Below are 60,948 nucleotides of genomic sequence, written 5' to 3' on the forward strand. Positions count from 1 at the left end.
CAGCATCCGTGAAATAATTCTACATTAAGTTTAGCTACAAAAGGCACGACCCTGGAGAAAGAACTTGGCACTTAGCCAAGTGTTTTTTATATTCAGTTTCACTTTCCTGATATAAAATATTTAAGAAAACATAATTCCATTTAAAATAATTCCATGAAAAAGTCATGAATGTGATTTCTTGTCTTTTTTACATGTATCAGTTAGACATTTCAAAATGATTTCATCCAGCACAAGGCTTCAGCCCCCCCTCATGCTGCAAGTGATCAGTACTTGTGAAAGCCTACAGGATTTATACTGAAAGGCAAGCTAAGGAAAAAAAGAAGAAAAAGAAAAAAGAAAAGAAGTTCTCTAATGTATTAGAAATCCTCCTCCTCTCATCTCAGTGTTTGTACTGTCACCAGCCATTGGAGAATGTGAATGTTTCTACATAAAACAGATTAGTGCTAATGAAGTCTCTGGTAAACCATGTGGAATTTCTGGTCCTTCTGTCTGTTGAGGCTGTGGAAATGCTCTGTTCTGGTTGAGATTTTAGAAAACTATGATTATTTAAGAAGTGTGAGTGGTTGGCGTTGTGAGAGCCATTCTAGTTTTGTCAGAAAAACTGTATCGGATGGAGAGGTTTAAAAGCTTTTCTTGAAGATGGCCAGAGTTTCAATTCACCTAATTTCTGAAAGTTCATTCCACAGCCAAGACCTTTTATCCCCAGCCTTTTCATGGCCTTCTGCATCTGCCATGTGCTGTACTAAAACAAAACAAAAGACAACCAAGGAAACAAATAAACAAATAACAAAAACAAACCAGTAAATAAAAAAAATAAAAACCTGTAATTTGGAATCTCTACAAAATCAAAAATCACTTTGCTAAGATTAAGACATTTTTAGTTTTGTAGTTCAGGCAATCATTTTTGCTAACCAGTATAATTTATTTCCATTACTGAACTGTATCGTTTGACTTTTTAAATAAACCTTTTATATAATCTTCCTGTAGGGAAGTTTTTGCCCCAGTATTTTTCACCATGAATACAGCCTGAATATTCAGGCACATTAGATCTTTCTTTTCAATCCAGTATTTTTGAAATGTACATGATATGATATGTCAAGCAGCTATATTGTGTTTGTGTTTTAAAAGGTCTTTAACGCTGCTGGCCTGACTGTGCAGCTGTGGACGATGCCCCCAAAGAAGTTTTTCCTTCAGTAGCAGCCTCAGTGCTTGGCCCTTTCCCAAACTTGGTGCTACAAATTCTGCCATATGGCTGCCCAGCTGGGCAAAGTCTGTGAAACTCAAAGTAACTCACAGGCTGTTTTCTGGCTTGGTTTTGTTTGGTTGGTTGGTTGTTTTTTTTTGTTGTTGTTGTTTTGTTTGGGTTGTTTTTTTGGCTTTTTGTTTTTGTTTGTTTGTTTTTTTGCTGCATTGCCAAGGAAGCTCATTGATTTTCCACAGGCTGACTGCAGCAGAGCCTGTTTTCTCCTGCACAATCTATTTTTCAGGAGCTCAGTGAAATCACCTGATATTTGATTTAAGCAGGGAACAAGAAAGAAATTGAAAGAGGCTGCTAGGCCCAATCCTTGCTGGTGCACAGGAACCAGGAAGATGCAGCAATCACTCATCTCCTGATGTCACAAAGCACCAGCAATGCCTCCTTTTTATGAAATTAAGAAACAGGAATACTTAGCAGCTGAACTTAGTCTAAAAAACATTTTGGTTTTAACATAGGAAGGTGAACAAAGTTGCTTACCCCTCTCCATCAAAAAGAGAATTCACAAAGGAATTGCTTCGATCCCACAGTTTTCCTGAAAACTTAATACCCTAACATGTGGGATAAAGATGAAGAAGCAAATTACTATAGGGAAGTGAATGATTTGCTGATACAGAGGGCTCTGCTGGCAGTCTTCCCTTCTTCTGCCCCTCAGAATTTGCCGTTCTGTTCTGACAGCAAAAAACTGTCCTGCACAGCCCCAGCTATAACCCACCAGTTCTTCAGAGCCAGAGAGTCCATTTTCAAATGGACTGGACTCACTGCAGTCTTCTTTATTAAGGTTCTTGCTTTTAGGAATGTTAGAAATTCAAAAGAAAAAAAAAAAGAACTTCATTCATTGAAAGTAATTAAACTTTCAGAGAATAAGCTTGCTGTATTTCATGTCAACAGCTGAAGGATAAGCACCTTGGCTTCAGCTCACCAAGGAGCATGTACTCCCAAGGAGATCTCAGTATTTTGAGTCAAGTCTTGGTAAGTTTTAATGGTTTTCAGATGCAGTTCACTTTGCTACAGCAAATGCTATCTTTTCTTTAGTTTACTGCAATACTTTATGCCCAAATCACATTATAAGGGTCAAGCACCAACACAATTTTGTGTAGGCCAAGATATATTGTAACATCACCATTTGCTGAGATCATCTATTACCATTTCTCATTTGGTCTCCTAAAGCAAATGGGCAAGCACACTACAAACCCCACAAACACACCTGGATGTTTAAACTATAGCTGGGAATGTATAGCTTGTAATGTCACATAGATAACAGTAACTTTGACTTTAAGATAAGAATTAAGGCCACATCCCTGCACTGCAATTTCATGAAAATTTATCATTTATACATATTTTTCTCTCCTGAGGGCTTTTATATCCAGTTCCTATAGGACAAATAAATACAAACAGCATTACTTAATACTGCAGATATGACAAATTTCCTGATAATTTTTGCCCTTCTAATTTGTTTTCTGTTTAGCCTCTGTTTGTCTTTTTTTTTCCTTTTTTAGGCAATCACAGAAACCATTCCCTGAATGTGTTCCTTGCTTTTTATAATCAACAGCTGAACTTCATATAAGTGCTGAGTTTTTGTATTAGGCACATTGGTGCACCCATTAATAAATGAAGTTTTATCCCTCCAGAACGATTATTTTGAGGCTTTTCTGTTTCCTTCTATTTTATTTATTCCACACCAGTAAAATATGAGACCATCATTTCCAGCCAGAGTTTATTCTACTCATTTCCCAGAAGGAGAGAGTCCCTTTTCTGGTGTTAATTATTATCATGTGAAGTCCTAGTTTTATGCATTTGAATCTTGGTTAAAACGAAGCTTCCCTCTTCTCAGTCTCAATCAGATTATTTACCCCTGTCTTACCTTGACTGAATCCCATTTATGTCAATGGCATTATCTTCACAGAACAGCACTTCCTACAGAGTACATAGGACCTGCAATTCAGTGATTTAGCAGTAAGATTTTTAGTATCCTTAGCACTGATAGTTCTCTTTTGTGCATTATTTTGGATTTTCTTGATTTTCATTCTTCCATTCCATTTTAGCCCTATAATCAGTCTTGAGCCATGGAACATTTTCTTCTTTTAAGATTTGCTCAATAGAGTGGCTTTGGAAGAAGAATTTTTATTAGCATTTCACAGCAATTTTATTTTATCTTTAGTTTATGGTTCAGTATAAATTAATTCTTGGTTAAGGCACTGTGTGGCTCCATGGGACATTTTGACATGCCTTACATATTAATCACTCAAAATTTCCAGCCAAGCTTCCTTCTCTCTCCCTTTTTTATTTAATACATAAAAATCTCTTTCAAGACAAAGTCCATGACTGTTTGAGTATTTGTGCCAAGAAGATACGGGTCCCAGGTATCAGAGGCATTTCCAGGTGTTACACTGCATTCCAGGCAGTTCTGAGCAACCATTTGAAAATAGCAGGTTATGTTTCATTACTGTTTGATTGATATTGACTTTTCAGAAAAAAAAGAAAAAAAAAAAATCATGTACAGCATTTGTTATTTAGAAGGACTACGCAGCAAAAATATGGTTTGTATCTTTTAAATCTCAAGCTGCATAATAAGCATTGAAGATGAAAATTACTCAGTAGTGACTAGTTTCTGAATTACTTAACTATATATGTAACCACCTCTGCCTCCATAGTACTACATACAGACTTCCCATCATCGTGAGGTGACAAAAATGAAAGCAGACTGAAGAAAGGAGAGGAGGAAAAAAAAATCATCAGATTTTCTACCCTAGTCCAAATCAGAGAATGTCTTGAAATTCCCGTACATTGTAGAGCCTTCTGCCTCTCCATCTGCAAGAAAATTTTAATGGAAACAGTACTTTTATTTATTTTCTGTCTACCAGGGGAAAGGGGACATATTAGGACTTCCAGAATAATAACTAGTTCTAGTACCAACTAGATGAATCTGTAGCCAACAGCACAAAAATAGCATTACTTCCCCAAGTACTTCAGTCCCAGTATTTATTACTGAGAGACAGGGTTACCCATACTGATGATGAAGTTGAATAGATTTTGCCATTAATTTGTTCAGTCTCTATTTAAACTCATTAAGCATACATTTATTTGTGTATGCATAATACACAAACAATGTTGTACATTATATACACAACACACAGCTAAGGAATTTCAAATCAAGCATCGCCTTTCAGTTTTAATATGCTCCATGAAAAGGAGGAATCAAAGATTATTGGTTTACCTAGGACACCTCAAAAGCCTATCATCATTTTATTTATAGCTCCCTTCAGCAAAATATTTCTGAGCTCATAAAAGTTTAATATTCTAATAATTATAATATTTCTAATATTCTAATAATTCAGAAATCAGTAGAAGTACTGAGAGGCTATACAGCCTGACTACTCAGTCTTTATTTTCTAATAATACTCTAAAACTTATTTTAGCTAATAGAAGTTACCACATTGAGTTGACAACTACCTTGACTCTATGCAACACCGTTCCAGTTACAAACAGTGCTTATGAATATTTAGCTCATATTACATATTTCTTGTGAAAGTTCTAGTTACAAACACCTAGCAATAATGTAGCAGTGAAACCTGACAAATGAATGCAGGGGGTCCTTCAGCAAAAAAGCAGGTTTCATTCTGAAGCATGCAAATGGTGTCTAAGGGCAAATTTACTACAAATGAGAGGGCAGGAGAAGGAAAAGCATTGAAGCTGATCTTGCCTTTGAGCAGTGTGGACTACTGGATCAATGGCTATCATTAGTAGAGGGCCTGCAAAAGAAGCTAGCTGCCACTGTGCTGAAATATGACCTGTGTCAGGTAGCACCACACGTACATGCAGAGAACTTTAAGTTCAAAATTGGAAAACAAGAAAAGCAAAAGAAGATGTCTAAGCTAAAAAGCAACACAACTAGAATTTTGTGTAGTTGATGAGTTTTTAGACAAGAGTGACTGCTTTCTACAGCAGAAGTGAAACGAGTTCATTTAAACACTAATTTTTGGAAAATTCAGCCAGTTACGGTACTTGGGAATCGCAGAACAGAGAAAATTTCTGCATAAACTTCTTTGTCAGCTAAGGGCATTAAGTGTCCCTTTGATTCAACTTAAATTCCCATTGAATCACAGTTCATTTTGAACAGGTTATTCTTTCAGCTCATCTAAATAAAATCTTTTCCCTTTCACAAAACAATGAATCTGCCAACCTCCGCAAATGCACCACTTGCGCTGGTTGAATTGCTTGTCACACCTGAAAACCCTCCCTAAAACTGTTCATATTTTTAACACCATAGCACAATCACAAAACACTGAATGTACAGATCACATGTGCACATCCATGGAACTAATAAGATCCAAAAAATATTTCAAGGCTATTACCTGCATGCAGTTGCAAAATGTTTTTGTCTCTTAAGGCACTGAAGAAGTAAAATCAACTGTTTCTGAATGCCAGATGACTTCACGCATAACAGCACTGTCTAGAAAACTCTCTAGAGAATTGGATTTCTGATAGTTTCATCACTGTGCAATCATCATTATATCTTATATCAAGATAATCCCCTTACACCAAAAAGCTGTGGTCAGAATAGACAAGAGAAAAGGGAAAAAAGAGAAAGAAGAACAAAAAGAAAATGAAATGCCCAGAGTTAGACAGGACAGGGTATTTCAAATTCTATTCTATCCAATATCCAGATAACACAACACACATAAATAGCGTGTGAACACACATTGTTACTGATTCTTGTTTAAGGACCATCTTCCCCCTTTCAAGCAACAACACTTAGGAATATCTGATTTAAAAGTCCAAAAATACAGAAGACAATTTTCTCTGTAAAATCAGACCTTTTGTTCTAAAAAAACAAAACTGACAAGTGGGAAAAATATTAGGTTCCAAATTCTCTCTCAGATTCATACCCCGTCCAGACAGCAGTCCTCTAGTATGTGAGGCACTGCAGAAGGTATCTGCTGTGACCAAAATAACTAAAAAGCAACTACTGAAATCTATAGAGGAAAAGAAGACAGAATAATCTGAAACAGATTACAGATCTGTGATCCAATACCAATAAAAATGAAGGATGAAATCCTTATATGTACTTTGCAATATATTTCTGATGAAAAACTAGACGTCTTTTTTTTTCACAAGAAAATAGGTGTAGATTTGCTTGCATACTAGAAAAGTCTATAATCTTGTAAAATTATCTTCCTTCCATGATGCATGGCACTAGGATAATGAAGAGCTCTTAATTTGCCTTTAGAGAGAAGGGAATTTCTGTTAAACCCCTCCCACATCGGTAGCAACATCATGTCACTTCCCACCTTCTTTTTTTCCATTCTCCACTTGCCCCAGCCCAGCAATCACTGACAACCTGTCTTCAGCTGTCAACTCCTTTCTCCTCAGTGCCCTAGAGCCTCATAGAAAATAGGCCTAGAAACACCTGGCAATGTGGTAAACAAGTTAGCAAGTCCAAACACATGGGTATGGTTGCTTTGATATTTTCTGAGGAAAGATTTTTCACCAAGATTTTTCTGAAAGCAACAGCAACGCAGCTGACAGCAGTGTCTTCTTGCTCATACAGCTCCTGAAATATTTCTTTAGAGCAGTAAATCATAAATGAAATGGATGATTCATTACTGCTTTTTTAATTATTATTATTTAATGCTCTCACTGCCACCAGAATTTGTGCATGGGATCACTATGTAGCTTTGGAGACTGCTATGCAGTTAAAAAGAAATGCAATATTTGACAATTAACTGCTGCATTCAGTGAGAGATCATTTTTACTACAATCCTCTGCCCCATCAAATCCACAGTTCTCTTACTTCAGGTGCTGTCCATCCTGCAGATATTCAACGCTTGGCAACAAATCTCATTCCCAGAGTTTGCTTTTATGCTCAGAATCACTAGAACATCCACTTTAAAATAAATGTTGTCCTTGTTTAAGATAGAATAGAGCTAATTTTCTTCCTAGTAGCTGGCATGGTGCTGTATTTTGGAATTTAGGATATAAATAGTGGTGGCAACATGCTGATGCTGTGTTTGGTGCAAAGCAGCGCTTACACAGAGCCAGAGATGTTTCACATCCTCATGCTGCCCTGCCAGCGAGGAGTTGTTGCAAAGAGCTGGGAGGGGACAGAGCCAGGACAGCCGACCTTAAGTGGCCAAAGGGATGTCCCATAGCATAACGTGTCATAAACCTGGGGGCTCAGGGTGCCACTTCTCAGGGACTGGATGGGTCAGCAGGTGGTGAGCAACTGCATCATGCATCACCTGTTTTGTGTATATTCTTTTATCATTTTTATTAATTTCCCTTCCTTTTCTGTTCCTATATCTATCCAGCCCTAAGGAAACAATGTCATTTTTGTGGAGAAAGAACGAAATACAGACAAAGATCAGAAGTATGTCTTATCCTCATCAGCTTTATACTTTTATTGTTTGAATTTTACCAGAAACGGATACTGAATAATTTTTTTTTTTTGGTTCTTGTTCCTGAAACCATAAGGTACATTTGAGGCAACGTTTCTGCTGCAGTAACGAGAAAGCAACAACAAGATCCATGATTCCAGGAATCTGAGATTCATGTGTGGAAGGTTCTATAACTGACAAAAATGGAAGACTAAACCTAACAATTTGGGGAGATGTCCACTCAAGAGCGAATATAATTTATGTGGGTTCAAAGTTCTAAGAAAACAAGCAACAATCAGTTTAGTTTTTTTAAAATAAATCAAAACAAGATGGTAAAGAAAAATTTTCTATTTCATCATGTTTATCCATAAATATTAGTAGCCTGATTGCAGGCTACAAATAAAGAATGTATTTCTTTAGCAAGCCACTTAAAGGTAAGATTTAGTACCACCTCTCTTTCATACACTTATTTCATTCCTTCTTTCACTTTTAAATCGTTATTTTTGGGTAGAAGAGGTTTTTGTTGTGTTCAAAAAAAGAAAGCCTCAAAACATAAAAATTACTTTTACTAGAAAGCTAATGACTGCACTATAACTCAGATTTCCTTTGGCTGTCACATTAGGGAGAAAGAGTTATGAAACTTCATGCTTTTATACATTTTGTTGAGTTTGCAATCCTGGTTAAAGGACAGAGCAAATTCTCAGGTGCTAAACATCAGATTGCTTATTGGAACAGCTGCTGCACCGAGCTGAGTAAGCAGGACATGCAAGGAGGGACATTGGCTAGGCTGGTTTTTGACCAGCTTCAGTGCTAACACTTAAAAATTAAAAAGAAATATCTTACCATTAGAATATTATTGCTGTTTCCCTTCTACTAAAAGCATAGACACAAGTGTTATTTTTGTATCTCTTACACTTGGTTACACTGTTTTTATCTCATGCTGGTTAGGCTCGGCTGTGTGTATTTTATGTCTTATTCTCCAAGCTGTAAACCCTACTTCAAGCTAGGGAGTGGAAATGCAAATCTTTTTTCTTTTGAGGACCAGGGAAATACACTGGGGTAAAGTTGTGTTCTTCTCTTCCAGAAGAAAAAAAAATATAACACCACTAGGTCAGGAAATCCTCCAAAGTACAGATTTTCATCTTTGAATACGAGATAGAAAAAAAGAAAAATCCCTCATTTTATGGGGAGTGGGCCGAGAACATTAAACACCATGAACTAATGCTGATTAAAATTTAGATTACTCAAGATTCAGACTTTTTAACTTCCAAAAATGGATCTAGGTTTCTCTGGTTGACTTTGATGTTGAATTGAATAACTTTCTTGGGAACAGGCTAGGCTGATCAACAATTAGGTGCCCTGTGATGGAAACAAGATTAATATTATGGCAAACAATGGATTTTGGCTGCCAACGGAGAAGAAGGGCAGTGCATCTTTCACTGCAGACCCTCTCTATGCTGGCAAGCTCTGCAAGCAGGCAGGAATTCCTGAAGTGAGAAAGCATGATTCTGCAGAGAAGGCTCCATTAGATCCTTCATAAATACCCTTTCCCACCCCCTTTCTCACCTTCTCATTTTCAGGCTTTATTTCCTTAACCTTTGATTTCACTCTCACTTTTTGTACATTTTTCTTAACTTGTTTCTTTTTCTTTCTTTTTTTCTTTATTTTTTCTTTTTCTTATCTTTTTTTTTTCCCCCTCTACTGAAGCAGGGGTTCAGTTCCTTAATAAAAGGTGCCACTCCCGAGATCCACTAATTTTGAACGATTTACTGAGAAAGTCAGCTTCTGTTTCCAGCAGGTTCCAATTCAAGTTAGAAGCCTGGAGGAAACAGGCACATTGCAGCATCTGATTAAAGTCTTTCATTACTTAGATGCATGCATGGTCAGCTGGCGAAAAATCTTTAATAGAAAGTAAGCTGAAACAAAACTAAGAAGTTTATTTACTAACAACTCAAGCACAAAAACAAACATTCTAAATTCTGTAACAGGAATTCTAACAATCCTATGGATAAGTTGAAAACTCTCCTAACATGTATTTTTCTCCCCAGCAGTAAATGGGTGTCCACGTTCTATACAAAAATCTTCGTGTTTCAATAATTAGTGCAAGATAATTATCTGGAGATCAGGAGATACCTTCCATACCTTTCCACCACAATTAACAATAAGCAAGTACAAAAACGTTCAAAGCTTGATTTATGAAAGTCCAACAGTGTTCTAAAAATCATCCAGGATGTGGTCAAACCATTCCCTATCCACCAGCTGAGGTAGAACTCCTGCATTTTGAGTTACCACTTCTTCTCACTTCTTCATTCAAGAAGGAAACTTGCTAATCAGTGTCTTGATTCATAAGTTTGATACTTCATATAATCTGAATATGTCAATATTCTCCTTCTGCCTCCTAAGCTCTCAGATTCTCAGATTTCTTGCCCTTTTAACAACCCACTCAAAGATTTAATCTCCCAGGTGCTTCCTGTTTGCAGATTGTGGAGCAATAAACAGCAACATCAGCAAGTATGTAAGTTAGCATACTAGCAAGTTATGTCGTGCTAGTCAGGAATCTAGACAACAGGTCTGAGAGAAAAAAAAGGATGTTATTTATGTACATTGTTCTGAAAACTTCGTAAAGAGTTATGATTATATTTGGCAGTGGTGGAAAATATCTGAACCTAGAGCTAATTCACAAAAAATATTCAGTAACTGTTCTGACTACTGTTAAGCCGCCCTTGGGCCATTTAGCTTCAGAATGAGTTATGCAGGAAACATAGGAGAGCCATATTAAGTGTTTTCTGAGCAGTTTTTAAATAGGTCCATACCCAATATCCCTCTGCTTACAAAGTAAGTCTCTTATCAAAGTAAGCGTATGCTTACTTTCCCATATAATTAGTTTAGTAAAACACAATTTCAAGATCATACTTGGGTGCCTGCTTTGCAGCTGAAAGATACTTAATATCTAATGCTATTGGAAAGCTGACTGAAATGGTCAGGAACACAGAAACTTTTTGACGTTGATGCCGGGCACCTGGTTTCTCGTAACCTGTGAAAAGCTTAATGCAAGCATCTCCAAATTAACATATTTTCCTCCATTTGATTTCTATGGTCCTCACTGTGTTTCCTAATGAGACAATCTTGCAAGTCTTGAAAACTCTGAGGATCTCCAAAGATTTTTTTTTTGCTATGTTTCATTTTAGAGGCCAGTCAAGTGTTGGTGTGCAGGAACAGGTGGCTCCCTCCAACTTCTTTTCCAGACTGCTTAAGAGCCCTTAGTTCTTATTTCTCTTGTTATTTACTTTCCAAGGTCAGACCACCCACCTTTGTCCTCAATGCTGACTTCTGTTTGAAGAGGTTCATGAACCTAAGTGAATAATGTTGAAATCTGTGTAGAGCAAAATGGAACCCCACTGTAATTTCCTACACAATCTATTTTCTTTTTCAAAGCATACCATCCTCCAAGACTGTTTAGATTTGTACAGATACAAGGGCCTAAAGCATACCCTTTCCTACAAATCTTTGTTTGGAAAGGTATATACTTTTTTCCTTTTCCTCCCAAGATACCGGAGAGAAATATATGCAAATATGTGAAAAGAAAATAGGGCTGTCTTCCTGAATCTGCCTGCAAGCTGTTGTGACAATGATATGCTGTTATTACTCAGCATATTCCTCCTGGAACGGATTGAATTTCTAAACTGATTAAAGTCTCTGCTATGAAAAGGGCACAGACCCCAGCTTAGAATCCAGCCAGGAATCTTCAGAAATTGTCCCTACAGCAGCTTCATGCAAAAAACAGCAGACTCATGTAGCATAGTTATTTCTAATGGAAAATGTCTCAAAAAGATAGAAATTGACATAACAGTCAAAGGGGTTGGGAGGAGCCTCTCCAGAAGTTCCTGGCAGAGCATAGAAAAGCAAATTTCTCTGCTCCTTCAAAGTGAACATGGGAGGTGGGGGTGAGAGTCTGAAGCAGACGGTCCACAGGAAGAACTTAGCACAATATAATATATATTCTTTCTTTCGGGAGTTTTTTTGAGTGTGACTTTGCACTGTAACAAGATGAACTACTATTGTGGTACAGTTCAAATTTACACAGATCAGTACAGGTGTCAGTAAAGAAATCATAATTCAATACTTGCCTAGGCTAAAAGGTTGCCAGAAGAGCTTGCCCAGATAGGAAATTAATGCTAGGTGAGCTAGGACACAAATTTATACCATATACTTTGTGAAGCTGAAAGGTGAAAGCAGCTTACCTTAAGTGGAAAAGACCTTATGCCCTACTAAAGGTAGAGAAGACTACACTGCACTTGCTCTTCTCAGTAAGTACCTAGATGATTTGGTAGTAAAGAATAGCTCGTATACTGGGAATCCCTAACTAACTTCAGTTATATTCTGTATAACAGATACCCTGTCAAAACAGAAAATGGAAAAATGAGTAATAACTTCAGAGTATTCAACCCGATCATACAAAAAAAGCATAAAGTTTGGATTTGTTCAGACTTTAGCAGTCCACTTAAACTACTTACTTGCTACATGTCATTTCATTTTTCACTAACAAATCCTGGAGCATAAATTTCAAAGGTCTCCAAGATCTCTCCCCCTCAATTTGTTTGCTGCCGTAGTTTGGCATTATTTAGCACCAATGTGTGCTGGCCCTGTAGCTCTTTTCTTCACCTTTAACATAAATTATCAAAGAAGGTAACAAAATACAAGTTGATCAGTCTCTCTAGTTTAATTTAACAAGGCAGGTCATAAAGGCTTTGTTCCTTGACCAGCCATGCCAAAGTGCTGCTTTCACATATTAATGTGACACAACTTGTACAGTCATAATTACTTTGACAAGATAAAGGGAATTAGTTAAAACTTAATTAAAACTACATGCCTTACAACTTTGACACTGTACATATTTAGTAACTTTACTTCTTTATTCCTGGTTTATCAAAAGGGGAAGGGGTCCACATGAATCTTCCTGGTATTACAAATGCATCAATTAAGAAAGAAAATTAAACACTGATCATAAATAACCAGATAAGAAACAAAACTGAAAGGAGACAAGTACTCCGATTCATGGCCAGTAATGAGTTTTCCCACTGATACCCACATACTAACGAAGCAATAAAGCAACTCCTCTTCCAAGGGAAGAAATGATCAGTGCAGTGCCTGTGTCGCATTACTGGGAGACCTTTCAAAATAGGCATTACTAAATAGCACCATGAAAAATAGAAAAAGGGCTTGTATTTTCATGTTACAAATAAGGGGAACCAAAAGGAAACAACAGCATTGTATGGTTTATCATTACACTTTAAAGCTTAGTGGAAAACATAGAGTGATACAATTTGTAAATTTAATCCTATGCTGTATACTGTAACAAGCCAACAACATCTAGTTGTGACTTGCTTTAGCAATCACTCAACTTTTCTATAAAGAATTCAGCTATGCAGATGTTGTTTGTTCCCGGCTTCTTTTTCCTGCTAGGCACTTCCCCGAGGGCAGGGCCATTTTCTTGTGCTGCAAGCACTCACCAGTATCAGAACAAAACATTACCCTTTCAGGTTTTGGCTGCAGAATAATCTCTTCTGCTATTGTGGAAGTCACATGCTATTTCTAGTGCAGATATTCTCAATATGGCTCCACGTTCTCAGGTTCCCACCAATTGGGCATTATTATCTCAGCAACTTTATGGGATCCTCATTTCAAAATCTTAACAAAGATGTATGTCTCGAAGCATTTATTTACCCTTGTTCGCTAAAAGGAAATAATGACAACTAATGGGAAAGAGGAGAAAGCAAAAGCAGAAAGACTTACTGCCTCAGTGGCATAATGGGATGTTTCTTGATTGGAGTCGTGGCTTATCTTTCACCTTGGCACCAGTGGTACCCCATGAGCTCTGTCTCTAAAGAGGTTTTGCAGCTGTTTAAAATCTGTCTCTAGCATGTTTCTGATGAGCAGTGAAACAGTTAACAGCATTGGCATTTACAGTATAACTAGGTATCAGCATTAATACTGCTGAAATGAATGGGCCCATCACATGTATCAGAGCTATTGTTTCAGGTCCCCGCACCCAGTGCCTGTTCTCAAGCCAAACAACCAGAGCTTCATTTCAATACTAGGGCAGAAAACAGACCGGCATGGAGAGGAGGGTGACTGCTCCAAAGAAGCCTCTGTGTTCTGACGTACCACAGATCAGCGCAATCAGATCTTCACTGCTGTATCCTGAGGCTGGAAGGTGTGTATCCTGGAACAGTGCCAAAACATCTAAAAATCCTGGAATTTAAAGGCATTCAAAGGCAAAATTTATACACCTTTCTGGTTTTCTTTGCAAGGGTGTGCTGCGGAAACAGACAGTTCGCCCAACTCTCAGACTTACCCCGCAGCCTGACTCGAGCTCTGACTGCTTTGCAGTGACTGCAGCTCATACAAGCAGCCACGAGCAAGATTAAAACTACCTCGTTCAAGTGCCACTGGTTATGTAGATTCAGCAGCAGAACGTGGCATCCCTGTCCTCCTCATTTAGCTAGTACTTCAAGGCTGAGCCTTAGTGTGAGCTGCCATGACCATCCAGGTACAGCACCCATACATTTCTACAGAAAGCTAATGCAGATGAGCAGCCCTTCGAAGCAGAGACATAATAATAGTGATCTGTTTCTTCTTCTCACATGACACAAAGTAGTTTCACAAGAATCAGAAAAGCATGCATTTTTTTTTTTTTTAATTATCTTTCTACCCAGTATTTTGACATTTATTCCAAGATTTTTTGGTCTCCAAGTACACTGTATAAGCATTTATTTAAGAGTGTTCCACCTTTTCTGGCTGCAGAAACAGGAGGAATTATGTGAAATAGAGCCCAGAGATTTTAAGACGGAATTAGCATCTCACAACTCATAAGACTAAAAATAATTACAGTGAGAAGTAATCCAATCAATAAAGCATAATCCCTTCTCTCACAACCTGGGTGAGCCACAATGCAGCCATTCCAACTAGGTCACGTCTACACATCAGTAAGACTGCATCTATCTAGATACCGCATTCCTGTGATTAAAAAAGTTACGTGTCTGCATACTTTCCAAAGTATATGTTCTATATGAGTGTAATGCCATCGTAGATGTTGAAACATTGACAAGCTAAAGCTTTATACTAATTTAGAAAAGCTTTGTCCTTACAGTAGTTAAGCAAGTAGAAGCAATAAAAATAGTTTTCAGATATAGCAGACTGGCTCTCAGGCAAAGGAAACTGCTCAATGGCACAAGATATTACTGTCTGTACTTGTTTACGTTACCCACCTGCCAGAGGTAACTGTCTGGACAGCAGAGACAACAAAAACAAGCAGCTCCAATCTGCAGCTGACTCTATTAACACAGGTCTGTCTTCACTAGTAGTTTAAGTAAATACACCAGAATGTAAACTGGAACACCCATAGCAAAAATGCATGTTACTTTCTGCTGCCTTTGCTCACCTATGGCAATTGGATAGCACAAAACATTAAAGGTAGAAGTACCTTGTCTCATTTCAGAAAAGTCCAGGCATGTGAGCCTGAGTAGAATCAGATAGCAGAACTCAACATACCTGGCTCAGAGCCGTGCCAGCACAAGTCCATCATGTATCATGCACTCAACAAATCTAGAACATTTCTTAGCTAGTTACTACTCAATTAGCACTGGAATTGTTATCCTGCAAGTTGCACATAAACAGATTTTTTTTTTTTTTTTAAATGAAGCATGGTCTACATTTAGCTCTCCAGGTAGGCATCCCTAGTGACTAACAAAATCATCAACATCTCAATTCAAATGAGAATATTTATATAGACTAAAATACACACTTTTAGGCAATCCTATGGCAACCACTGGGATCTGCACATTTATAAAATAGTGAAAATCTGTTGGCACCACATCATCTGCAAATGCGAAAGATGTGAAAATGTCTTTCATTCCCCAGCAGTAACACATCAACTACAACATTGACAAAAATGTTTCAGACAGCAAAATTCTTTGAAAGGTATAAATATCAAGAGCGGGAATAAAATGATAGAAAGGAATGTTTAGGGCTGTAGCAAGGCATGGATACATTGAAGACTGGGGCACATAAAAAAAGTCCAAATTAAATTTTGTGTTTTTAATTTATGAAACATCTCCATTTTGAGCTGCTGCACATGGTGTTATTTACTCAATGAAAGCCACAGTAACAAAATAGGCATTCATAACAACACAACACAGAGTTGAAAAAATTCAGAAAATCAAGTATATCTACTAAGCAGTCAAAACCACAGAAGATACAAAATACTTTCTGAATAGAAACACGACATTGTCAGTGGATACATGAGGAATAGAAATATACACACAAGCCATGTAAACAGGGGAAATTTTTTGAGCTTCAATCTTCCAACCCACCAAGTTCAAAGCACTTATTGGAACTACTTCCCCACCACTTTGTGAACCAAATCACCCTGATCCATGAACCACAACTCCTCTGACTGCTGAGAACATACCCAAATACTCTGCAGCCTGTGAAGTTCTGCATCCCCCTATGCTTTCATCTAGAGATCTATAGCAAGGCTCTCACATGTTTAGATTTTAACCAGAGTGAAATCTCCAAGAACTGTCAGAGGAATCCTCCCTTGCACCCCTTCAAATAAAGCCCAGTCCAGTTCTCCATCTCCAGCCGCAGTTCCTAGCACAGGAGAGCAGGCCAGCCTGGCCACCACCAGCAACTTCCCCCTCTCACTGGGGATCTCAGAAGTTTGGGTTGAGTATCTTAGAAGTACTTGCTTGCCCACTCTGTCTTTACCACTTGCTTCTGCCCCACTGGCCATGAAGTTCTGCAAGCCCTAAATCCTTACTGTTCCGGAAGATGCTCTTTTGGATTTTCCTTGGCTTTAAATATCTCTTTCTACAGTGTGATAATTTTCCTGGGCCCTCTCTCCACTTTTTCTCCTCTAAGCAGTTCCAGTGCTGCCATACATGCCTTATACCTATTCCTTCCTTTCTGATTGGAATGGTTTAATCTCACAGGCAGCTCAGCCCCACATAGCCTCTCACTCTCTCCTAAATGGGATGGGGAAGAGAATTGGGGAGGTAAAAGTGTGACAGCTCTTGGATTGAGATAAAGGCAGTTTACCTAGTAAAGCAAAAGCTGCATATACAAGAAAAGCAAAACAAGAAATTAATTTGTTTCTTCCCATCGTGGTTTCTTGGGAAGACAAACACCATCTCTCTGAACACTTCTCCCCTCATTTTTTCTGCAAAGCCATTATTGCTCAGCATAACAACATAGGGTATGGGCCATCTCTTTGGTTCTGTTGGGGGCAGTTGTCTTGGCTGTTTCCCTTCCCTGCTCCTTGTTCAAGCCCAGCTCCTTATTGGCAGGGCAGCAGGAGGAGCTGACAAAGTCCTAGGCTCTGTGTGAACTCTGATAGCAGCAAATGAAACATCAATGTGCTATCATCATTATTCTCATCAAAAATCCAAAACACAGCATTAGACAAGCCTCTACGAATAAAGTTAACTCTGTCCCATCCAAAACGAGGACACCATTTTAATAGTCTTTTTCCTCATTGCACTCTATCTTTTGCATTACTGAGTCCCGGCGGATTAGAGGAACTGCATTTCCTTGTTTAGGAGCTGTTTAATTTTCTCGAAGAAAAGCACTTGTTTAGTTTCTTGTAATCTTCTTCTGCATGTTTTCATTAAAAAAAAAAAAAAAAAAAAAACAAAAAAAAAAAAACGTTTATACTAACATTCTAAAGAGCATTTAACAGACAGAAGGGATAGTGGGTAATAATTTCATAAGCAACACAAATATCTAAGAAATTATCTGCCAATTTGTGACTTAGTTACACTTTCTTTACATAAATGATTTACAGATGAAGAACTAAACAGACCCCATTAAAGGGTTTTTTTCATCCAGCTAGCAACTTGCTGCTAGCTAATCTGGTACAGCAGGAACCATGTCAGAGGGGAATGATCAAAGTATTGAACTGAAAAATGAAGTAAAAAGGATTGGGTGACAACAGTTTGATGTCTCATTTCGGAGAGAGTAAGGCTTGGAAACAACTTGCGACATTTGGTTGTACATTTAAAATTGAATTCCTATGTAGCATACACCAATTAAGGAAGGAAGGGATATTTGCTAATACTATTTAAACTATTGGTGTTTTTCTGGTACTTATTAGCACCTACTTGTCTACACTAACAAGTGAATGTTTGGGATAAATGACATCTTTGTTAAATATTCAACACTTCATTTCTGGTTAGGTACCTTGTGATAAACATAGGCCAAGCATTTAAGACAGGTAAGGAACATAGCACTGCCCAGATTCAGTCTATCCAAGAGTGAAAGAGTATCTCCCTTTGGGCTATTATCCACAAATCGCCCTCTGTTGAATGATTCTGCAGGTAAGTCCGTTCTCATGTGCTGCTAGCTGCAGAATTTGGCACAGCTTGATCAATTTACCCTAAGGATTACTATCAATGTGTTCTGTAAATTCAAGGTAGACCAAGCACTTCTAACATGAAGACAACCTTTTTCTCCCTTAAACGATCAAAGGATGGTACTAGAGGCCTATTTTAAGAGGAAAAAGAAAGAAAAAGAAAAAGAGAAAAATAGAGAAAGAAGAGAGAGGAGAGGAGAAAAAAGAAAAAGCATGAGAGTTCAGGATTTCCTTAACAGAGCTCAACCTACAAAATCTAGGGATAAATAGGTATAAAAGACAGAAGATTGGCACTTAGTTATCAGGCAATTAAATTTCTATTTAATTTCTACCACATCTGCATAACATATACTCTTTTCCTAGTGCCTTTTTTGTTTTCCCAGGAATTTCATTCTGTAAACTGCCTCCCAGCATCAGGATTGCATCTCTGTTTATATTTCTTGTAATAAAATAAAATATTGATAGCAAGGCAGTTTATATTTTATTGCACTTCCACTACGTTTAGGCTAATGCAAGGCGGTAACCATAAGCATTAACCACCTCTCTGGTGTTTCATTAGGTGGGTTTCGTCTTCCAGTTACCGTGCCAACATGACAAGAATCAGAACAGGGCTAACTAACGCTGACAAATCAACACAAGCTAGTTACAGGTACACAACTAATGTTAAGGCTGCTCTCTTTTATTTTTTATTTTCTCTCTTCTGCTTTTCCCTAACTTCAAGGAGGAAAAATACAATTCCTGCAAGACATTTTGTTGTCAACTGCAATACAGCTGAAGTATTAAGTTGTTGGATCTTTATGTTTTTGAAAAGCGCAAACAAGTTTTGTTACATAGACCAAACTAAAAGAAAAAAAAAAATCACCAGGCCAACCTGAAGCCAGAACTGCAGGGATTTTTTTTTTTTCTTTTTAATTAGGACAATCATTTCAGGTTAAATAAAAACCTTTGATTTTTATTTGATTTTGATCAAAGCTATGTTTGATCAAACACGCTTCTGGGTACACATTGAGAATGTGGAACAAGGAGATCCTATCTTGCTCATGCCTTGGAATCCAATGTTGAGAGAAATTACTTCATGCTAAATCCTCCAGAAGAATTTGGCCTGGGCACTGCAAAATTTTGCCACCATCTAGAACCAAGTAAAGAAGATTCTGATCTTTAACTTCTTAGTCCCCTGGCAACAGGAACTATCAAGAATCACTTTAACCTTTTCTTAAAGATAAAACAGAAAAACAGTCAAAGCACTGAAACTGTAAAGTTTTAACTCACGCTTTCATATTAACTAACACTTGTTCCTTTGCCCTTTACTTGTAGTGACATTTTTAAAGTGAACCAGTTCTGTTAATCCTTCAGGTGATATCAAAGATGGTAAGAACCATCCTTTTAGCAGCAGTTGGCATGTGTGGGAATTGCTGTTAAAGTTCAGCACTGCTTCCTTAAAAACAAAACAAGACAAACGTACACCTAAAGGTAAGGCAAAAGAACAGCAAAGAGCAGAGGCTGAAATACAGTTTTTGTTGACAGCTTCCCTACTGCGAAAGTCAGATGCTGCACAAGGTTTTATCAGGGAGGCTTGAGTGACCCGTACCAACATCAACCTGCTTAAGACATTGCTTTTAGTTACCTTCTAAATTATGACTTCACAGCAGTGTCAGAAAAATTCCTTTTTAGCCACAAATGTCAAAACAGAAAGCAAAGAAAAGAAGAGAGTGGGGTTAAAGGTTAAGGAAAAAAAAAAAAAGAAAAAAAAAAAACAGCGATAATAGGAGAACTAAATACCATTGCTAAAGTGCTTCTTCTAGCTAAGATCTTTTGTATAGCCACAATGGCTGCTCTTTGGAGCAGTTAGTAATAAGCAAACTCAACAGTAAGGTGCAGTGGTGGTGAGTAAGCCCTCCCAGCTCAGTCTGGCAGTTCTAGCAGTCCTGGTGCTCTCTGCTTGTCTGCATACAGTCATAGGAAAAAAAGTATGTGCCAGGCAGAGCAGCACTAAGAGAAGGCACAGCTCTGTTTACCAGAAATTTATGCAATGCAGTGTGTAGGCACTGCCAGTAGTACTTTTGGTTTGAGAAAACTCATGCTGTGGTTTCATGAGATAATAAACATAACCTAAGGATTTCTAAGTAACCAAATAAAAATGCTGTATCTACAGCACTTACATAAGAATTTCAACTCAATCTGACAGGTCATATTTGTTCAAAAACATTCATACTGCCAGACTCGATTCTGGATCAAGTATCTCCTATCTTTCTACAACCAGCATAAAATTAGTGTAAAAGTAAAAATGTTGGCGCAAACTTCATACCATGTTCTGATTAAGCAGACAGAAATACAATTTTGTGCTTGTACCTGAACTGGATCTAATTTGTTTTGCTGCATGACTCCTCAGAACACAGATCTGTTATTAATGATCACACAGCCATAGTCACAAAACTCTTTTTGTTGTTGTGGGTAAAAGCTGAACTGGACTTTTGGTACCTCAGACAATCTCAAGTGTAGGCCTCTACCCAGGAATGACACAGATTCAAATTCTCTCTGATTTAGCATAAAGATTCCTAACAAAATCTCCATGCAGGCTTTACAAGAGAGTTTCTCCATTTCTGTCAGATTGTACCATCTCCGCAAAGGTCCATTTTATTGTGCATTAGAAAAGACCACTCATGTTTCCACGTCATGATCTATGTTGTTACTCATTCTTCTCCTAGAGGCTGCATTACCTTCAATTTCTGTGCTTGGTAACAGAATGGAGGCTTGTTGATCTTGTTTCTGTTGTCTGCCCTAGACATTGCAACCATGGATAGCATCTTTAGGTCTAAGATTTAGGATTCCATGGGACCGTCTGCCAGGTAGTGTATCCAGCAAGGGTAAAAGGACTCCAATCCTTAATCATTGTGTGGTCTACGTAGACTACTAAGGATACATTTCTAACATGGAAGTATGGTGTATGCTGGCTTTACTAAAGTCAGTTCACTGAGAAGGGAATTGCAACACCCACCAGCAGTGCTCTTGTGGCCCTGAGATTAGAGTAGTCATATCAATGATGCATCTCACTCATGCTGTTTGTCAGGCTAAATAGATGTATGAGAACTTTGGTGTTTCAGCAGAGCCATGCTAGTAAGATCTACAGCATGGTAGGAGCCAATTATCTGGAAAGCACTTGGCTGTAAAGGCCAAGGGAGTCCTGGTGACCACCAAGTTGAACATGAGCCAGCAGTGCCCCATACAGCAAAAAAGGCCAGTGGTATCCTCAAATGCATTAGGCAAAGTACTTCCAGCACATGCAGGGAGGTGATCATTCCTTTCTATTCAACACTCGTGAGGCCATACATAGAGTAATAGGTCCACTTCTGGCTCCATACTGCTAGAGAAACATGGACATGCAATAGAGATTCCAGTGAAGGACCACAAAGGTACTTCAGTATTTGGAGCATTTCTCATAGGAGGAAAGTCTGAGAGAGTTTGCCTTTAAAATAGTCCACCTTTCAGTTGCAGACACCTCTTGGAACAGCCTTTGGCAGAAGGTACACTGCAGCCGTTCTGTACTGCTATAACCTTTCCTCCCAGCAGACATCCTAGTGCCAGGCATTTGTGCCAGGATTTATGCCAAAGGAAGCTGGCTGAACGCCAAGTAGTACCTCACCTAATGTTTTAAAGAATCTCAGAGCCAGTTGAAAGAGTTTGTTTTTCACATGCCATCATTTGTTATGGCAGCACATTCCCAGCCCCAGACAGGCTCAGAAGTTAATTTCATGGAGGTAAAATACAGAACACAGTATAGAAGTACAGAATTCTCCCACATCTAAAAATGGCTTGTATTTGTATTGTTGAAAATGAGATATACTCTCTTCTTCACTCTGGCCTATTCTTTCAACTACTGCCTTTGTTATACACTCCATTCCATTAGTGAAAAACCTCACACCGTGCCTGTCCTTCACATTCCATGGATGCTCCTGTCGCCATTCTGCAAAACACAGTTACTACCTGGAGGAGGTTGTTTCTTCTCAGGAATGAAAAAAGCAAACCCTAAGTGACAGTAAAAACATCTGTGAAATCATGCCAGATTTTACCTGAATCAGAAGATCTAGAGTTTCCCAGTTTCCCAGAAGATAAAACCTTCCAACTTCTCAGATAGGAAAGAACAGAAAGTTAGCAATATTGCTTACTGTGGAATGAATTGCTTTCTCATTCTGCAGAGACAGACTTGATAAGAAGCCTTTTAGAGGCTGAAAGATGAACAGCTGCCTAGGGAAATACAGTGGCCAAAGTTTTGGAATAGATTGGCAGAAGCAGCCAGTATGGAACAGCATGAACTGAAGTCTTTCCTCCTATAGAGCTGCAAAGTCAGAGCTAAGGGCCTGAAGAAACATTTAATAATCCAAAGAACAAAGATGAATGCCTCCTGGTGCTGCCATCTGAAAAAATGTGAAAAAAATCAGGCTCAGAAAAATCTGAGATGAAAATACATATAGCTTATTAGAAATCTAGAACGTCTACATTGCTAAATCCAGGTCCCCAGTATGACAGTTAACCACGTAACAGATCTTTAGTTCAGAAAAATCCATGAATACGTGCATCTTGTCACTAACTGAACTCACGATACTCCCCACCTTCCTCTCTCAAAATTAACAAAAATAATGAAGTCTCATACAACAATATAATGACGTAGGACATTCAATCTTACAGTCTGTTACAATTGCAAGGAATATCTTCAGTGAAAATGTACAGTATCCTACCTAATTTCCTTAGAGAACAAAGGCAAAACACCCTGCATAGTCCCAAGCCAACCTGCTGTGGGGAGAAGTTATTTAGTAACTGCAAACATGGGATGTTTTTAGTACTTTAAGTTACAACAGTACAACTCATCCAGAGCTATTTGTCTAGCTAATCTAACGTGCTTTTGAGAAAGAAGGTAAAAATTAATTTTATATCAAAAAAGGAAAGGAATAGAAGGGAGAATTCTATTTATTCCCTATGTTCAGCCAGGACTGAAAAATCTGATTTATGTACATACTCATTAAGGTGCAGTAGGGAGTGATGAAGTCTCCTTTTAACCCGCTTTGGGAGCATAAGAAAATCAGAGACTCAAAAATCCTACTATGAATCCAAATTTTTAACATGTGGATACATGGTCTACAGAGTTTTGATCTCTCCCAAACCAGCTACTCCAATGTTGACATGTCGACCTGCTACCACTTCTCACAGATTCTAATGAGCAGTGATTTAGCATTCTGCTACAAAAGCTCTTACTAATTGACCCAAGTGAATCAGGCACTGAGAACACAAGAGGTGCTCTCACTTCTGAAGAGTACACAATCCAAAGTAAAGTGTTGGACACCGATGAGCTGATCAGATTGACATCTCAGAACTTTCAAATTAATGGGAAAAAAATAATAATCTGTACTAACATCCTTTCATACTTTGCAGCATGAAAGTATTTCCGGGCATATAGGAGAAAACCAAAGTGCAGTCACACACTTCCACAGTTCATCTTGACTATATTGCACCTCTCTTTGTACAGACAGCAATTACCTAGCCTACAGGAATAAACAGATATTATCTTGGTGCCCAGTGATAGGAGTGCAGTGTGGAGTGAAAAATCTAGGCAAAGTAAAAAAATATAAAGCCATTTAAACAACAGTTCCTTAAAAGGAGTCTTGCATTGCTTTGACAGCTCTGCCTTTCCCCTCTCTTAAAATCCATGTTTAATTATTTTCCCAGTAGTGTTATTTTTTTAATGAAAATATTTGAAATAATTAATTTAAAAATGCTGCAGTGAGCTTTTCAATTACTATTATCCACTTCCTCTTCTTTCATGCTCAGGGACTGATGACAATCAGAGAGCCCAGATGCCAGCCTGTATTTTACAGTCTCAGCCAGGATATTTGGCTTCTTGGCGAGATTCACAGACAGTTATTCTGGCAGCTCTCAAGTTGTTCCTGCCTAACAAACAATGAAGGCTGTTGACTGACTACTTAGACTATCCCAGTCTGGACATCTGGACTTTTTTCACCCTCCATCTACTTGTAGAGCAGATGTTTTGTACATGTACTGCATTTGTGCAAGTGTGCATTCATTCATTAACAAGGAACCAAGAAAATCATGTTTATTTAGGACCCTCTGAAGTTACAAAACACATGGCTATCCCCTGCATTAATATGATTTTGCATAAACTAAAGAGAAAGCTTCCAAATAAGTAAACACATACATATGCAGAAAGACCAAATCTGGAAAAAGAGCTATATGCATGTAGGTCTGCAGCAGCAGACACACACTGCCTGTTGGCTTTCCCTTGGATCAGAGGAACACTTGTTTTAACGCGTGCCTGAGAAAGTTGCCAGAGACTCTGTGAGCCCTGAGTCCGACGTTCACCACCCCTTTGACTTCCTGCACAGAATTTCCTCTGCTTCAAATAGGCCAGAAACACTCCACACGTGATTGATCTCTCAAAAGCATTGGTTTAAATTTTTTATTATTTCTTGAGTGTCATCAAGGTATCTGAGACTGCGCAATTCTTGAGGAGACAAGGTCCCTACCTCGTGAGGCTTACGTTAAAGTGAGACAGAATGCTTAGTGCAGGCATTCAAAGCAATACTACACAGCACAAACAGACAAAGGACCAGGCTGAAAATTTCATTACTCGACCCCACTATTATCTAACATTATTACTGAACATGTGTGCTTTCAGTAAGGCCAGGTGTGAGTGTAAAGATATTCTTAGCTTATTTACAACAAGAAGGAAAGCGAGAAAAATCATTTGACATAATCATTCTGCCTAAGCTTTAGCACAGGGGAAACAAAATCAACAGCAAAAACATCTCTTTGTGATTTAGCTAATTTTATTTGATGAACAGGTATAGACTACTATAGAGACAGAACTGCTTTGTTTGCATAACCTGTCACTTTCCAAAGGTTTTGCTACCACAACAACGCAGCAAAACATTCCTAATGTACATAAGACCTAAAACTGCTCTGAACATCATCTACAAATCTGGAAGTAGGGCATAAATATTTTGGAAAAAACTTGGATGGAATATACATGGAAATTATCATAAGGTTACATATAATGTGATAACTACCCCTCAATAACTACTTCTGTGTCTGGTCAGACTCAATAATTTACATGCTTACAAGGGTAAGAGTCTGGGGGGAAAATGATTTACAGCCAGATAAGCAAATGCAGTCAGATAGTTATGGGAGTAGTTGGCACACTTTAGGTTTCCAACTTCATCTATATCATAGCAATTTGTGTATTTACCTACATGCTTTAATAAGTAACTTTACCTCAGCATATGAACAAGAAGATGATGTGAAAAGAAGTGTGCAGAATTCCAGGCACAGCTGGAATCACTCACAGTTATGACTGCAAGGAAACTGGAACTGAATGCGATATGGGAAAGTCGTTAAAAGTATTCAAAAGCAAAAATACCACAGTTAAAGGGGAAAATGGACTGGGTTAGTGGGACAGAACGAATTGAGAAAGATTAATATATTGATGAGTGAAGTATTCAAGCCAAAAACTATTTATCAGATGTCTTCTGATTGACTAGCTTACTGAGAGGATGTCCCCCCTCAATAGGGCAAATGCTCAAGGTACCTGGTTTGGATGTAATCCTGAGGATAGTCTACATAGACATCTTGCTTTTTATGCTTCACGATATTTCAAATCCTGGACTAAATTCCCATAAATGAAGAACAAACATGACTACTGACTGCCTACACATGCCCATCTGTTCAGATGGCACAGCTCCCACTAACAATTTAGTTGGGCAGTTTCACTAAAGCCTAGGTGCCAAACCAGCATACGTTTCACAAAGATAGTCTCTATTACACTACAAGCACCATTTCCTTGATTTCTTGTCTGGGACAAGTTTGAAGACTAGCCTCCTAATATTTTCCCCATCTTCCTGGTTTCATAGGAAACAAGATTAGGCAATCACAGCGTGACTCCTCATCTGTCGGTCTGCCCTTTTCTCTCCTACAGAAGTTTGGCAAACCTCAACCTGATCTGACAGAAAGGCAATGGTTTCAAAGTTATTGTTTTCCTATACATTTCATTAAAATAAATGGCAAGATAGAAGAGTGAGTTTACTAAGGGAATTTCATCTGTGTGAGCTAAACATTTATCAGACAACTGAAAATCTACACAGGTGAGCACTGTGTAGGAAAATTTATTGTCAGAACTTCACTGATAGTAGAAAGCAACTATCAAATCCATAATAAAGAGGATAGTTGCTCATAGAACAGCTTGATTTGCTTGCACTTCTTGTCAACAGATATGACCAAACAAATTCATAGAATCCTTAGATCCTTAGAAAGGACCTTTAAAGATCATCTAGTCCAACACTCCCCTGCAATGAACAGGGGCTTGCACAGCTATATCAGGTCGCCCAGTGCCTTATCCAGCCTCTCCTTGAAAATCTCCATGGACAGGGCATCAATCACATCTCCAGGCAACCTGTTCCAGTGCCTCACCATCTTCATGGTAAAATACTTCATCCTTATATCCTACCTAAATCTGCCATCTCTGAGCTTGAACACATTTCTATACCCAAAAACAAATACTGAAGAATCCCAAAAAGTTTACAAATGTTTCTGGCCACAGCTCAAATTCCCAGTGTGTGTAGCAGAATATATTGGTGGCACACTCTCAGCTGTGGCTCACAGCAAGCACAGTGCCATCCTCCTACACATAGCAAAAGTGCACTGGAATTATCTGTTGGATTTTTCAGATTACATGAGTTCCTCAGTAATTTCCTAATGAATTTTAAAAAAACTTGGAAAATCCATGTAAGTGCTCTCACACTTTCCTGAATGTTCACTACTGTCCATCAAACACTGGGCTCTGGGGAAAAAAAGTAATTCAATGAGCAAGTCACTCATGGACTTAGACAAAATGAACAAAAAGCCTGTATGATACAGTTTCTCCTGGCAGGTATGGTTCAGTCTAAATACCTCACGTCACTTCACCAATATGGCTGCTTATCAAATTACACCATTAAGAACATTCAGACAGAGACATACTGTACTATGAAGATCAGCGGTAGCAAAATGAGCTGTTTTTCTGACTCAACAAATGCCAGTGCAGAATGGAATGACAAAATACAGGCTGGTTTCCAAACAGGGTGACTGTAAGTCAAAGTGACCATTGCATACAGGTCAGGAGAGAGGACAATGGCTTACCTTTTCAGCTTCACAACAAAACAAAGTCCACAAAACAACAAGCATACACAGCCTCTACAAAAGCACCGAGCTGTAGGTAGGGACGGGAGATCTACCATGGTATTGCATAATCACACAACATCAGGGCCAGCTGTTATGGCTAAGAACACGAAGAGAACTAGATTAGCAGTTTGAGGGAGGTGGCCAGCATTAGCAGCACACAATTAATGTCATCCAGACAGAAAGAAGGCATTTCATTTCAATTCACTTTTGGCTCACATCCTCCATCTCTACCAGTAAGTTTGTGGTGAAGAACAGAGCTGAATCCGGATACAGGAACCATACCAATATCATTAGTATGAGTATTACCACATTCTAACTTGCCCTAGTGGTGCTGCTGAAACCAAAATGAGGACATTTGTGTGGGAAAAGGCAGAGCATCCTCATAAATTAGAATTCATTAGCAGAAACAAACCTTACTTGAATTTGTTATTTTGTGTAGGAAGTATCACATTATATTAGTGAGGGGTTTTTTTGTTTTGTTTTTTAATTAGGACAGGCAACCCTATTACTTTCATCGATATTCTATCTTTAAAAGAGCATTCCCATCCGCAGTTGTGAATTCTGCAGGTGTATTAGCTGGCCCTCTTGTTACATTTTTCCATCAAATACGGCACAGTTTGTATGTACAAGTGATTATGATCCTATAGAATAGCTAAATCTGTGTGCAGAACTGACAATAAGAAAGAGGGAACTATAAGAGAGAACAACAAATTATCATTTCCATTTTTTCTTATTGTAGGTTAGACTAAACAAAAACATTATTTTTGTTCCCTGAGAATTTTTTACTATGTTAGGTAAAGTGGCTGAAGACTTCTGAAGGATCTAATTTTACTGGCAGTTCCTCCTCAAACTAAATCAATAATTCTAACAATTTTTAATAGCAGAGCTCTTCCATCTGAGTGGCTGCAGTTCATGTGCATAAACTGCAGGGATGTTTATTGTATACGAGGATGGAAAAGCTAGACTTTAAATTGTGTAACTTTCCATAACACAGTTTTCCTGAGGGCTGTTCAACTCAGCAAGCAAGCCAAAGAAAAGGGAGGATGAATGTAGCAGACCCATTCCTTTCCAGCTTCAGATGCAGATGAGGCCCCACCCAGCAAACCAAACTTGGCATTCATCCACACAATCCACTGGGCTATGGAAAGAGGAACCATGGAACAGTATCACAGCACAACCCTCCTCACCCTTGTCATCCTGGTGCCTTATTTCTCACAGAAACAAACCATCCAACTGGTAAACAAGTCTGTCAGATTAATGGTTCTCCACAATTGTAAAGCAGCCATGTAAAACTTGCTTCTAAAACCCTAGCAGTTACCCAGTTTCAGTGTGGTAAAAGCTACAGATTTTTTCTCCATGTGTGTTGTTTGTCCTGGACACTGGACACAAACAAGGTGGACTCTTCAGCATGGGTCAAAATGTGTTCTCTTTCCAAGCCTAATTATCAGTGAAGCAACATAAAGTCTCATTCATCTGAAATTTAAGAAATAATCACAATTCCCTCCAAAACACAAGGTTTTTACTGCAAAATCAGTGTGCAAATAATTTGGTAGAACATCACCATCTGGTGGATATACCCACTGACAATTTGGTTTTAAATTTCTCTTTAGTTACCACATAGTTTCTCAGCTCACTGAAGAATATTAGATCATAATGTCACAGAAGAAACACGTTCAAGCTGTTCAACAGTAATACAAATCTTCTTCTCAGGACAAGAGACAAACCTGAATAAATAGGAAGAAAATTCCTATTTTCATTCACCATCATAGGTGGCAAACCTGTTAAACACAGAATTTATTCATCATACTGGACAATATCAAAAAGCATTCCAGGCTGCTGTGCAAGGATCCCATCCATTGTGGAATATAACAGATTGGCTCCCTCTGAACAAGGTCAGAGAAAAAATACCGCTCTGCTACCAGATGGTTGATCAGTGTGCCTCACACCAAAGCTGAAACCTCTTTTTCCTTTTACTCTCAGAACTCAGCTATTAGTCTCATTATTGATGGAAACAATTCACCTTGTGCAGTCCCTATTTCCTACCATGTCAGCAAAGTGCAAGATGCCACACTCTCCACAAGTTCTAACTGGACAGTGAACAACAGGAGGAAAATAAACAGAAAATGTCTACACTTACCATGAAGACTATCTCAGGTCAGCCAGAAGTGAGACTGTCTAATAACACCATTCACTTTCCAACCTTGCATTTCATGCCCTTGAAACAAGGTGTTGAACATGGTATTTTCTGTGTGCTTTCTTTAATTTTTTAAAACCAAGAGCCACACAGAAGTCAGCTACATTTCAAGTTTGACCATTTTCTCATAGCATAAAAAAAAAGTGGTTTTTTTTTTTTTGTTTTTTTGTTTTTTTTTTAACTGTTCCCTATCTGTAGAAACTCTTATTCTATGGTTTCACATAAACTATGACAATTTACCTTACATGATCATACAAGTTTGTCTGAATGCTCGCTTGCTCCTTTCAACAAAAAAATTGAGGAAGGGTAATGGTCTTTAGGTGGTCCATCACGTCACTGCAAGTTTCTTACAACCAGGCTAATATATAAAAAACAGAATGAAAATTGTACCATTGAGAAGACGATCTCACATACTGATATACTCACAGACTGCATCAGGTATGGAGCTCAGATGCCCAGAGCAGAAGTGCCCTGGACAGTAAGAACTCTGACAACTCTGGGTACAACTCGTGCTTCTTCAGAGTCACCCATAGCCTACCATTACAGCCTACCCCATCTCCCTTACAGTGTTTGTAACTTACTCCTTTACTCCACAAATCTGTTAGCCCTGCAAACCCAAATGCAATCTTATACTGACAGGTGTAGATATTCAGCAAGGAAAAAGTACAAAGTCAAGCCACTTTCATTGGAACTGGGTCTTGAGAGGTTTGTACTGTAATGCATTGGTGACATTAAAGCACAGTTAATAGCTGAGAAAAGAGAAGAAAGTATTTTGGGTGAGATTTCAGGTGATAAAATAAAGCCCCATACAGTGCACGTGCTTCCTACTTTGTTTGTCAGAAGTTTGTATCACAAAGCACCCACAAAAGCAGTGACATGGTGAAGTAAGCCTCTTCAGCTTCATGTTACCCAACGTATTTTGAAACAATGACAAACACGTTTAAAAATAATAATTTTAGGCACCATATTAAAATGTAAAAAAAGAAGGATTTTAGCACATATGTAAAAACCATTATAAAATACTAAAAAAGAGATAGAAACTATCACTAGCAGAAAAATTCAGGAGCTAACAGCAAAACACTGACCCTTATTTGTTTAGTGTGGGAGAGGTTCCAGGGCAACGCATGACATGACAGAACGCTGTTCCACCTTTGTGAAGTCTCTAGGACAATCAAAACACCAGAGTGCTGGCTGTATTACCTCAAGATTCTGTTATATATTTTAAACAAAAGATCTTCTAGAGACAAACATAATAAATACTCAGAAGATAACAGGAAAACAGGATCAAAAGCAGATCAGAGATAAGACACTGTCAATAAAATAAGTGCAATTTGGATTCATTGTTGTGGCAAAAGCCACTCTGGAAAAAAAAAATGTTTAAAAGCAATTAAGCAATTTTACAGAAATAGTCTGGGATTTTGTGCAGAGGGAGAGAGACTCCAGGCTTGCCTCATCTCCTAGAAGCATCCCATATTCTTAGATGTGACGTTGCCATGACAACCACAACTTGGTGACCTCGTTATTTCAACCTAATCCTGCTTTGAAATTATAGTTGCTCCACCCTTTTGCCTGGCTAGCCTGATAACATAATCATTGTAAATGAGGATGGAAAAACACAGCAGGATACCATTCCCCCAGTGACATGGGACTAGTCTCACCTTATCAGGGAAATAGACCAACAATTAAACTGCACAAATCTAAAAGACTGAAAGTAGATTTTTTTTTTGTTTGTTATTCTGTTTTGCAGAAAATCCAATAGCTTGTCAGTGCAGGGATTCAGTCTGGAAGGGGGGCTTTTGGGGAAATTCCTTTTAATTTAATTTAATGTCTTTATCAGGAAATTAAACAGTAATAAGGGGGTAGTTCTCCTTAATTATGTATTTGTTTTGACTAACAGCTAGAGAAAGATTTAGGATGTACACAAAGAGTCAGGACAGAACTTGTTTAGCAAATCTGATAGGGGGGTTTAGGTTTAGGCTCGCCTTGCTTTATTTAAACTGGTTAAAGCAGTGAGCATTCCAAAATCCCAGTTGTAGCTATTGTGAAAATACTTACTATATTTGCTCACATGGAACAGGAACATGACTGTAATTCTGCTCTTATTAAACACATGGACAACAGTACTATTGCTGCCACAGATTTAAAGAAAACATTTTCTTGGCTCCCTGGGGAGGAAATTCGGAGTTTTCTATGTGCATAGGACATGTGAAAGCTAGAGGAGGAAAAAGTGAAGCGAATACATGTAAAAGAACATAACTCTGGAACTATCTGTGTGATCTAACTACAACTCCACATACTACAATTCATAAAATCATTCTGTGACTGTTTTGACACACTTTTGTTTCCCTCCCTTTCTGGCAGATCTGACCAATTTCTTCCCTTCTCAGTACCTGCATGACACAAGGGCAGATGTTACCTTGAAGGTTGTGGCATTACCCGAGAATTTTTGTAGGACCACCACGCAGTGTGGCAGCCACATTTCTAAATACTGTTCATTACTGGGAGAAGGACACAGAGGAAGAAAGCACTGCTACTCTCATAGAGAAATTCAGAGGGCACTTGGTAAGGACACACAACTTCTGGTATGGTTACTTTCAGGAGCCTGACACAAAGATTTCTCTAATGCTCAGCAAAGGGTCTGAGCCATCCTCCTGGGGCACAGGCTCTAGAAACACGATTCTAGAAACTCTGCATTTTAACACTGGAAAACGTGTAGTGCTAAATCATTCTTCCCATCTTCCATGTCATAATAGGGAAGTTGGGTGATGTCCTCTATAATAAATCAGCAGAGTCCACACACAACAAGCAAGCATACCTATCTGGCACTCATGGATTTCCTCAGACACAAGCCAGGCAACTTTTTACACAGAAATTGTTATATTAACAGTATAATCACAAGTCTGTTAAGCAGTCGTCAGACGGGTGATGAAGCAGCAGGGCAAATAAGGCATTCCTCTTCTGGTAAGATTTTACACAAAACAATCTTGAATACTACTTCAGAAGTATTTGGGGATAGTTTTCCTAAATAGCAAGGGGGGGAAAGAAAAAGAAAGAAAGAGAAGCATAATACATATATACTGAAGGTACAGCACGGTAAGCAGAAAACTGAGCTCTTTCCCATGTTCCATGGAAATATCTTTGTATTCAAAAGCATCTGCAACAGGCAGAACTAAACCATCACTTGTCTCTGTTTAAATACTTGCTGCTTCTAGGTAGAGAAAATGAAACCTCTGATAGCTCACCCAATCTCCTTGAACTCATCAGCACAAGGTGTCTTGGGCATATAGATTTTAGCTTTGTTCAAAAAATAATGGGAGAATGACAAAACACATCATTCCCTCCATGAAAGGATCACTTAACATCCCCCCTTGTCTTTCCCTTCAAGTGGGGCATTTTGCTGTCAATTGCTGATCATTAAGTGATTAGAACAGAAAAATGTGAACATAATCATAAGTCATTTATTTCTTGAGGTGTTCAGCAGGGGTTAGAAATCAGTCTGCATTTAAATATTTTTCTTAAGCTCTGTTGAATCCCAAGAGCAGAGAATAGACATGAGTAGGAGAGGTTTACACAGCACTGCAGCAAAGGAAGCAGGTTTTCCTTCACTAAAAGGCCAAAGTTCATTTTCTTAGAATAGCAGCATACATTCCAAAATGGTGCCTCACATTTGCTAAGATATCAGTGAACAAGACACTAAGATTTATATCCAGATTCAAATTTAGTTCTCCAACATGCAATAGGAAAAGGGAATACCATTCAGTACTTGCTGAGATTTTGAGTATGATTTTTCAGCCTTGCTTGAGATCACAATCTATCACGTGTAGGCTGATTAATCCTTCTAACTACAGACTCTAACACAAGCAGGAACCCAGGAATCCCAGAAGTTCCAAGCAAAATGTTTTCTTTGATGTTTTGTTGTTTGGTTTTTTTTTTAAACATAGTCTGACTTCTTAATCTGTTCTTGCAACCAAAGGTTTCTTTGCTTGCTCCCTACCCTCATCTCAAAACAATAAAAAAAAAAAGAAACTGAAAAACTTCCTCTTTTGCAGCCACCTTCCTTAATTTGAACAACAGCTAAAATCATTCTGTGCTAGGGGCAGCTAACATACTGAAAACCACGACTAAGTCTCTTTTATAGTTGAAAGTGACTACTTAGCAGGCTTCTTGCTAAAACCAGAAAACATTGTGCCTCTCTACTGATGGTGATATAGGTTCCTTGACTATCAATTTTTACAGACAATACAAAAGTTCTTATATACAAATGATCTTTCTTTGTACAAATTTGAAACAAAAATGGAAACAAAGCTTTGCTGTTCTCCTAGATCAGTAGTGACACCTAGTGACCAGATATCAAACAACAGCGTTTGGGGAGCCAATTTTTACAATAACGTGCTGGATTTCATTACAAAAAATACTGCTGGCTGTCGGCAAAATCAACACCTCAATAACTCTAGAGTGTGGCACGAAGATATAAATACAAACCGACATTAGCTGTGGGATTGTTTAATCTTGCACAGAAGTACTGCATTTGCTTTATAACAATATTACATCGCTGTTCAAAAGAAAGGAAGGGACACTTGTCACTAATAGGGAAGCAGCCATTTGGCCAAGCAGGATGTGTTCACCCAGTGAAATCTGTGAAGGTGCGGGGCAGAACATTCCTACATGTGAAGAATATCCACGGGACAGGGAACACTCCCTAGCTGTAGTCACAGTTTTTCATCTCATCCAAAAATAGTAACTACCAGAACAGAGCGCAGCCGCTCCAGTGCTATGCTTATTCTGGCCCAAGTTCTTGCTGATGTAAGAAAGACTGACTGACATTAGCAATATTAGAATAAGTTATTCTACTTGATCTATGCCAGAGTCATTTTATATCTGGACTTCAGAATAATCTACTACTTGAGAATAAAAATGACTTGGTTACTGATCAATATCTGAATCAGTGGCTTGCAAACACAGGGGAATGCTGAAAAGACTGCAGTCTTCTCCTAAAGTTAGCCCAGTGTGCTATGTTTTCTATAGCAAGTGACTAGGAATAAGCTAGACAGGTGCACCAAATATGTAGCTAGCTCCAACCAGTAAACCACCTTCATTTCATAACACAGGAGAAGCCAGGTATGCTGTTGTTGTGCTGGTTATTTATGAAGGCAGGACTTGGATGGGACTTTCCTTTTTGATAGGGAAAATATGCTGCTTCCTGAAAATTACTCTTACTTTTCTGCTTTTTACCCAGTTTTAAGATGTGCAAAAATGCTCTGAGAGACAAAGTAAAGATGGAAATTTAAAGAGAAGTTCCAGCAGTATTAGAATTCACAGAGGAAGAATCTAGCTGAAACAAGGAAGAAAAATCTGGTCAAACTCCACAGATAAAAGAAATGAGGAGATGCACCCTCCAAATCAAAAGACAAATATCCAAAAGCAGAGTCACCAATTCCATCTGTCACATACTTAAGATTTTACTTATAGAAGTGATTCTGTGTATTAAGGGAACCAGTGGACACTTCTTAGCTTCACTTTATATTCATTTCCCATCAGAGAAAGTGACTCTGGGTCTCTGTGCTATAGAGAACCCAACCTGAAGAAACTGTGCTGATTTTTGCAAGGATGCTTGCACAAAATAGTTAGAAGTGCAGATGAATAGAGCAGGTGAAAAAGAACACAGAACCTTGCCTGAGTAGAATGGAAGACCTTCATGATCAGCAGCAAGAGACCATTAGCCACAGAGTAAAAGAGCTACCTGTGCTCCTGGAGGGGACTCAGGACAGGTGCATTAAAAACTTGTTCAGAAATAAGAAAATTTTGGCTCTTTGAATTTCTGTGTTAAGGGATATGAGGACTGATGTCAGAGAAGTACTTTGCCCTAACAAAAAATGCAGCTTTGAGGAAAAAAAAAAACATGCAGCACAGTGACCATGTCAGAAATATGTGACTTGTTGTGAAATCCAGCTGTGTTGCCTCTGTCTGCTATAAGCAATTTGTCTCATAACCATCCTGTCAGACTTCACTTGTGCTCCTGTTTGTACCTCAACACAGCAGAGGCCCCTCAAAGAAAGGAAAAGTTTGCAGACTTATTTGATCACCCCAGTGAAATAGCCCTGGAAAAGCCCTCAATACAAGCTGTACTGCACCAAGATCTTAGAAAGGAAAAGGTCCCATATGGCACCCATCTTTTTCCTGAGTGCCAGGAAGATAACTACTGAGAGTAGCCAGCTACCTTCACCTGGTTCATGCAGGATGTAGGTAACTCTGAGGAGGAAGAAAAGTGTTTGTTGATTCAGTCTGCCAGCAAGATGGTGACTTCTGTCAAATGGATAACAAGCACAGGCTCCTGAACTTGAGAAAACCAAAGTGCATGGTCTTCAATAAAGGCCAAGATTGAAAACTGCTGAGTCTGCGTAGTATTGCTAAGGAATCCATGGGAAGTGAACTACAGCTTTTATTTGATATCTCCAAGAATCTGAATCATTTCAGCAGTCTACAGAAAGGAACAACAACAAAAACTACTGCCTTAAAATGGTAGGCTCTCAGTGTTGTCCCATCTCCAGTGCAGATTGACTGAGACCTTGGGGAGAGTTTTGACCTGTCTGACACTGACATAATCAGCTGTAAAATTTTCTCTTGTTCATATCTCAGTTTTAATCAAGATCTGTACTCCACCTTTGTAGAGTAGCTTTCTTTATAAAAGAGTAAAAGAAATGTCAATACCTAGTAAATACATAAATCACGTTGTGAATAATTACTACAGATTACATCTGAAGTGAGGTGATCACACACTTGTTAGCTCTAATTACATCAGAAAAAAAAAATATTAATTATTGCTTTATGTTACAGCATAATTGTAATACCAACTTGGCTGGTATTAAATAGGTGTTTGGCATAGCACTGTACAACTTCTACAGTATCAGTGGAAATATCCTAAATAATTCAAAGATTATGAAAAAAATTGTCTTTGATATTTTGCAGTTATCATCTGAAAAGCTAAACTGAAAAAACACACCAAATCAAGTGCACATGCATTAGAGAGAGGAGTGAGGTCCTCTAAATATTTAATAAAAATATAGTAAAATAAAATATGCATAATTTAATGTGAAAACTCATCTTCACGTAAAAAAGTGTTTAACTTTTCCCAAAATTGAACGGAATGCCTAGAAACATAACAGACCTTTTAAACAGATCAATCATTTATTTGCATTATCCCTTAGTTTCCCAGATGGTTTAGCCTAATAGTTGTCTTGCTAACTTCAACAAAATTAAGTTTAATGTACTGAAAAATGCACTTAACTAATGCTGAACTTGTTAACGAGGAGTAAAGGCCTGTTAAAACTGGCTAAAATGATGAGATCCCTCAATAAAATAACAACTCCTTTAGTTCAACATGTGGCATTGCAAACATAGAGCATTCGTTTCTTTCTGGCTGAACAGGATCATACTCAGGAATGCATTTCATTAATCATGGTTCAGTCTTTTTTGCCAGCTATCCTTTTTTGTGTCAATTCCTGTTTGTTAATAGTCCCTAGCTATAAAGGTTAAAAAAAAAAAAAAAAAAAAACATTTCATGGGCTTGTGGAGAATATTACTGGCCTGCACTAACAGCCTAGGTTGCTGCCCATGTTGGTGTGCGGAAAAAAATGAACAAGGAGTCAAAAAAAAAAAAAAAAAAGATAAGTTGAGATAAGTTGCTTAAAGTCAAAATTCCAAGACAATGCTTCTAAGCAGCAAAAAAAACTAAGCAAATCTGCCTTAACCTTTTATCCCATAACCACCTCAATACTTTATGGGACTAGACTGAGAGCCACATCACAGATTTGGTGATCTGCTCCAATAAACCTGCAAATAGTCACATAAACACTACTGAGGGGACTAAATTTGAGCCAAAATATGAGAATATTAAAATACAGAACAGCTTAAATCAGTATCTAATAGTATTGACAATTATTTTTCATTCCCTAATATTGTCTATGTTTCAAGTGCCACATCAAGTTATATCCACATAGTTTGTGGCAGAGAAAACTCTAAAAACCAATTCAAAGCACTTTACACATTCAAAAAATGTTGAATATTGGCAATTCAATAAAAAATTTTTAAGAAAAGTGTAGTGAAGCACTAGACCAGGCTGCCCAAAGAGATGATGGATGGTCCATTCCTGGAGACACAAAAGGTCAGGCTGAATTGGGCTCTGAATGACCTGCTCTAGATGTAGGCATCCCTGTTTATTGCAGGGATGTTGGTCTGGATGGCCTTTATATGGTTTCTTCCAATTCACATGGTTCAATCATTCCATGATTCTATACATTTGGATTATAGCAAAGACATTACTTCTATTTCATACCCTTTTTCCACACCTGACCCTCATCAACTCATTTCCAGTTAAAGTGGAACCAGTACTGAACAGTTTGCCTCTCAGCCTAAATCATTACACTTGCACTGTCAAAGACTGGCTCTTCACTCAAACCCATCAGCAAAGGTTTGCATGAAAAACCTGCAGAGATAAGTCCTTCTGCATTGCAAACCTTTTTTTGGCAGCCCCTTTCCTTAGCAGCCGCCCTTTCCAGCTCCACTCTAAGCAGATCTCTACCTTTTATGGGTCAATTCTGCCCAGCTTCCATCAGGAACTTTCAAAATGGACATTTGGCTGTCATATCTAGCAAAACCTAAATATTTAGCATTTCCTTAGAGGAAAGCTGAGTACCAAGATCTCTTCATTCAAAGAACTTCAAATCTTCTCCTTGCACTGACACAGTCATTATTTTCAAATGGAGACAAGAGAAATTCTTGGTTTTCCAGATCTTCAGAATACCTTACCATTTGCATCAGACACTCCTGGCTAGATGTGAATGCATCAACACTTATGACTAACCTATGTCAGCAAAACTACTGGAAAGGGTAATGAGGTTTCAAAGTGAACTGCTATCAATATACCAGTAAATGTGTTTTGCACAGATTAAAAGTAAAGCACCTGCGTGGAAGTGGACAGTCACAATGAAATGAAAGATAGTCTTCCAACAAGGGCTAACTTCCTGCTTCTAAAATAATATAATTTGTAAGTAACTCAGGAAATTTCAGGAAGAAACCACAAAGTTGCCCCTATTTATAATTATGAAATGCTTCTGTATTTAATATGAATAGATTAACTTGATCAAGGTCTAGTAAGACATTTATCTGTCTACAGATACCTTAAGATGAGTGAGCTTTTTTCCTCCAATGATTGCTTTGAGGGGTCGAGACTTCTCTTTTAAGTTGCAGTTCTGACTTCAGGAATCTGTTCCTTCCTTACAGGAATTACAGATTACAACATGCTGCTCTCATCCACCTGAAGCACCAGCTTCTGCAGATGCTCTCGTCATCTTATTCTCACATTAAAGGCATTTGTGCTTTTCACATCTGCTGTAGCCTTGGATTTGTTTGGAAGAATTCTGTGCCAGTAGTTAACAGCTAGCTATACCACTGTAATCCATTCAAATATCTGAGACTAAAGAGTCCTCAGGATTGCAACCCTTAGATTCAAACAGTTTTAGACTGAGGATAAATTTGGATCCCGATTCTGATCTTTGTTCTCCTTTCTAAGAGGGAGAAAGTCTTGTGATGTTTAAAATGCTGCATGACTTCTGCATAACTGCTTCTAGCACAGTTCCCAGATGATGCCCAAGTTACTTTGGACAAATCCTAGCTCCTGTAACTTTTGTAATATATAACCATCTGTGAGAGATTATTCTTTTACATAACTGTCTAAAAACTTGCTGGGGACACAGATGAACACGTCCAAGCAAGTCCTGGGCAAGGGTTGATAAATCCTCTGTCTGAAGGACAAAGATGGACAAGACCAGGGGCAATGAGAGAGAGATAAGCCGCAGCTTAATGGCTACAAAGCGGTCTTTTGTGTGGGCTTATTTCGAGGAAGATGGCCATCTCAGGAGGTGCTGCACGACTCTTACCCAAGAGCCCAGGAATGCCACGCTGGCAGAAGAATAAAAAGGGGACCTACAACCATAGAGTTGAAGTTTTCTGGCAACAGATTCCTCACGAAGGGGAAGAGGTTTCTGCCAGGAGAAGCCTCCCAACCTCCCTCTCTCTCCTGGACTTGCTCTACACTCTACCAAGACACAAAGGTGTCTGCCGTCAGATTCCTCGCTACGGAATTCCTGCGTGCTGATGGACTCTCCTGGGCCTGCTACCTGAGTCCTGCTTCTTCCTCCCAGGTTGGCTCTGCTTCCTCCCACGTTGACTTCTTCCTGCTACCTGCCAAGGCCAGCCATGCTGCCGCTCTCCTCCCCCGCTGCTTTTGCCTCAGACCTTCGAAACGCCGTGCAATGGGATGCTGCTGGATCCTGGTGCTGTCTGTTCCTGCTTTACGTGATTATTGCTTCTTTCCTATCTTTTCTATCGCCCTCCTTCTCTTCCCCATCTCCCTGATTAGGATTTATAATAAACTGCTTGGACCAACCTTTGAGCCATTGTTTCTTGATCTCACACCGTGTATACATACATTAAAAGAACCTCATCTCCTTCCTATAAATTGGAGTGAGACGCCATCCTAAATACAATTGAGCACAATGAGAAAATTGTATGATAAAATAAATACAAAAGAGTGAAATAGAAATTGTTACTAAAAGCAAACCTATTCAAAAATTGAAATTAACCCCATACTTATCCATATTTATTCAAAATAATACTATCTTCCATTTATTTATTTTTCTTTTGTATTGCTATTTTTCATTCCAATTTCAAGTAAAAGTATGATGAATATTGATTTGTCCCACAGAACTGAACCCATAAGAATGTTACTTTATTATTATTATTTTTCTTCTTGCTTTCTTTACTCTTATTTTTGATAGCTGGGAAGTGGTGTCAAATGAAACAGGAACCCTTTGTGATATTTTTACTTTCTGGAACTTAAGTGCTTCCTAGCACTGCAGCTGTGTGGCCTACAAGCAATGCAATTAGGCAAAGCTCAAAGTGAGTTCAAGGCAAATAGAAGAGGACTAAAGCATTGAAATTTCAGCAACAGAAATTTGATGCTCTGGTATTATGAATACATCTAAGGTTGTTTAACAGCTCTTATTTGTTCTTTATTATTCAATACTGAAAGTCAAGACTGATTTATTACAGTGTTAACACCACTGTAGTAAACTGAAGATCTACAATAGGACAAAGAAAAGTTAAACAGCAACAAAAACCATGACTAAAAAGAACCCTATTTGCAGAGAAAACTCTTGAGATCTTTACATTTCATTCTGATTCTCCAAGTTACAAAAATCTTAATATCTTACTCCACTGATCCATTATCATTGGAAAAACTCCACCGGACTCAGCTGACATTAAAAGCAGGAATAGGTCTGCAATGAAAGCAACTTCTAAATTCAGTCTCAGTACAAAACTTGGCCTCAAAAAGAAATAAACAAGTTATGCTTCCATTTAAATTCAGCTCAGAATACACATATATTTAATCATTAAACAAGCACGTAAAACTTTCTCGTGCTGGGGGCCCCATTTAACCATGCTTAAAACTGGTCACTGAGCACATCAGAAATTGAGCACATTCCTAGCTCCATTGGTATCACTTGGGATTTCACTGTTAATTTTAGTAGAATAAAAAGAAAGAAGAAGAAATTTTAGCTGCCCTACCTATTATAACATGGTTTTACCTTAGAAGTCCAAAAAGCAAGATTACAAAAGTTACAGTATTTTCTCTGCTAGCCCTTTTGATTAATGTGTTTATCTACTGTTAAATCGAACAACAGAGAGGAGAGACTTGAAGGCTTGCAGATTGTCCTCTAGTATTTCTGTGATAACAGAATAGAAGCTCAAGTTACATTCACAATAAAAGAAGGAAAAAGAAAAAACAAAGAACTTCAGTTCTTGCCAGCATGCTTAGAACAAGGAAATAACTTCCACTACAAGCAGTAGCATGGCACTGTGTAGTGGAAGTGTCAAGGTTGGGTATCAGGAAATGATTCTTCAGGGGCATTTCAGAACAGGCTCCCCAGGGCAGAGGGCACAAGACCAAGCTGACAGTTAAAGAATTATTTGGGCATTGCTCTCAGAAGCACAATTTGACTTTTGGATTGTCCTGTCCTTACAGACAGGAGCTGAACTAAATTAACTTTATGAGCTTCGTTCCAACTTAGGATATTCTCTGATTCTATTATTAATATTTGCCTATGTTACTTAGTGTTAAATAGAAATTACCTTCATGTTTATTGCAGTAGCAGTAGAAATTCTGTAGAAAACTGAATAACTGAAATAACTGTATGCTGCATATACTGCTCCCTAAATAAGAGAGAAGAGAATCAAAGTAGAGCTGAAAAGTCCAATTTCAGTAGAGAAAGCATAGCTCAAATATTGAGCAAAACAAATTCTTGGTCAGTCACAACTACATAAACATCATAGAATGCAACTATTAGCACAACTGTTACTCATGCAAGATAGCAGAGGTAAGGACAACAAATCATCAACAGGTAACAGTGCCCTTGAATTTTCTTTGCCTTAGCTTACAGGAATGCTTATCATAAAAGGATTATACGAGAAACTCTGAGAACAGAGATGTTTACAGCTAGATTTTTTATGATATTGGGCCAAGTATGTTACTGATGTCACAGAAATAGCCAGCAATTTCTTCTTAAGTTAGTTGTCAGCAACTTTCTACTTGATTTGTGTTAAATCAAAAATTTCCTAGTCTTCTTCCAGAAACAGTTTGTTGATTAGTATTGATGACTGGATCTCACTTTACACTGGTACAAAATAACATAAGAACACTTTACAGTTCACATACAGATGTTTACTTTGCTGAGCCATCTGTTCCATCCGAAGCACAAAAGAATCACAGAAAATGAACTCTTACTCTCTGAATAGACAGACAAACAACCGAGTTCCCAGCAAAACAAATCTGTTAGTTTTCAGTGTGCAGGAAAAAGACTGCAATTCACAGAAAAGTCAAAAAGTAAGGTCTGTGATCTGAAGGTCTGGAATCTTAGTAAGATAATAATGAACAAATGACAATTCCTGATGCAATCAGCAGGAAGCATATAGGCTGCTCTGGAAGGATTTTTGTTTTTAAGGTTCTGTTACGTCTTCAATTTTTTCTTTTTTTTTTTCTCTTTTTGAGTTGTAGGTACTTGTCTGTTTTCTGATGCTCACACACCACTAAGAACTGGACAGCACCAGGGCACAGACAGAGAAGGGAGGTAAGGTAATAGAAATGCCCTGAATGACAGATTTGAAGATAAAGGTGAACAGTGCCAAAGTGAAACAACTATTTTCAACAGTAGGCCTGTATGAATCAAGTTACAAAGGAGTGGTCAGGTAAGAGGCACACGCAAAGAAATGCATAAAATAAGGAACAATACAGGCTGGAAGAGATGGACAGAGTATGCAAGACAGAAACAAGAAAAAAACAACTTACTTTCAGAAGGCAATTAAGAATTATTTAGTTGTGATTCAGTGACAGGAAAGGAAGTGGGAAACCTGTTAAGTGAAATAGAAAGTTCAGCTACTTGGTGCAAGTGGAAGACAGCAGAAAAAGGGAATAGAGAGGTACAGCTGCAGTACTGTCAGATAACTGGTTGCCTAGAAAAACACTTACCTGTCCCTGTCTCCTGATCATATATCTGCATTAAAGTGTCTCCTTATTTACTTACTGTTACTTGCATTAATCTGAGACAGTTTCAAACTTTGGTCTTCAATACTAAATATTCAAGAACACAAACAACTTTAAAAAAAAAAAAAAAAAATCAGCAGATATAAATAGCTGAGTCAAGGGTTGCTCTGATTCTCAAATAAACAAGCATCAGTAAATTCAGAACTCATTTGAGGAAAAAAAAAAAATGTAACAGCTTAAGAGAAGAGGGTCCACTATAACCACCCACATTAAACTACTTATATTCACACATAAACAGTTAACTTTCCGCACATCAGGACAATTCTCACTACATATCTCAGTGGGCCCTCATTACAATAGGCCACATACTCCCACACTGAAATGGATATAGATACAATACTTAATTCAGGCTGAAAACTTTTCAGTTTACGCAAATCATGAAGTTCCATGTGATTAAACCCATCAAACTCTCAGTCTGATTCCTGTTGGACTAAAACTGTATTTGTGCACTAAAAGCCAGGCATCCGTGAGTCAAAGTAACACAACCTCACCTCTCATTTTTTACTTATTTATATATGTGTAAAACAGTGTAGTTATGTGCAAATAACTGCAGTCTTTAAGCCTGTAGTTTGCACGGATATCTATGGATATGCCAGATACCTGTGGGTATTTAGACAGTACTGAATGTATACAAAGTGGGAAGTAAGCACTCAGGATAGTTGTTTTTTTTTTTTTAAAAAGGAAAGCTGTCTGATGTTAGCAGTAATCTTTTACTAAAAATGGGAAACTAAGATTCTGATGAAATAGATGCATTAGACACTTGCATTAAAAATAATAACATTCTGATAGCACTTTATATTATAAAAGTATTTGTTCACTTACAAAGGGAATCCCTGAGTATTACATTTCAAAAACATTTTGGAATATTTGATGGACATGTGAATTTGGTAAGTAAAACTAAGAATAAAAGTTAACAAGTCACCATCTGTGAATCTTTAATACTTGCTACACACGTAACTGTCTAGAATTAGAAAAAATAGAATTACACTGCGAGATATGAAAACTGGCAATAGACAAAAATGCTCAGACACTGAAAGAAACTGTGTGATGTTATTATACTTCAAATCTGCTAAAGCTGATTTATCTTGTACTACGCAGAGCAATTGTATCATAGGAGGAAAACTATGTTAGAGGTTCTTTACCACCTACAGCATTACTTGCAGTAATACCAACATTTGCAACAGTTCATTTAGATCTAGCTCATAAGTCTGGACGCTGTCCCACACGATACAGTTCAGAAATAGCTGAGACAAAGCAATGAGCTTTGAGCATCTTGAGATTTACGTTCAGCCCTGTTGCTTTTGGGCAAGTTTCCTATCTGACCTTCTGCATTATAAAAAAGGTTATCTGGTGCACACAAAACTTCCAGCTTCTCTGTCAGAATGGCTGTGTATTACCACAATAAACAGGGCATTACTGAGCATGGCTGCTAAGGTAGGACACCAAGCCAAACCAAGTTAAATTGAGGGGTAATGGCAACACCTCTCCTTTTATTGGTAATCCTTTTGTTAGGTGATATTACTGATCCTGCATTTTGTGTCACGATGCCTCATAAAACAATACTACTACACGACTTGTCTAAACTGAATAGCCCAGACACTCTTTAATACAAGAAAAGATGCTCCCACAGCTCTTCTTTCTGCGCACTTGTCTTGGTATAAACCACAAGAGCTGACCTCATCATATAATAGATACTGCCTCAAACACACATCTTTTCTAGTTCTCTTACTCCTTTATCTATTCCTCAACACACACACACGCTCCTTATACATCAGTCAGTGGGAGTTTACACAGACTAGTAAAAAAAATTCTTACTGTAGAGGTGCTGCCATTTTGCTTTCAGTTAACCCCATTCAAAATAATTTCTCTCTTCCTTCTAGCTTTGATCTGCTATATAACCCTTTCAGATTCATTTCTGTTGCTCTTTTTTTTCTAAACAGAATGTGTTCCATTCTCTACCTGGATATAACCACATGGATTAATGTTTGATGCTATACTCAATACAGTGACAGCATTATTAGAGCACTATCTTGTTGCCCACAATAAGCTCCCCCTTGTGCCTCCACTGTTCTGTAATGAGGCCCCTTCAGACACACAGTTTGGTTATTACGGTTTATCAACTTATAATGTGTTTGCATTTTCACTCTTTTTTTCCTCCTATGAAATGAAAAAAAATATCCAGATAATGGAGCTAAAGAGAATTACTCACCCTTCTTCTCGATCTAACATAATGTTTATGGGCAGCACGGATAGCAGGAAGATGTTCTGACGAAGAGAGGAACTTGAACAGCTTTATAGGACAACAACCTAGGAAGAAATGACAAGCCAATACCCACGTTTACTGTTTGTAAATCTGAGCATTGATTCTGCTTTCACAAGTGGCTTTCATCAAATGCTAATCAGAAGCCTGGCATCTGCTTGAGTAACCAGGCAGCCCTGTCTCCCTTTCAGGAGAACAAAAGCCATACAATCAAAGGGTTCTAAAAGGATGGCAAACTTATTGTAAGCTAAAAAAGGTTAAAAGTCTGCCGAGGCTTAAATATACCTCTCAGAACTCCAAGTATGAAAGCATTTGTGACCTTTATGGTGGTTTTTTTTTTTTTGCCGTTAAATGTTTCCTTATATTTGAAATGTTATAAAAAGTGACTGAGAGAGATACAAATTCCTTATGTGTTTTATTTCCCAAATGATTTCAAAAGTTCCAGAAAGCAAACTTATATTAAGACCACTTTATTTATTTTCAGATGTCAAAAATCCTGCTCCAACCAGCAGCACCATGGCTATCACAACAGGGCCTACCTGTACTCTGCCTGCATCAGTGGCAGATCTCTTTCTACAGAGATGGGAAGCAAATGGCATTCACTCCAAACATGGCATTTCCTCACTGCAGAACACTGCATTGAGACTGACACACTCTGGAAAACCATCTGAATCCTGTTTGGGTAGAAGAACACACATTTTATAAATATGCTGACAATTCACAGCTTTGCTTACTTCAGTTACAAGCATGCATTCCTGCTACCAGAGAAAAGTCAGATGACTATTTAGCCTGAAATCTTACAGGAAAAGGCCTACTGCTAATTTTGCATGTAGATTTATTGTGGAAATAAAGTCTTTTGCTGCCTGGAAACAGCAGAAAAATAGCAACTTAATTAGAAATAAGTTAAAAATGCTTAACAGGCTCATCATAATGCATCTTTGTAATAGCTTTATTTCTCATTCATTTGGGAATAATTACAAAGCTTATCCCAATGACCATGAAAACAGAAATCAAACTTCAAAGATCTGAAATGAGTCTAAAGTGTCAGTGATCAAATTTTCAAGGTTTTTTTTTGTTTGTTTTTTTGTTGTTTTTTTTTAAATGACTGATTTTGGACTCCACAGTACAGAAAGGAACTCTTCACATACAGGTTTTAACTTCATAAGAGTATAATTCACCAGTTCTGTCACTAACTAGCTGAAAATGTCTGAGGGGTCCTGCTGCTGTAAGGACACCGCTCTCCGTAAAGAATTTCATTCAAAACAAGTCTTGGTTCTAATGATTTTGAACACAGTCATTGTTTGACAGAGCAACCTATGATTTCTTCTGAAGGAGTCACAGCCATCTCTCATGTTTAGAAACGACTAAAAAACAAAAGTTGATCATTCCTTAAGGTATGAGGGCTGCTCTGAAAGTGATGCCTCCTACTTCATTTTGTTGCCCCACTACCTCAGTGGAAGAAACTGGTGATACAGCAACACAGGCTGAACCTTCCCACCAATATTTCACTGCATTTTGTTGCCACACAACAGATGGCAGCAGAGGGGCATTCTCACAGAATGGCATCTGACATGGCAGCGTTTTCAAAGTGAAGGTGTGTCACTGAATCCCTCCATGCAGAAAAAATGGCACTCGCTGACATTCCTCAATGCTTGCTGAGTGTTTATGGAGACCAAACAGTGAATGCCAGCACAGTGAGGCAGTGGCAACAGCAGGTCACGTCCAGTAATACATATTTTTATGAGCATGTTATGTTCATCACTATCAGAGTCACCACCATTAGCTATGCATATTTGAAAAATAGTGTTTTGTAGCTGAGAATTTGTTCTATCAAGTAGTGTCATTATGCTCTTTGCATCTGTTGTAACTTCTATGGAAATAAATAGGAGGCATTACTTTTGGAGCAACCTACATAGAACCAGAACAAAAGATTCAAAGCGATAAGAAGAGTTGAGTGGGGGTTTTGGGGTGTTTTTTTTTTTTTTTTTTTTTTGTTTGTTTGTTTGTTTTATATAATATGATTAAGATGAATTATATTGCGAAAGTCAGTGTCACAAGATGTCATGGAGCCCAAAATAGGTCAAAAATCACACAAAATAAGAAAATAATCTATTGACAGCCATTAAATATCATGGTACAGGTGTAACCTTCAGCTCAGAAGGACTGATTAAAATATATCAGGCTTGCTCTACATTTTCTATTCTTTTAACTATGTTCTCTGCATCCTTCGTTGGCAGGTATCCTCGTTGCACTACTCCAGGAATAAGCCAGTTTGAAACAAATGTCTTCCTCTTTAAAGCACAAAATCTGGAGTTCGATAATGCAGGTGCAACTGGCAAAAAGCATCCCCACCAAGACAGGTGCAATTTAAAATTAAGGATGCAAAAACGAAGTATCAAGCAGTATACAGATTGTGTTATTCAAAACATAGGAGATAAAAGTCTACTTCAAGGAGGAATCATCACGTAACTGCAAAATGTGAATGCTGACTGTATTCCCAGAGTTCAACAAGCGAAATTCAGGAGGAGGTCAAAGAATCAAAACTCGCAAAGCCAGGGAATGGTGCAGGGATGTGAAGCAGCACTCACAGCCAGTACTGCCCTGTAATACTACCCAGCGGAACTGACATAGCAAAGCTCTCCCCCGAAAAGACCTTCATTTTAAGTAACACTGAGACCCCCTTTTCTTCCTAAAAATGAAGTCTGGATGTACTGTACCTAATCAAGTATGTATTTCAGACTAGAAGAAAGTAAGAAATCCTCTTCCGAGTCATTCCCTCTCCATGAGCCTTGTCAGCAGCAGACATTAGAGACAGTTACCCAAGAAGGACATCAAAGAAACCACTTCCTAATTAGTCCTGTAAATAAATACCTTTCCTCATGTCAGTCCTGCACAGCCTAACAGTCATCTGCATAACTACCAGCCTTCCCAGACCCATCACCAAAGGCACAAAGAGGGTAAGAATAAGCATTAGGACTGGAGCAGCAGCCTTCCTGCCACTCAGTTCAGGCTGTGAGGACTCCCAGCAAAGACTCAGGTGACCCAGATGCCTGGCTGCTGAGGCTCTGCACTGCTCTTTTCTACACAGCGATTAGGAACAAGGTTTAGCTGAAGGAACCCAGAAGAAAATTCTGTATTTCAGGACAAAACTGCATATCTGATGAAACTCCCAGCGTGATGCAACTTATCTTGGCAGTTCTGAAGGATGACATTGTTAGAAACTAGAGTGGTATGCTATGCCTGCTTAAGATAACCATTCAAATGTATCTGCAACTACACACCTTGCACAATAAAGATACATTTCACTAATACTATCCAAAATGCTGACAGCATAACATTAAGGACAGTGCCCTTGTTTATTGCGTTTATACGATAGCCCTGTGTAATATAAGCATGACTGGTGTTAAGAAAACGGAATATTAATACAGACATTAAACTAAGATGGTAATGCTTTTCACATAATCCTCTAGTTTCAGCTAGATCTCACTTAAGGCTTTGAAATTACCAGATAATATGATAATACATGCTGACAATCATTTTCTGCATAGGCCAGAATGTTTGTTGTGTTTTTTGTTTGCTTGTTTTTGAACTGTCCTAACTGTAAGTTTTCCAAATATTAAAAAGAAAATCAACCATCAAATATTTAAATTCTTTTAACTTCTCGCCTTTCTTTCCATACACACTTCACTTCTTTCACCCCCCATACTCACAAATACATGCAAATACACCCACATACACAAAACAAGCACTGAAGATTACAGTCTCTCTGCATTTTTTAAAATATGTAAGCGCACAACTACAGTCTTATGAACATGAAGCCACTATGGTTTAAAGTCTGTGCATTCAACAGATAATTTGTAGCTTTAATCAACACATCTCATTTTGCTAATGCACACTGACTGGATGCCTGAGTGCTAATGAGCGTCCCTGAATGCTAATGGCTCGGTGAGGCCGGATGGCCTTCCAGCATCACAGGGATTATCTGTAACTGATTTGCATCTCAGATTCCCAGCACCATTCAGCTTCACCTCTCTTTGACCTTGACATCTTACAACCAGGGAGAACAGTTGGGTTATGAAAGAGAAGCCAAAACTAAACTAAAAAAGGCAGGCAAGGACGCTTTCATCTAAAACACAACTGAAACAATTTTAGTTTTCTTACACTGGAATTTGATCACTGTAAAATATTGCCCATTTTAACTCCTCTTTTTTTGACCTCTAACACCTACAGAACGCATGCTTAGGAGCAGTGTGACTGTGAGAAGACATAGTACCTTTTAGAACTGATCAATTTCCTATTTAAAATATAAAATATATGTAATACATTATATTACAACTAGTATTACTTTATACAACCATATACTATACATTACTATAGGACAATACATTATAAATCCAGTGCTGCTGGAAAATAAGACAAGGTTTCAGGCAAACAAGCATTTATTTAGGTCTTACCACGTGTATCAAAAGATTTCTACTTTCCCCATCATACAATACGCATATGAAAATCACCAAATATTATAACTTCACAGGAGCCTCACTTTCCTTCCTGAAACTGTTCCAGCATGTAGACACAGCACCAATGCTCCGCTTTAAAGGCTGCACTCAAGTCGTATTTCAACACCCCGCACATCAGTGTTTGATAGCTCTCTCTAGGAAGTAGAAAATATCTCCTATGAAAACCTTTTTTCCTCCTGTGAATAACTGTACATATGTATTTAGATATTTTCAGAAAAAAAAATATTTTTGCCTGCCAAGAAATATCTGGAAAAAATATCATAGAAGAGTATGATGTAACTTACTTTAAAATAAACTCTTTGTTACCTTCACACTAAGCAGACACAATGTTTACCCAAGTCTATTTCCCAGCTTGAAATACTGTGGAGAGGCTTGATTTATGGTTGAAGTCAAAACTCAGGAGGGGCATGATGTCATCTGTTTTGATCCAGGCAAACAACACTGCATTCTACCTATCAGCTTTCATGTGAAACCTAGAATGTGTGCCTGACTCAAGCACACATCCCACGGAACTGCACGATTTCAGTCTGCATGATTTTGTCTTCGCACCACAGAATGTGGACTCTGTTTTGGTATGATAGAATACCTTCATGTATACAAAATTATTTCTAATATTATTTATCCAATTTCCACTTCCAGTTACAGTTTCCCATTTCTCTACCTGATGATGTAGAGAAAAATAAATATTTGTCTACTTCTGTACATGCTTCTCCATCATGCACCTAAACACATCACCACTGGTAACTCATCCAGTTTGTCCCTTTTTCTTCTTAGTATTTACATGTTCACTGTTGTGTTCTTCTCAATTTTACCTTTTACCAAGATTTATTAAAAGTTACAGTCATGTCAGATGTTTTTATAGCCCTTTAAAGCTATTTGGTACAAATTATCTGCAACTCTAAAAGTGCTTACCCATTAGAGATTATCTACACTCAGGAAAATACTTTCTTATCCCCATGGAATGCAAACATACGGCTCTCCAAGTACAAATCAGAAACTCTTATTGCACATTTCTATTTTTTCTACAGCATTATTAATAATTTCATAGAATCACAGCATATCCTGAGTTGGAAGGGACCCACAAGGATCACTGAGTCCAAGTTCTGGCTGCACACAGGACCACCCAAAACTCAAACCATGTGTATGAGAGCACTGCCTAAAGGCTTCCTGAGCTCTGGAAGACTTGAATGTTTAACTATCTCAAGCTAGTAAAGACTATGTCATAACTAGGTTTTCTTTGACACTTCATTATTATTGGATTTGTGGCTCTTCTGCTTTCTAAATTTCTCATCTTTAAAAAAAATAAACTAATTTTTATTCATCAGAATGAATTTTACAACTTTCATTTTTTTTGTTGTTACAAAAACAATTGAAAACAACATTGTCAGATATTTAAAGAACTTTCTGAAGTTTGAGTTCACTTGAAAAATTTACAGACACTTCCCATCAAATACTACAGCATACACCTTTCCCTATGAAACCTACATGGAAAAGTCAGGAAATAGTTTCACTGGAAAAAGTGAGAAATAAAACTCCATCTGAATTTCACCTACATCAGAGAAGCCTAGGCTGCTGTCTGTCTTTTGCAATGTTATAAACTGCTGCTGTGGAGTAGGTAATCTGGACAAAAGCAGCCTGCCAGCAACCTTAATGCTCAGCCATTTCTGAGGACACACCCAAGACCAGCAGAAATGAGTTCCTCAGTGCTGCAGCCTGTGCTGTATTTTCCCCAAAATATTGCCAGCAGACCTGAGTACTTCCTACAGGCAGAGCCAACTGGGACACGGAGCAATTCACATGCAGGCCTGCCATTCCAGGCTTCCTTCTGGCATCTCCATTTTGCATCAGCTCAACTCATGTCAAAATTTGAGATTTTTTTCTCCAATAGTTATGGTAGCTAAGAATGTCAGATGTTAAAAGAAGAGATGAAGAATTCGAATGTTTGGCAGTCATAGAATTATTCATCTGCTATGGGAATGTGGGAGAAATGACTGCTTGTTTCTGAGCAAAGCTCAGTTTATTTGCTGCCTTGATCAACCTCTGTGTTTGCCATTAGCATTTCTGCTGCCCTCTGCTTCAAACAGCAAGCCTCAAACACCTGATCTTGAAGGCATTTGAGACAACCTAGCATAAGGCTATTCCAGTCTGATTGTGAACTGAAATGAAATCTTCAATTTCAGCAAGAGGCATCTGTGTTTAGTATGATGGCCTTTGACTACTGACAGAGCAGACAAAAAAAAAAAAACCTACCAGGTATTGTTGGCAGCTTAAAGTTACTCTATGGAGCTCGGTAAGAATTCACGGGGTTGTCCTGGTCTGGTGTGTCATAGAAAACAGTTCTTCTGGCAACTGTTATAACTCTGGCTCTAACATTCCCTCAAAGCAGAGCTGCAAAAATGATTTTAAATCCTCTTGTCCTGCACTGTGGGTATCTCAATTCTGACAGCACCAGCTTCTTCAGGGCCCTGTGTGGAACCACATCAGGAGGCTGATCCAGCCTGAAGGAAATGGAAGGAGACAACAATAGACCGGGCCCACAAAATCTTGGTATGCCATGTCTATAGCAATGGCATGTGCTGCATAGGAGCAAGCCACAAGAATGGGAATATCTCAGGTTGGTACTTGTGCCAAATTTTTCTATTATGAAATGGAGGTTTCTGATACAAACAATCCAGATGACTCCAGACATTACTGAGGTGTCATTGTGCAGAACACAACCTAAACATAAGCTTGTATTCCTTCAAATTCAATAAGATAGTTTTTCAGTAGTTTAAGCATCTGCTTGAATTTGTACTTTAACTGAAATCATGACAAAACAGCTATTTATATCATGTGAAAATGCCTGCAAGAAAAACTTCATGACATCAGAGTTAACTACCAACTCTTCAAAAAAGCATCCTACTCTCAGTTTTCCTATATTCAAGAAATATAAAAATACAGTATGTATTTTATATCCAAGAAAGTTATTTTGCAATTTGGATGTTCTTAAGACATTTTTCCTTCTCTTCTAAGAACATCTTCCCAATGCAGACTGCCCACAGAGACAAGCAAGCTCACAGAGCTGCTGAAATAACTTCTGCCCAGGTGAGATTGCTCCTGAGCTTTGCTACCTCTGCTCGTTACAGCAGCCACCCCAATGTTGCTTTATTACCCCTTGTTCTTATGAAAGCACACAAGACTAAGCTTCAACTTGTGTGGCTGACAAAAAAGAAGCTTATCCTTTTATTATTAATCTTATTATGGTTAATAACAGCCTCGGAAGCTACTGCACAAATAGCTTAAAATACCTCCATATAGCATATTTTAATCCTGGTTTAATACAGCACTTTACCAAGGAAAAGAAAACCTATTAATGATTCTGATGACTTCCCAATATACAGAAATAGGTGTCTTCAGTCAAAGCCTTTTCCATTTCTATGGAGGCCTGAAAGAGAATGAAGAACCTCTGGTGCAGTAACCTACACCAAACACCTCTGTGAACCACAGCAGATTTACACAACCTCTGTCGAGCTGCTATCACTTTAGGGACATACTGACACTGTGTTTGTGTCCTAAATGTGAGTGATTACAGAAATACCATAAATAGAACAAATTATATGGCTAATTAGTCTGTAAGCATAAAGCTTTATTTCTACTACCTGCATAATTCTGTGCACATTTATCCCATAGAATGATAACGTGGTACTTTAAATAAGCCTTTGGGTTACTTTGCCTGATTTTGATCCCGTCAGGTCTTACTAAAACACAAAAAATAAGAGCAAATGTCAATATTCCAGCCCTTAATTATTAAATTAAAAATCTTACGGAGAATTTTTTTTTTTTTTTTTTTTTTTTTAAATTTTGGAGGAAACTTAGAAGATGTTTCCATTTCTCAGAAAACGTTCATTATACTCCTACTTTGAATCAGAAGTCCCCCAATAGTGAAAAACAATTTTGTCTTAGGAGGAATTAAAGAGGTCAGCTCAATCTCTTTTACATACAAAAAAGAAAAAATCTCTCAGCTGCGGTTCCTATAGACGAGCAGTAATATTCTTGTAGTTTAGCATGAGATATTTTCTCTCCTCCCTCCCCATGGAACACAGATCACAAGTTCTGCTACCATCAGCCAGTCTGACCTCAGCACTGCTGAGCACATCCCCTCCGGCGAACCAACTCTGCACTGCAAGAGATGAGTCTCCTTTCCTTTCTTACAAGTTGACAACACTCACACCAGAACTTTATAATATTATCTGTGAGACAAACATACATTATTACTTAAAAAATACACTTCTGTATTTTGATCCAAAGTTCATGGCACTATGAGGAAGAAAAGACAAAACACAAACATGATACTGAAAGCTGTGCACTACTTTAAGCTCTATGATTTCACACATACAAATCACAGTGCCACAGATTTAGTCAGTCATTTCGCACAGCACCACAGAATTACAAAACAAGACCAATCCTGCTAAGGCTTAATTTAAAAGAAACATGGAATAGATGTTCAGGAAATGCATGTTCTGATCGAGACCAGGACTACAAACCAGCACAAACCCTGGGCTTCCCAGCACACAGCTCAGAGTGCTGCTGCCAGGACAGCCACTCTCACTGCAGCATTTGGGATCATTCCAAGCCGGTGGTGTCAGGAGGGAATAATGAGCAAGAAAGAGAAGAAAGCAAGAAAGTCTCTAATAAGTGATTGTCAGGACAGATTGACCATACAGCACCTTGCCTTCAAGAATCCATCTATCATATCCTCTGCAGCTTTCTGTAAAGCTGAGCTATTGCATCTTTTGACTTCCTGTTTATTTAAGTGAGCTTCTGTGGATCCAAGCTCAGCACTGATTTCTCAGCTTTCTATGTGATACAGAGAGACACTTCAGCTACAGCACCGTCAAATTATTTTTGTCACATGGTATTGTACAGAAGTCTCAAGCAGGAATGTGTGAGAGCTCTTTAAAATGCAAGATTCACCAAAGAGAAAAAAGAGGCTAGTTCTGCAAAGGCAAAATAATGTTATGTGGCCAAATACGTCCTCTCATAATTTCCAGAAGCTAAAGAAGTGGCTGGAGGCAGAAAACTGACAATAATTATATTGCCTGGAAACTGACAGCACACATAAATATAGTGTGTTAAGCCTTTATTCATTGATTTACTTTCCAAAGTAAATGCTTAGGGTGCTTCTGGTTCCTGGACTGAGGGAAGGAGCACATTGGCCCAAGTGGTAGCCAAAAAATAAAACAATAAACAAGATTGACACTTCCTACAGCTACTAAACCAGCTTTGCTTCTTCACTGCCCTGTATTGCTCACAGGTGCTCAGCATTCAGTCACTTTATTCCCTTGGTATAAACAGACTACAAATGCAATTAAGAGTTTGGAAAGGCATCCTATTGAATTAACAAATTGCTTCTGACATTTCTTTATTTCTCAGATTTTTTAGCAGGTTGATATACATTTGCTTTGAGGCATATTATTATTCATCTGGTACAGCATCATTTGATGGCATTTCAAAGCCAGAAAGCATATTAAGAATCATAGCACTTCTACGGTTACATCCACAGAATGTTTATGTAGACAAGTAAAAAGCATCATCTTTTGTGGTGACAAGACTGATGCTTATTAATTGGGTTGGGGTTTTTTCCTATAGATTTCAAAGTGCACAATCTCAAATTCAGTTGAGCTTAAGTGACATCAGCATGTTTGCGTATTGCTTATTGCATGCTAAGCAAACAGAACCAACAGCAACAAAAAAGGCACAATTACCTGAGAGCACAATCATGAGGGCTGCTAACCCAGATTAATATTTACGTTTCACAATTTATTAATTGCTACAGACAAGTTTAGGCTTCCTTTCTCACTATAAGCTCCACAAACCTTTTCATTCAGGTTACAGGCCTCCTGTATACACTCATTTCTACTCAGGGAAGCAATTTCCAATTGTTTGCTTTCAGGAACATTGCCTAAGTGTGTGCACAGTAAACTACAAAGCAGACCTTTTTCCTTTTTAGGGGCAGAACAGATATAAATTCCACATTTACTCAACAAACGTGCAGTAAATCTGGAATGCTGAAGGACAAATGAAGGGAAGAAGGTTTGAGGCATTCATAAAGGTAGCAGCCAAGCAGAGGTACTGCTGATGCTCTCTCTGGGTCTGTCCCTCCCTCCTGCACTCTTCAGTGCAATTGTCCCCAGTAAGAGGGCCAGAAGGCACAGCACATGCTGGATAACCTGCCCCAGAAGCTACTGTAGAAGACAAAGAAGCTCGCTAGTAATGCCTCTGGTAGCAACTCCTGCAGCAGGCACTGCTGCCACCTCCAAGTTCAGTGCCAACAAGAGCTGCAGAGCTATTTTGTCAGCATTGCTACACCTACACAGAGAGCTGTGGTCCTTTTGCATTATGAGTGCAATAGTTCTGCTGCTGAAACCTGAGAAACTCCGTGTATCTTGAATTTATACAGAGGACTTTTTCTACAGAAATCCAAGGAGTCCTTAGCAGGTACATACTTCCATTTCTGCATACTTCCAGTTTCTTAAGAGCAAGTGAAACTTTGCATTCAGTGCAGTGCAAAAATTAACATAGAATCATAGAATCGCAAGGATGGAAAGGACCTACAAGATCACCCAGTCCAACTGCCCTCCCATTACCATTGCCACCACAAGCACTAAACCACGTCTCAAAGCTCCTCATCCAGACTCTTGAACACTGCCAGGGATGGCAACTCCTCCACCTCCCTGGGCAGCCATTCCAGTGCCTGACCACCCTCTGAGGGAAAAGGTTTTTCTTCACATCCAACCTAAACCTCCTCTGGGACAACTTGCAGCCATTTCCTCAGGTCCTGTTTGTTGCCTGGGAGAAGAGCAACATCTGCCCATGTTGCAGCCTAGCTTCACAAAAAAAAGTTGCTTAATAGTTATTTGGGAACTATATCATATCTACTGCTTTCATTTCTTTCATATTTTTAGGGAAAGCTCTGAAAGAAAAAAAATGTTTTCAGCATTTAGGACTTACTGTCTTCAACTTCATCTCCCTACACTTACAGTCTTCACAAAGCAAGAGCAAACTTTCTATGAAGAAAGAATGAATGAAGAAAGAATTTTTTCATTTTCCAGGAAGGAAAAGAACCAAATGGGCAACAGAAAAACAAATGAACAAACTGAGAAATAACAGAACAAACCAGCTCCAGAATCCCCTACTCTCTACTTGTGAATACTGACTTACTTCCAATTTCAGAGAGTTTTGCTTATCAAAATTCAGATAGAGTGTATTTCTGAAGAAATTCTAGACTAGACAAGAACTTAGATTCTATGTCAGTATATAAATCACTATCATTGTTTTCCTCCTGTGCCATGAAGGGAGGGGAATCTCACCCTAATGATCATTAATCTTTTAAAACAAAGAAATATATATATGTGTGTATATGTGTGTGTATGTGCACGTGTAATAACAAGGCTATCTCAGAATCAATAACTAGCTCAACAGATAAGTTTCAGCACTTCTTGGCCAAAAAGTGGGAGTATTTCCATATATGTTTCTTATAGAAAAACAATATTATTTCAGTCACAAAAAAAAAAAAAAAGACAAGTGTGTGCAGCTATCATTCCTGAGTTACTTTCTTACTGCTTTCTGTTTCCTTCATTTTATCCTATTGAAATTATTTAGAGAATGCCTGCTTATATGGCAAAAATAAATACTTCTATAGCTACAGCAGAACTTCCTTGCTCAAGTATTTATTTTATCATGTCACTGCCCAAGACTTCTGTCTCAGACTTGAACTTCTATGAGACCTTAAAGAAAACTTCTTGCTTTGGTTTGCAGCCATCAACTGTTGCTTTGAAATACAGTACATACACCTTAGGTTACATAAATTAAGTTTCCACTTAATATTTTCTGAGTACTCTGATCTTGATTTGTTTGCCTCTCCACATACTATTAGTGCCACACAATACATAAATCTATGCCTCTTTTTTGCATTAACAAGGCATACCTATAGGACAACAGTTAGGTTGGTCTGATTGTTGGCAACTGGACTGCACAGTAGCATAACAGAAGCCCCAGCATATTCCTGCCAAAACCAAATAAGGAACACAACAGCTTATTTAAGTATAAAGATAAAAAGGCAATGAAAAAATTGAGTTTCCCTAAAAGCAGTAGCATCCAAGTAGGATTTGACTTCTCTGAATCATTTTGAGAAGGTCTAGAACGAAAACTGTGTTCACGCAAATACTGCAAAGCACAAGAAGAAGAAACTGAAGTACAACTAGAAAAAAAATAATGAGGTGAATGAAATCACAAAGACTGTTAGGACTCTAAGAAACAAAGAGGGGAAAAAAAAATGTAGCCACTCCCAGATAAGCAGCCCCATCCTTTCCCACCAAGCAGTTTTATAAAAGATCAGTCTGGATCAAGGCAGTGAGTTACTGCTGCGTGCAATGGGAAGAACCAGAGGCTAGAACCAAACAGAAGGGTTGTTGGTGCTGTCATCTGCATTTCTTTAATTCATTGCATCCTCCAACTGCCTCCTCCTGTCTCCTCACTACCACCAGTTCCATTCACCTGCAGAAGTGATGAGCAAGGTTTGCAGACTGTTACATTAGAAGGCTGTTTGTAACGGTGGCTTTATCACTGCAGCAATTTCATATCCATTCACATGCTTTAGGGATCCTGGTTTGAGAGGGAAAATGAAGCCTCAGAGGCTGTGCTAGAGGGCATTTTCACCTTCATAAAACAGGCTCTAATTTACATTTCTCCAAGTGTAACGAGGCCATGCATGGCAGGGCAAGGAGATGCTGCTGCTCACCTCCTGAGCTATATAATAGGAGCAGTGATTAAAGAATTACTGACAAAGTAACAGAGAAGCTTGTAATCTGAAGGCCTAAAGGTGGAGATCTTAGATGTTCTTCACCTGTTATCTAATCATCTGAAGTGAAACTGTTTTGTACATGATTGTAAGCCATCATTCTTAACTCCAGCAAAAGATTTGCTAAATATCAGGTTTTTCTAACAGCAGCTTTTCTCCTCTTCTTTCCTCTGCATCTCATCCCTACCCTCAGAAACCCATTCAGTTAACCACACAGGGCATCAGACACACCACCTGAACTCAGCTCTGCTGCTTACTCCACAGGCACATTGTTCCTCTTATTCTTCATATATTTTGAACCTGTGTTTCATATCCACACGTCTCTTTTTACCTCCTGAAGAGGTGAAAAAATGCCCATTCTTAACAAACAGTTGGAGAAGCAGACGGTAGTAGTGAGAATTTGCCATTTTCAGCTTACAATCTGAATAAAGACTTTCGTGCTGCTGAATTTTCTGTTCTTTTCCCCTACATTGAGGCGTCTGAATTTCTGCGTAGGGATGGAAACAGTGGCATTTAGCCCCTGCTTCATACAGCTGACAGCTAAATGGCCAAGCTGAAGATCCTGCCTGACATGGCTGTGGCTTTGGCGTGCCCCAGGATGTAGGTCACTGTCAGCACGCAGCCCTTCCCATCTCCCTGACTCCCACGCTGCATTTAGATGATGGTGCATTCACGTGACACACTTTCAGAATAGAAGTTGTAAGATGCAAAACCTCTTTCCTACATAAATGATTTTTAATTTGTAATTTCATGACTCTTGACATCTGCTATCAGACACGTATATTGTCCTGGTTTATCCTCAACAGGGGGGCAGATTGTAGCCATCTCCACTGCCAGAACTTATCGTCTATAAACAGCCTTAATCCTTATTGACAGAGGTGAAAAGAGACTCTTAAGAAGCAAATGTTGCTTTGTTTTGTTTTGATGTAAGCAGAAAGCTCCTAGGATTAGGAAGCCTTGTACCTTGTGTCACACATGATTGCAACATGCATTACTCCTCAGAAATTTAACATGCACCATCTTGAAGCTAGGGTTATGTTTTGCCCTTCTCTAGTCCCACTGAGATGGCCATTCCAAAAACCTTGTTGTTCTAATGACTGAAGCCTTATTCTAATTTCTAGGCAGCTCAGTAGTTAGTTGTAAGCATACATAATAAACCAAAAATCAAGTCTGTATGTTTTGGCTCACTGTATCCAAGAGCAGGCAGTATAAGAGAAAAAAAAAAAATTAGGGGAAAAAATTAAGCATGAAATACTAAAAGACCAAGAGATACAAAACAAAAATAGGCATGCTAACTTGAAATGCTCTCTGAAACTGTAACTGAAAGAAAAATTAAGTGAACAAGCAGAATTTCTTTGGTCCTACTCCTTGCTGACCAGTTTAAGCATCTGAGAAACATCGTAGGGAAGAAGATTATAGGTGCATTATTACTTAGAAAAAGTTAAAACAAATTAATGAAGTAAATAGCCCAGTCTGAACCTTGACCTCTGACTCCTGTATCATCATATCTGGGTTACTTTAAAACTAGTCTGTGTTCCAGTTTGAAACATGGACTGGGAGACAGTAGAGGCCGCAAAGCTGTACTCAGCTGTACTCAGTTTTGTCAGGACCTGTAGGGTCTTCAGATATAAACAGATACACTTTGAAAAAATGTTTTAGGTTGACTTCCTCAACTTAGTGTTGTTTAGATGTGACACTACCAGTATTAGAATCTGTTTCAAAATCCATGAGATCTACTTTATCATACGTCAGCTGACTTAACAAGAAATGCCTGATTAGCCAAAAATTAGTTTCAAGTTCAGTTTCTCCAAAACTGATTTTTCAATGAATGGGAGCATTTGAATAAAAATTCCAAATAACAACAGATCTGGATCTGATAAGATCAGCTTGCAGCAACAAATTGGACATTTTCATTTTCACTGCACTTGCTGCAAAGCTTTTCACAACATCATGTTGTTATCAAGCTAGGAGCAATGGAGAACATTCTTCTTAGGACACGAACAAAATGACAGTTTCATCACCACTGCAAGCACTGATAGCTGCATTCAGAACCATTCCCTGTGTGATATTTCATTCTGGTTCTGTTATCTGCGTGCCTTCAGAACAGTGGGAAGAACAAAACGCAGGCTGAACTTCATCTCTTACATCCTTAAAATAAAAGAGAGGCAGAGGGAACTGAGAAGCTGTAAGAGATGTAAAAGAGGGGCGTTGTCATT

At 38.4% G+C, this 60,948-nt stretch overlaps 1 long non-coding RNA gene across 1 annotated transcript; it reads right to left on the bottom strand.

Annotated features, from left to right (window-relative positions):
- Positions 1–13,666: 13,666 nt before the first annotated feature.
- On the bottom strand, positions 13,667–46,046 carry LOC128080168 (uncharacterized). The gene is made up of 3 exons (XR_008206522.1): positions 45,916–46,046; positions 45,326–45,423; positions 13,667–13,855 (listed from the first exon to the last, which is right to left on the bottom strand). It is a non-coding gene; the product is annotated as an uncharacterized LOC128080168 (long non-coding RNA).
- Between the last annotated feature and the right edge of the window lie 14,902 nt (positions 46,047–60,948).

The sequence above is a fragment of the Tympanuchus pallidicinctus genome, unplaced genomic scaffold (genome assembly GCF_026119805.1).
Source record: "Tympanuchus pallidicinctus isolate F22 unplaced genomic scaffold, pur_lepc_1.0 scaffold2, whole genome shotgun sequence".
NCBI lineage: Eukaryota > Metazoa > Chordata > Aves > Galliformes > Phasianidae > Tympanuchus > Tympanuchus pallidicinctus.